This window comes from Lygodium microphyllum, chromosome 20 (genome assembly GCF_053477565.2).
Source record: "Lygodium microphyllum isolate KBCC chromosome 20, Lygodium_microphyllum_v1.1.10, whole genome shotgun sequence".
Lineage (NCBI taxonomy): Eukaryota > Viridiplantae > Streptophyta > Polypodiopsida > Schizaeales > Lygodiaceae > Lygodium > Lygodium microphyllum.
In genome coordinates, this window is record NC_141154.1 from 105,883,970 (window position 1) to 105,956,058 (window position 72,089).

A 72,089-nucleotide genomic window follows, 5' to 3' on the forward strand; every position below is an offset into this window, starting at 1 on the left:
AGTGCATGAGTTCCTAGCATGGATTGCATTTCTAGAGTTCCTTGACTAGATAAAAGGAGAGATGGCCACATTTGGTTGAGTCATTGAGTAAGGTCTTTACATTATTGCTGCTATTAATGGCATACTTAGGTCAAAGAAGAAGTCTTATATTCTATGGGATTAGTGTTTGGATGCTCTAGAGTTTCTTGAAGTGTTTGATTGGCATGGGCTAGAAGCCACTATTGAAATGTGTTTCTTTTTTGTCCCCCCTTGATTCTTGTTATCACTACCGTGAGACATGACATTTTGCAAAGGATGTCCCTAAACAAGGGGATAAGGGGAATGCATATAGCCAACCAAATTAAGCAAATGTTAAAAAGAAGGAAGTGGTGAAAGAGACAATATTGGGCAAGTATGTATAGAACAATGCAGCATTTAAGGAGTAGAAAAAAGACGAAAAGGACAAGTAAAAGCAGATCAATAAGGGAGCCTAGGATGGGTGGAAAGGGAAGGAGAATATCCCCTTATTTGGCAAAAAGCATATAACGATTACAAGAAACAATCCTCCCTTCAAAAGCAAGCTTGACCTTCCGCTCGTTGATAGAAAGCTATATGCTATATTGGATGGGGATGATGTTATGAATGGGGACCATAGCATATACTATGAGCTGTAGTAACAAGATATCTATAATCATATGGAATGTGAGAGGGTTGTGCACTGAAGGAAGAAGGGTAGTTTGCAAAAGAATATTATGAACTCAAAAACTAGATGTGATGGCCTTACAAGAAATAAAAATTTGAGAGTATGGTTGGAAAGCCAAAGATGCATGGGATATGTATGCATGATGTCCACTGATCAAAGGGGAAAAGGTGGCCCTATCATCCTAGCTAAAGATATACTCAAACTTGAGATGAGATGCAATGACAAAGAGCGTGTTGTGGTCATTGGGTCCCTACAAATGTGCTCGAGAAGGTTTAAATCATATTAGTTTATACCCTAAACACAACTCTAGGATGACCTAGAAAATGGAAGGAAATCGCACAATGTTGCACAAAAGACACCGCATTGATGATTGGGGACTTCAACATGACCCTTGATGGAAAGGATTCCTTGCATGCAACATGTACAGTGTTGTGGGATGAAAGATTGGCTTGGGATGCCCTCACTATGAGCAATCACTAAACCAGTCTAAGAGTCAAGGATCTCGATTGTGGTTGCTGTAATGAAAATTACTTGTTTTTTCAGCAATACACTAGAAATTCAATGCTGCAATTTATGACAACAAAAATGAGTTGAATATTCAGCCAATTTCAACCCAATTTTTTGGCAAATAATAGCAAGATTTAGTCCAAGTACATGTTGTTAGATATGCTCAATGCCCCACCCTCATAAGGTTCCACCAATGATCCATGGTGCTCAAAGTTGTAAGGCCCCCATTATGAGGAGAAGCCAAAAGTGAGCCCGGACATTGGTTGAGTCTTGACTTGTATATTAGATGAGGTCTATGTGACCAGATGGCAAAAAGGTGACCATTGTGGGTCTAATCTTTGGGTTGGATTGAGTAGTTAAGTTGGTAGCAACTCGAGGCAGATTGCATCGAGTTGCGGGGTAAGGGAGTTAAAAGGGGCCCCTATTTTGGGGTCTAGGGGCAGCGGAAGCAGCCCCTGGCACTGGCCCCCCTGGCAAGGGTCCGGGGGTAGTGCCCTCGGCCCGACGATAAAGGAATATTCAGGTAAAGGGAATATTCCCTGACCAACTAGTGGAGGCTCATATGGTAGATTGGTCATGCTGACCTAACCGCCTTCACAGGCTATAAAATCTAAACCCCTTCATAGCCATCGATCATCTATCTTTCACCCAGTCAGAGTTGTTCTAGCTAGCCTTAAGCTCTTCACCTATCTTCTGTCTAGATCACCATCTAAGCTTCACTGTGAAAGTGCACGAGTGGACAAAGCCATCTCTGTATTAGTTGTTTGGAGCTAAAGAAATTTTCTAATTCTCCTCTTATCTGTTGTGTACTCTCTATCTCTATCTCTTTCTCAGATTCTGTTCGTTGCGCCATGTACTTTTTACACATGTACAGTAGTAGAATGAATGACTTTCAACAGTATGACTGCAATTTTTGCATATAATAAATGCATACATCACTGCCAGATAACTCCCACTTCAGCAATATCACCAAAAATACATCTGCACCAATCCCAAATCTGCAAATGATTACTAAAACTGCTACAACATGAATATTCAGCAATACATCAACTCAATGGGAGCTGCCCAACATGTGTACTACATACATATGTGCTCGTATCAACTTGTGATACCCCAAAACACCAAGAATTCTCTACAATTTCTCCAAAATTGCACAAGTGGGAGATAAAAATGCTCAAATCACTCTGCTTATGGCAACAAGATTGCTTCAGAAATATTCCTAAAGTGCATTTCACGCATTAACTTTGCCAAAATCCATAGATTTCAATAAAAACCCCAAAATTTTACTGATGACCAATCTGCCTCGATTGCATTAATATATATTCCTGAAAGCATAAATGATGCCAGGAGGCATATTTCACGGTGGATTCCGTGCCACGATGGATTCCGTGAGGTTTTACGGTGGATTCCGTAAACTTTGATGACCGGGGCTCATACACAAAGTGGATTCTTTGTGCGAGAAGTTGATGGGGACGCCTGTCCTTTTCGGGCGTTTCATTAATTTAGTGTGTACATGGGTGATTCCATAGCGGGTGATTCCGCAAAATGCATATTAAATTAATAAACGTTTATGAGTTTAGAGTGCGCACTCGTAATAAATTAAGGTTAGGATTTATTTCTAACCAGTTGATTTATTTATGTAGCTGAAGACTGCTAGGTATTCACTTTTGTCGGTTTAATTGTATTATTTTACTAACGATTGTGAATGCTTCAGTTGATGTGTAGAGATAGCAGCAGTGGCAGAGGAAAGCATTGGAGGATAGCGAGTATTCGATTTATGGATTATATTTTGATAGGCGCCACGCCTATATTTTGTCATGCCTATTTATTGAGGCATCGATTATTTATTATTATTTTGTATGCACATGGACGCACGATTATGTTATTTCTACTTGGACATTGTATTGGGCATGCCAGACTCTTTGGGCACTACCTACTAGCTTTATTCCTATTTTGTGTTAAAGCAAACTCAAAAGCTAAAAGCTTGCTATTTTGTAATTTGGGCTATTATTTTGAGCTTGAAGATGAATAATACATAAAATACATGCTTTGTGGAGCGCTCACACAAGGCATGGGGGGAGATTGTACCCAATTGGTCTCTTGCTCTTGTCGTTCATGCTTTTTACCTTGTAATTTGTGCAAAAAGTAGAGTTCTATTGTTCTTGGGGACCTTCCGGCATTCACTACGCGAGCGTACAACATCCGATCTGCGCACCAGTGGTATCAAAGTGAAGCTGAGATCAAGAGCTTCCAATCGCTACCCATCTCGTGCGAAGGCGGAGCTCCTGGAACGATCGGGCTCTACGGTCAATCTCGTCGCGAACCATCGATACAAGCAGACTTCTAGCGATCAAGAACCCCTGTTTCCATCATTGGATCGCGAAGGATCGGTCTGCAGAGGCGAAGGACCACTCCTACATCCTCACATACAAGTCGTCAAAAACCAGTGAGATAAAACTCCATAGCTCATAAGCTTAAAAGCTTTGTCTTTTAATAAGCCTAGTATTAAAGCTTATAAGCTTTAAGAAGCTTAAAAGCTTCAAATTCGTCACGTCAGGACAAGAGGAGATCTCCGAATTTTCTGTCGGCAGCAAAAACACCCCCCCCCCCCCCCATGAATTGCGTCATTTGCTGATTCTTAAGCCCCCCAAGCTTAATTACTTAAGCTCCTTAATCAATCAAGTCATTCCAAACTCTAGGTCACACCCAACCAGTCAAGTTCACCAAGTTTCTCAAGTCTAAATCCTGCAAGTTCCATAAATCGACTAAGTTCTGCAACTTTGCAACTCTGCAAGTCACATAAGTCTGCAAGTCAGACAAGTCAACTGGAGTCAGAACTGACTTGTGCTCAAAACTCCTAGAAGGGCTGTTCCTGCGCAGAAACTCCGAACTGCAAAGTTGTTCATTGGAAGGTACTCTACCCATACGCAGGTTTGCTGAAGCATTTTCAGCATACGAAGAAGGATAAAACGCATATTTTTCGAAGATTGTGAAAGCTATACCCAAAAACACATAAGCCTTGTATTCCCGAACTTGAGCTACGCTCATCCCGCTAACTTGATTTTGAGTGAGAAAGGTCTTTTGAGTTTTGCAGGATGACGGAACCACATATGGATGATCTTATGGCTGAAGGCGACCTACCTGAACCTACGATGGAGCAAAAGTTGGATCTAATTATGATGCAATTGGATGAAGAACGAAGGGCTAGGCAAGCATTGCAAGTTCAACTGGAAAATTTACAAAGAGCGTCTACTGACAAAGAAGAACCTCAAGCTGAAGATCTTATCCAACGTACCATCGACGCAACTCTCGAAGCTCAAACCATCTGCAAGGAATCAAAGATAAGTAAAAGAAGTTTCAAATTCCGTACTTTCAATGGCATACGAGAGGGAAAAACTGTTCTAGCATTCATTAGCCAGTTTGATGACTATTTCCATGAGGAAACCTATGCAAAAAAAGATAAAATCGTGTGTCACTAATCATTTAGTGGACAGAGCATCTCTTTGGTGGACTGTTGTACGCAAGCGTATAGATTGTCCCGCTACCTGGGAGAATTTCAAGAAGAAGTTCATGCAGAATTTCCTTCCTCCACAATTTCATGAGAAAGCTATTAAGCAATGGGATCTTCTTCAGCAACGGGATCGTGAACCTATTCCTCAGTATACAGAGCGTTTGTGGAATGCACTACTCCAGTTACGCATGCTTGAAGACGTACCTGAAGCGACACATAAGCGCAAGTATATGTCTGGACTCCTTGGGCATTACTATGCTGAAGTTAACATGTTCAAGCCTGCTACTCTTGAAGACGCCATTTCACTAGCTCACGACACTGAAGACAAGCTACGAGGTAGAGACAGACGTCCACAGCAATTCCAAGCCAATGGTAACTATGGATCTAAGCAATTTAATTCCAACTTTAGAAGATTTAATCCAGGTCATTTCACTTCATCATCTTTTCGTAAAAATTGGGCAAAACCACCTGCATTACCATCTAATGTTAATCAAAATCCTAAGCCTATTCCACAGCCAAACCCTAATGTCCCTAGACTTCCCGCCATTGCAAACAATGTAACCAAAGCCAAGCCAATAGTATGCTATAAATGCCACCAGCCTGGACATCTAGCAGCAAATTGTCATTCGAAGAAGCCACCTGCCCATATCAACTACCTTGAAGCAATGGATGAAGACGAACATGAAGATATGCCTGATTTCACAGAAGATGAGGACGACACTACTACTCCTTCGGATACTTTACCAGGTATGCCAACTCCACATTCTTTATTGACTATGAAATGTTTGGTGCATGGAAAGGAAAAGATTATTTTGCATGATGACAGTAGCACTCATGATTTTATTTCAGCAAAATTAGTAAAGGAATTGAAGTTACAAACTGTACCTACGCATTATCGCATCAAAGCAGCATTCTTTGGCACTAGGTATAATGGTACACAGAAAGTGCATGACTTAGAGATTCAAATTGGTCAATACACTGAAAGAAGAAATTTCCTAGTTGTTCCATTACAGTCGAGTGACATTATTTTAGGTATGCCTTAGCATCATCAGCATAACCCAGATATAGATTATTCCACACATTCAATGAATATTAATTTTCAAGGAAAATCTATTACATTATATGGTATGCATGCATCTAATGTTTTTCCACTGCTTTCGCATACTCAAGCTAAACGTGCATTACACAAGAGTAGTAAATCCTATCTCATTTGGGTGAATGAACTGCAAGTAAAAGATAATCATATGCACCCTAGGCATAAAGAATTTCTTGCACATTTTAAAGACTGTTTTGCCGAAGACCTACCACCTAGTTTACCTCCTTCACGACCAGAAGACCATAAGATAGATTTGATTCCTGGCACACAACCACCTTGCAAAGCACCATATAGGCATAACCAGATAGAGCAAAAATAAATTCAAAGTCAAGTTGAGGAATTACTAAATAGAGGATTGATTAGACCTAGTAGTTCTCCATTTGATGCACCTGTTCTGTTAGTCAAGAAAAAGAATAATACCTATCGTATGTGCATTGACTATCGAGCTTTAAATAAGATCACTGTAAAGAATAGGTATCCCATTCCTAGAGTTGATGACCTTATGGACAAACTGCAAGGATCTGCTATATTTAGTAAAATAGACCTTAAGTCTGGTTATCATCAGGTGAGACTAGATAAGTCAGACATATTCAAGACTGCATTTAGGACACAGTTTGGTCATTACGAATTTTTAGTCATGCCATTTGGATTGACTAATGCACCTGCTACGTTTAGTAGAATGATGAACCGTATATTTTTTAAATATCGGTATTGTGTAATTGTCTTCTTTGATGATATTTTGGTGTTTAGTCAAAATGAGAAAGAACATTATGAGCATTTGTCATTGGTTTTCCAGTTATTAAAAGATAATCAATTGTATGCAAATCCTGAAAAGAGTGAATTCTTTAAAACAGAAATTGAGTATTTAGGTCATATTGTATCATCTGATGGAATTAAAGTTGACCCTAAGAAAATAGATGCAATATTGAATTGGCATGTACCTAAAAACGTGCATGAGTTACGCTCATTCCTTGGTCTTGCTAGTTTCTATAGGAAGTTTGTACGTAATTTTTCATTACTTGCTTTACCATTAACCAAACTTCTGAAGAAAGGAATTGTCTATCATTGGTCCGAAAATCAACAGAAATCCTTTGACTTATTGAAACATGCATTAACCCATGCCCCTCTCCTACAGTTGCTTGATTTTAATAGACCATTCTTTCTAGTAGTGATCGATGCTAGTGGATCAGGAATAGAAGCTGTACTTATGCAGGATAACCATCCCATAGCCTATTCTAGTTGTAAGCTGAAACCCTCTGAACTAAAATATTCCACATATGACAAAGAACTATTAGCAGTTGTACAAGCATTAAGACAGTGGAAACACTACTTAATGGGTTCAGAATTTATGATTAAGACCGATCAGCAAAGTATTAGACATGTACTTAGCCAACCCCAAATCTCTGACCGACATATCAAATGGGCATCCTTTATTCAAAGTTTTCATCATATCATTCAATACCAACCCGGCAAAGAAAAAATAATGGCTGATGCATTAAGTAGAAGACCTGCCATTCATAATATTTCTGTTATATCTTTTGATTCTTTAATTGCTATGAAAGATACTTATCATCAGGATATTACTTTTCATGCTGATTGGAATAAATTAGTTCAAAATAATTTGATTCCTATTGATTCATTGTCATATAATGATGGATTTATGCTTTATGAAAAGAGATTGTGTGTTACAATTCCATTCAGATCTTTTGTTTTGAATGAAATTCATTGTCCCCCATATCAAGGTCATAGAGGTATCATATCTACGTACATTAACTGAAGATTTTTATTGGCCGCATATGGACACTAATGTATCTAACTTTGTTTCTGAATGTTTGATTTGTCAAAGAGTTAAGAGACATCATGGTAAACAGTATGGATTACTTATGCCTTTGTCTATTCCATCTAAACCTTGGGAACAAAATTCTATGGATTTTATTACTGGCTTACCTGATACTAAATCTAACCATAATATGATTTGGACAGTAGTAGATAGATTTAGTAAACAAGCATATTTCATTCCATGTAAGAAAACTTTAATAGCATCACAAGCAGCACAACTGTTTTTGAAAATTGTTTTCACTGACCATGGATTGCCAAAAGTTATTATTTCAGATCGTGATTCTAGATTTTTAACAACTTTTGGATTACTTTGTTTGCTAACCTAGGCACAAAGATTGATTTCTCATCTGCATTTCATCCTGAAACTAATGGACAAACAGAAGCCACTAACAGCACAATTCTAGATCTTTTACGTGCATATACTATCTCTAAACCTCAGACATGGGACACACATTTGCATTTATTACAGTTTGCATATAACAATACACCACACACATCTACAAAGAAAGCACCGTTTGAAGTGATTTATGGATATAGATTATCTACACCTGTTGCATCTTTGTCAAATAGAATTCAGAGTGCTGATGATATTGCTAGTATGCATAATACTATTTTTGATGAGGTTAAAGACATGATTGCTAAAGCCAAGTAATCATATACCAAACAAGCCAACAAGAAAAGACAAGCAATGAATTTTAAAGTTGATGACTATGTTTGGTTCAATTGTGAAATTATCCCCTAGATTCTATGGACCATTTAGGATCATTCATAAAATTAACGACAATGCATTCAAGTTAGAATTACCACCTCACTGGAAAATTCACAACACATTTCACATTAGTTTACTAAGACCATTTAGAGGCCAATTACCTGTACACCCTGTTTATGAAAACCCACCTTTGTTAGAGGAAGAGACTGAAATACTTGAACCAGAAGCTATCATAGATACTGACTTTATGACCACTAGAACTGGTCGAAGATATTCCAGATATCTAGTTAAATTTAAGAACCATCCTGTAGAAGAAGCACAATGGATGCACTCTAGAGACTTAAATGCTTTCCCCACTCTGTTAGCTCCACATTGAGCTAATAGCGATTGAGATCAATTGCTATCCCACCCCGGGGGTATGATGCCAGGAGGCATATTTCACGGTGGATTCTATGCCACGGTGGATTCCGTGAGGTTTTACGGTGGATTCCGTAAACTTTGATGACCGGGGCTCATACACAAAGTGGATTCTTTGTGCGAGAAGTTGATGGGAACACCTGTCCTTTTCGGGCATTTCATTAATTTAGTGTGTACATGGGTGATTCCATAGCGGGTGATTCTGCAAAATGCATATTAAATTAATAAATGTTTATGAGTTTAGAGTGCGCACTCGTAATAAATTAAGGTTAGGATTTATTTCTAACCAGTTGATTTATTTATATAGCTAAAGACTGCTAGGTATTCACTTTTGTCGGTTTAATTGTATTATTTTACTAACGATTGTGAATGCTTCAGTTGATGTGTAGAGATAGCAGCAGTGGCGGAGGAAAGCATTGGTGGATAGCGAGTATTCGATTTATGGATTATATTTTGATAGGCGCCACGCCTATATTTTGTCATGCCTATTTATTGAGGCATCGATTATTTATTATTATTTTGTATGCACATGGACGCACGATTATGTTATTTCTACTTGAACATTGTATTGGGCATGCCAAACTCTTTGGGCACTGCCTACTAGCTTTATTTCTATTTTGTGTTAAAGCAAACTCAAAAGCTAAAAGCTTGCTATTTTGTAATTTGGGCTATTATTTTGAGCTTGAAGATGAATAATACATAAAATACATGCTTTGTGGAGCGCTCACACAAGGCATGGGGGGAGATTGCACCCAATTGGTCTCTTGCTCTTGTCGTTCATGCTTTTTACCTTGTAATTTGTGCAAAAAGTAGAGTTCTATTGTTCTTGGGGACCTTCCAGCATTCACTATGCGAGCGTACAACATCCGATCTGCGCACCAATAAAATGGGCAAATTTAGCAAAATTTCACAAAATTTTGCAAAAGCCCCAAATTTCTCAGGTCCAATTGTGCAACAATGTCAGCCAATCTAACTCAGCTGACCAAAATTTTACCAATACAACAAAAGTCCCAGATTTTATGGGTCCAACGTTGAGAAATTTCACTCGGATGAGTAAAATTTCAGTAAATTTGGTGAAATCCCCAATTCAAATGCACACAATGTCTGCAATTTCTTACACAGATGCCTCGATCTTGCATGAGCAGCACTCAATCTGGAAAAGCTCATCCCAAAGTCAACTAATAAGCTCCTAATCATAATGGACGCCCCTTACAATGTTGAATGTTTATTACAAGAACATAACTTACTCCTTTTGTGCCCAAATGTTTGCATATTACAATTTCAATGCATTGGAAGCTTCTATATCAAATATTGGCACATTGCTAAAGTTTTATGAATTGGTTTGCTTTGTTTTAGGCTTAAGGATTAGCAAACTAGAAGAAGTGTAGAAGGTTGTGTAAGAAGGTGATGAAGAGATGGATTGATGTGTGGGACGATAGAATGGGTGATCTTGCTAAACCTATAGAGATTCAACAAAAGTTTGGATTATTTGAGGAGGAGGCAAAGTGGCTTGGAATGTTTCTCCTCAAAAAAGGAGATTTGGCCTATTGCTAAGGTTCATAGTAGGAGGAACCCTTGCAAGATTTTTAGGACAAACAAGGGAATTTTGCACTACAAGCCAAGTGGAGGAGGGATTTTGAAATAAGCAAAGATGTCAATTTCATCAAAGTTTAAGAAGCTTGGAAAATTCACTTTCCCCATGAACACTAGAAGGCATGGCAGGTTAGAATGTGTAGGGCAAACAAATTGAATACCTTCCTATGGAAAATATTCTGCAAAGAAATTGAGCACCAAAGATAGATTGATGAAATGTAGAACCACATAACTATGGTACAAAAATGTGCTTTAAGGTAAGGGAGTCGATCCCACATGTGCTACAACATTGTATTACTACACAAGTAATCTAGAAGAAGATTGTCTTGGGTTGGAGGGGTAGGACTAAAAAAAAGTGTTAGGATGAAGACCTTCCTTGTTGGAGACGAAAGGAAAGTTGGATGAAGAATCATTGAGACTGTGGAATATCATTAGGGCAATGGTTCTTAAAGCTATTTGGATCAACTGCAATCAAGACACAATAGGCAAAGGTATCAAGATCAAGGTTGAGATTATTTGTAGTGGCAAAATTAGTAGAGAGATAATGGCTCTGCTGAGAAGGTTCAAATAGAAATGTTAAGTTTTAAACATTGGTTTTAAGCTTTTAAGGAAAGCTCTAATCTAATATATGATGTATACAATTTGATTGTTTAGAAAATGTATAAAACTCACTTGGGAAAGAAAGATATAAAAAGGGAGAGTTAGATGACACTTTGTTGGCCCCTTTAGTGCCAAATATGGATAGATACTTGAGCTCATTATACACAAAGCAACGAATGCCCATTTTGTATATTGTCAACTAATCAAAGTATTCATTAAAGGGCTAGATGTCTGTCTCCTTTATGCATTGAAAAGTAAGCAATGTGTTGTATGTCTACTAAATTGGCAAACTTCTCGCTCAAGTCTCCCCTACCCACTTATAAAATATTGAAGAGTAGGCAATGTGTTGTGTATATACTAAATTGGAAAACTCTCCGCTTGAGTCTCCCCTCTCCACTTTATAAAATGATAGACAAGAGTGCAAATTTTACATGTGGAGCCAATTAAAACAAGTCCATTGTATAATGAATATGGTCTTGCCTTTATATAAATCAAATATTATATGTGTTATCTCAAATTTGCATTTAATTGCACATTAAGACCTGAAGTTTAAAAATAAATAAACTTCATGCTACATATATTTTTAACAACTCAAACCAAACAATAGGCAAGTGATTTTCCATATAGACATTGTAGATATTTCAAGAGGGCTTTTAATAGCTTGATCCAAGTAATATGTTTTTTGTCCTTTTTATAATTTTAGTATATAGGTATGACAATTTTCACTTATTGTGTTCATTAGAAACTAGCAATTATGCATAGACTCCAACTCTCATTGTTTCTTTCATTCCCTAGCTCTATATGTAGAACTTCATTAGGATTGCAAGTTTATCTTTTCATACACCAAGAAGAAAGGTCTAGAGCTAAATTCAGTTTGATTGTGAAAACTCCTATGTTGATTGGTAAGAGAATAGTTGAATATATCAATAGAGTGAACTATAATAAAGACCATGTTTTGAAAAACCATTGGGCTAATCAACAAATGAGTGTAAACTAACTAATTTAGTAATATCGTGTTTCATGCTAAAACAAAACATTCACATTATAGTATGTTTCATATTTATAAATTACACTTTTTATTTTTGATATTATGTTATTATCATATTAAAAATATAAAACATTGATAATTGTATTACAAATAACTTAAGTTACTATTGATCAATACTATAAATATTATAATAGTATTTATAATTCTTATTATAGCATTTATAATCTATATATTTGATTATCAAATACTATAAACTCATTAAGGTTATGAAATTAATAAATACTAATATTTTAATACGAAAACATGAATGCTTTGTGTAATTTCAATAATGTGATAATATATAAACACAAAAAGTTCTATATTATTATATTTATAAAAAATATATGTAATTTTATATAAATGTCTTGTATTATAAAATGTTACACATGAATAATATACCCTATCTATATGTAAAGCTTTATATAAAACACAATACATTAAAGAGCATTAGACATTAAGAATACTCAGTGTTTATAATGTCTATTTAAAATGTTAAAGATTATATAAAGCATTTATATCTATACCATAATAGAATAAATGTTGTTATCAACAATGTTATTAAAAATATTTACTAAAAATTCTACAACAACCTTGTTAAAAACACTAACTCAAAAAATAAAACTTCTTAATTATACAATAAACACATTGTACAATGACATTTAATTGAGACTTAAATAAAATTTACAATTAAAAAAAAGAAATCATACAAATTAATCTAACACTCAATACAAATTAAACATCTTATCAAACATTCTACAATAGCTTTATTAAAAATATTAAATACAAACTTCAACATTTTTATGATATAAAAATATAGTATATTAAATGTTGAATTAACACATATACATATATAATTAGTGTTTAGCTAAAAAGTAAACGTCTTATTCAACATTCTATAATAATGTTATTATAACATCAAATAAAATCTAAATTTTTAAATATCCAATAAAAACACTATATAATGATGTTTAATAAATTCTTAGATATTTTATATTTCACACACACACACAAAATAAAACCTTAACTCAATAGAATTTATAAATAATCATATAGAGTAATGTTAAAAAATGATAAAACTTGTAATTATCTACTACAACATAAATCTCTCTCTCTCTCCATGGATCCATCTTTGTCGATTCGTGTGGTAATTGTTTTAATATTAATTAAGTTAAAGTTCTTTGAGAGAGAGAGAGAAACATGTTTGTTTAGATTTATCTATCTCCTAAACAAAGGAAAATGAGGAGTATCAACATGTAGTGGGAACACTGCAGGCGTTTGATAAAACTCTGTGTGTGTGTGTGTGTTCTTTTCAATTTTGTGAATAGGCAAACAACAAAAAGAAAAAGTTCGAATTTTTTAGAATTAAGAGTCTCCAAAATAAAAATCTTATCGTATCAAAATTTAAGCCAATCTTCTAGAAATTCAACCTGATTTGACTTTTCTTTATTAACTTCGAAAAAGCAAAATAAATAATATTATTATTAAAAGTGCATGTGGTGTTTTGTAATTATTATTATTTGTTAATTTTCTGAGTAAAAAAATAAGCATACACCCAAAATTGAAAAAATACTTTTCAAGAAAAGCTTAAATGTTTGAAAGCTTTTAGACTTTTCAAGTTTGTAAATTACAAAAGCTTTAAAAAGCTTAAAGAAAAGCTTTGAAATTGGAAAGCTTTGAGCCTATATAAAAGGGGGAGAGTTAAGTAATATGGGTCATCCTCTTCATTACGAAATTCGTCTCTTATTTGAGGAGAGAGGAAGGTCATACAAGAGTGTGTGGAGACGCATACATTCAAGACAAAATGTTAGATTCAAATCTTCGTTATTTGTTCTTTTTAGGATTAGTTTAAATAATTTTGTCTTTCGTTTTTTTAGTTTATTATAATTAGTCAAGATCATTTCGTCCATCCTTAGAATAGTTAGTTTGTCAAGATTAGTTTACTATAATTAGTCAACATGATTATTTATTTATTTTTTGTTAGTAATTTTAATAGTTCTAGTGTAATTATTAAATTAGATACACTTTTGTCATATCAATAGTATTTGTAATAGTTAGTATGCAATTAATAGTTGTAGTATTAGTAGATAGACTTATGTTAATAGTTAAATAGTAGTGAAATGAAAATGAATGAAAACAATCTTTTGAATGTATGGCCAAAACGAAAGTGTAACAAACTTTCCAACGTACTGAAAAAAATAAAAATATAAAACTTCAACAAATTGGATATTTTGAATGGAGGGGGGAATGGCACCTTCTCCCATAATTATTTAATTGTGAAGAGATTTGTGCCAACTCTTCGACATGCTATATATCATGTTTTCTCATTTCATTTAGTTTTTTAAAAGTTTTTGAAGTACTGTTATTCTTTATTGATTTCATTTATTTATCTTATTATTAGAATTATTATTAAGAAGAAAAAAATCATCATCCTTGCACGTAGGCAAATCCATTTATTCAAGACCTTCAATCAAAGCCTATAAACGACAAATTTTGGAGACACAGTTCTCCAAACAAAGATTCGTGTGGTTTCTTCATCAAAAGAGCCCAAAGCTAATACCAAACTAACCAAAGAAAGAATGCTGAGAAACATGTAATCAAAATTTTATGCAAATAGATGGCAAAAACTGCATATAGAACTTTATCTATACTATTAGTTAAGGAGAGGTGGGGGACGGGTGCCACGTGGTAGCCCCCCACCTCCCCCACAAAAAGAAAAGGAGAACATGAGGGCGGGTGCTGGACGTGGTGCCACACGTCCAGCACCCTCCCTCCTCCCCCCCCCCCCCCCCCCTCCTGCAAAAATCGCGCCCGGCGAGTCTAGGCGTGGAGCGCCTAGTATTCCTTTATTGAGTTACATGTGTCAACCTAGTTATTTATAAAATGTGCCCTTTTGGTGTGTCAATATATTACGTGGGCTTGGCCATAGCACACTCTCGCCAGTAAGTGGACGCCCACGCTCTGGTGAGAACTTGGGCGTCTGACACTGAGTGTGTAGTCTCGACGACTCTACCAATTGCCTTACACTCTGGCTTCCGGATAGATAGGCTAGCCATGCTGGTGGTTTTGGGTGCGCCTTCTTATTTTTCTGTTGGAGGGCGTTGCCGCTCAACACGACAGCATGTTTCGTCTTTTCGATGCTGCTCTTCACCACCTCTCGGTTTCTCCAAGGAGGTCTTTGAGCAGTTTCTTCTTACAACACAAGACTCTATATGTGAACAGGTAGGCACTGGCATAACCCTCGATATCGCAGTACTTGTGCCGCATTTCGTTAATTTCAAACGGGTTTCTTTGTAGTTGTCCGCAGTTGATGGAAGTGGGAAGGAGTTTTGCAAGGATACATGGCAAAGGAGTAGTGATCCTTCTAGTGGGTAAGCTCTCTCAAAAAACTACTACCTTGAATTAAATGACTAAGTAAGTTTGCATTTTTCTCAAAATAAGTGACGGCTTGAGCTTGCTTATACTGTATTACCATGAACTTTTGGCTTCCGCAACACGGGTGGTACTCTCGAGATGGTTAGTATGCCAAATATTGTATTGTAGAATGAGAAAAGGAAACGGAGAGTCAGGTTAGCATCTACTAGAGGCCAAAGTGACCAATGAGACCAAAAATGGCGAGTACAACTGATCCATGAAATGCCTCATCATGGATTAAAAAAGAAAAGACAATTCCATCTATGTATATCAGACCTCTGAGCTCTTCGGTTTCCTATCATCCTATAATTTACATCAAAGGGTGATATGCTGGACGAATATCTACTTCTCTACGACAGAGTTTGATAAAGTGAATCTCATCAAGGAATGTTTGATGGTGGTGAGAGACGATAGCATGTCCTTAGATAGTCTCATGGATGTTGCTTGGTATAGGGACAGGGGCTCCTAGCTTTGCATAACTTTGTTACTCTATCCATGGTGGCCCTAGTACTCTAGATTGGGTGGGGCAGATATTGGGGTTTAACCCTCTGTTGTTGGTGTTCTTGCTATGCATTAACCATGGTCCATAATGTCAATGTGCTGTGATGTGGAAGCCTATGATTGGACCGACAAAAAACAGTGAACACGGAGAGAGGAGAGTTAGAGAAAGAGACAATAGAATGCTGAAGACTGCAGAAATCTGAATGTTGAATACACAAGGCACTATGTACAATGGGCTGTGAGAGTATGTACAGCCAAAGATCTCTCTATCTACACAAAAAACAAGTCATTGGAGATTGGGGGCAGCTTGCTATTAATAGAAGAAAAGAAAAGCACAAAAATATGCAGTTAGCCTGCATTAATTGTAGTTGATCGCTGCCGAAATTTGGCCAACTTGTTATGTGGCAGGTCCAACTGCCTGTACGGCCCTGCTGGTGCCTATGCTGCCTAGGTGACTGCCCATGCTGCCTTGGTGGCTGCACAAACTATAAGTGGATATTATCAGTTCATGTGTGAGTTTGTGCATGTCCCAGTGGGTTGGGCACATTTCTTTTTCTTCGTGATGCATTTGCGGTGTGAGTTTATGGCTGCTCGGTCATCATTTTACTAGCTGACCTGATGTATTTATGGCCCCAGATGCTGGCTGACCAGTTCATGTTCTTGTTCTATATATAGGATTGATGGCTTCCTCCTCCAATCCCTTCATTTTGCAGACTCCTACAATAGGTTTTGTTGGAGAGAGGGAGCCGATGCCAATGCCCACACAGCTGGTGACTCACAGTTATTTCTGGATTCTCTTGTCTTCGTATGTGGATTCCATTTCTAGAGCATCTCTTTTCTTTTGAGTTCTCTTTGCAGTGTTCTTCTTTATTCAAAGTGTTCCTCTTTTCTCCTCTTGTGTTGTGTAATCTACTATGACAGATTCTCATGCTGCCATTGCTGCACCCACTTTTGACATGTTATCAAATGTCCATGTTAGGTCCTGTGGTGCTGATTTTTGCTATTTACACTATCTGCTGCTAATCTCTTCTATTCTCATTTGCTGTGACTAACCTATAGCCTAGGTGACATCCAGGCTCGCTCCTATGCAAGTTGTAATATATTATGAGATTAGATTAGAAGACCTGCAAAAAAAATGAGGATTTCGAGCATGAAACTTCTATTCAATTTGGATTAAACTTGGTCCAACCAACAATGCACCCTATTTTGGATACAAGGGAACAACCTATGCAACATTTGGATTCCCCTAACCAGGATTGGGTTGATGTCCATGCCAAAAGAGTGAAAAATTATGATGTGTGCTTTGCAACAGCTATGCCGAGCACTTCACAAGACCCCTTACGTACTTATGTGTGTCACAAAGATAAATACATAATCGGTATCTATTGCTAATGCCGCAATCTCGATGAACCCTTGAAAATCCTTTGCTCCGAAGCCCTTTGCTAACCATTCGCAGGACCCTCTAGCGCGGCTTGCTTTTGATCCCCATGGTAAAGTGATCACCCCTTGGGATCGTCGATATCCAAGGACCAATCCAAAACAAGGATATGTTAGAGATTTATTCATCCCTTGGATAGGCATTGGCAGTTTGCTGTTGTATGTTTAGTACTCTTGCGCATAGTTACACATTTCCTTATTTTTTGGTCAGACAGATCTATGCAGTTTATAAGTCATTTCCAGCATTACCGGGCAGTTGGGTATGCGAAATAGCCTGTGCAAGTTGCCATCTGGTAGTTGCTTTTACCGAACAACATTTTAGGCATTATTGTATTCAGCAATTGCTATTTGGGTAGCAGTTGGCCAATTTTTACTGGCCGACCTGATTATTTTAATGCTATTTTTCATGCCTATTTATAGGCAACCTGCCCGGTCATCATTCAGTTGTCATTTCAGGTGTAGAGGGAGATCGGCTTGCTGAGATACATTCGACAGCCCATGTAAACATCTGCCTTTTTTATTTCAGCATTCATCTACTGTAGATTTTTGTGTTCTAGTGTCTTTTTTCTCTCTCCCTCTTCTCTCATGTTCATTTTCTTGCAGTCCGGTCATACACTTCCGCATTCGTTGCACTCTTAACACCACAGTGTAGCTACATTTGTAACACATGTTGGGGATGAGCAGTGTGCCAACTTCTTATCATACAGTTGAGTTTCCCATTGTCTTCACTCTTTGCCTTCATTGTTCTCTTTATGCTTGTGTTCATCCTCTTCTATTGCACCCCTAACATGGTGTCATTTCCATATCTCTTCATCAAACAATAGCACCAGCCCTCTTTCAGCCTTCCTCCTCTCTTGCCAGCAGCGTGTTTGCTGCAGCAGATATATCTCCTTCCCCATCTTGCTATCATACTACTGTGCTAGACATGACTGCCTGTGTTTTACATTGTCATATTTTTGTCATCAGTTGGCAACAAGCCCCCCAACCTTGTGACTAGACCTTGGTGCTATTCATGACCTGAGCAGTGTGAAATGAGCAATGGAAGAAAAAGAATCACAAATTTTCACAATTGTTGAATACTAAGAAAAATGAAGAGAGAAAGAGAGGGTACAAGAAATCAAACAGCGAATGAATGGGCAATGGATTCCATAATACAACATAAGAGATGTACCATACAAATGGTAGAGAAATACTTGAACAAAGAAGATAAACTCAGAGTGTACAACAATAAGAGAATGAAAAATAGTAGAACTCAAGGGTGAAGAGTAACTTAGAGAGAATGTAAATGAATGATCTAACACGCCATGCTATTGTGAGTACAATGACCTTGAACCTCAATGTCTTGGTTGGATCAGGGCAGAGATAAAGAACTAAAGAGTGTGTTGTCCTGTGAATGGATCCCAAAATGTAGCAAGCAGGTTCAGGAAGTGATGAGCTGTTGTAAATGCAGACAATGAAGTCTGAACAGGCTGAATTTGGCAGTAGGTAGCAGGGTGGTATGCGTGGGGGTGAAAATGCAAAGTGTGACAGCTCCAGTCGACTGCAGCATTCAAACCACAGCACCTCCAGTTAGAAGAGTAGCACTAAGGTGTGAAGAGTGTGTTGTACTCTGAATGGATCTCAAAATGTAGCAAGCAGGTTCAAGAAGTGATAGTTGTTGTAAATACATATAGTGAAGTCCGGACTGGCTGAATTTGGCAGTAGGTAACAAGGTGGTCTGCATAGGGATGAAAATGCAAAGTGTGACAGCTCCAATTGATTGCAACATTGAAAACACAACACCTCCAGTTAGAAGAGTAGCACTCAGGTGATGGTAAAACCAGCTCAACTGTCGTATGATGAAAATGCAGCTGTTTGCTGCCCCAAAAAGGCTGGGCGACAGTGGGGGAGCTGACATTAGCTGATGGCAGACCCAAACTAGTGAAAATGCAGCCCTTGAGTGTAGGTGGCAGGTGCTGGATGCTTGGGATGCGCAAAGAGTGGCTGTGATCAGCAAAGGCAGGCTGAAGCAGGGTTGATCAGGTTGTCAACATTTGGAGGTAGGCTGGCAGCATCACATATTGAGATATCCATCGACAAAGAGGTGTGAATAGTAGTGGAATCATGCGCAAGCAATAGGAGAGTCTGATTTGCAAAACAAAGGATAGCTGAATGGCTATGTAGCCCTTCTATTTATAGATGAGGAACCAACCAAAGTTTGGGGGGTTGCTTATGGGACATGAAAATTTTGTAGCATTTTGAGTTTGGGGCTGTTTAAAATGAGCTAAGGTTAAATTGAAATGCACATTTTTTAGCTTAATGCATCCTCTCAAGCCCAATTCATTTTAGTATAGATTGCAAGCATTGCTTACCCAGATTACCCTGAGAGGTCCCACCCCAAAGCAGCCAAGGCATTGGTCTAGGGGTGCATGATGGCTGCCCAAGAACCTACAAGACTATAGAGGCTATGGTTATTTTCTTGGGGGAGTCCAAAGGGCCACCCTAGAGAGGCAAGGCATCGGACAAAGGTGCTTGTTGGCTGCCCAATGGCCTTCCACAATGGACAAAGGTAATGAAAAAGCATAGTGAACTATCTTTTCTTCTCTCTCTTTTGTTTGGGTGGTTTTTTCATATAAATTTGTGCCCATGGAGGGAAAAGGGATGGTTGGCTTCAACATGGCAAAATAGATGGGCTTACACAACCATTTGCTAGGGTGTCGATGATGAAGGAATATAGAAGCATGTGCCATATGTTGCCATATTGCTAAAGAGACTACCATATGATGTGCCATGAATATGGTGGATTGGAAGTTGACCACTTTGTGATGAAGAAAAAGGGATAGTATGTATAAATGCAAGTTGTTTTTCATCCTTGAATGGGCATCTACAAATATAGGTTTTTCCTTATCCAATGCGCTCCGTTCACAAAAATACAACATCAATGCAAGATTGATGCAAGAAGTAATGCAACATGTCATGCTTAAATAAAATGCTTATGCAATGATACCCCTTGGACAGTGCTTTGAAAGGGGAATTGTTCACTTGTGCAAGCGCCTTGTTACAATCATGATCATAACGATATAAACAAATGATAGTTGAATGAATAGTGATCAAAACCATGTAAACACCAAGAGAAAAAGCTGTTCCCTCTCACCATTGGATGGTGGAAGGAAAAGCTATGGAGACCCCCTCTCGTCATCATGTCAATGTCGAAGGGGAGGGAGCACCCACTCCAATTTGTGGAAGTAGACATGAAGGACGCAATGATTGACTAGTTTGGTCAAGATATTTGCAAAATTATTTGGTGATGGTATGAACTTTAGGCGAATGTTACCAAGCTCCACTTGCGCTTGATAAAATGATAGTGCACCTTGACATGCTTCATCTTCGCACTAATGATAGGGTTGCCAACAAGTGCTATTGACTCTGGCTTTGGCAATAGATCACAATTGGGATGGTGCATGGGAATTGAACCTTTGCTAGCAAGCTCCTTAGATAGATGGCCTTGGTGGTGCCATCATAAAGCTCGATACTTAGCTTCAATAGATGAGGGAACAATTGTCTCTTGTTTACGGCTTGACCAAACAATGCTCGGAGAGAATACATAGCCACCATGAGTATACGGAGTGTCAGAGTCTCCTACCCAATCAAAATCAGTGTAATTCTACAAAATCAAACCGTTACCAAATTGTGAGCCCCAAACATAGGTAACATTGACATGTCTATCTCGTGTTTTGACGGAGGATGTAGCTCATTCTAGAGTAGCCATTTCATTGCCTTTCTCTACATTTTCTCCTCCAATTAGGTCTTTTGTGTGCATTTCTTGGGTAGTTTCTACATTTATTAGTTTGTCATTACTTGCCGGATTTTGTCCATCGCTGTTGGGATTTTTTTTGCCACATCAGCATTTGCGACTACATTTTATATAGTTGAACCAACATTAAACGTTGGTCGACACATTTTTAGGGCCTAGGGTGCAAGGCGACCAGATTTAGGGGCAGTTAGCTGTATATAGTCTCTCCTATTGACTTGGTATATCATTCTTCCATTGCAGTTTGCAGGTGCACACTTTGACTTTGGGTCTTTTCCTCCGTCTCTAGTGCTACCGTTATCATCAGCTTGATTTGGTGCCCTCATTGACACTATGAGATGCATGTAGGGACTGATCAGTCCTCTTCTTGTATTCGGCATTATTTCCTTGTTTAGTGCAGATTTCTTTTCTTCTTTCCTTGTAGAGTTGCTTTGTGTGTGTGTGTGTGTGTTCGTGTTCCTTCTTCCATTGCACACTCTCACATGGTATCATTGTTAAACGAGAGGACATCGTGGAGATTGTTGTAGATGTGACCACCCCAAGTAGAAAACATAAACATCAGCATTTGCGTTTGCGGCAAATGCAGCCTACTCTGCATTAGGCAGCCCCTTTTGGCTGGTGGCAACAACCCTTCTTCCCTAGGCAATCAGGTTTTTGGGCAGGTGACTGACTATCTTGGCCAGGTGGGGCATCTACAGAGTGCTTGTAGCTGATTTTTCCTGACTATTGCAGATTTCGGACCTTGTGGGTGTCTTGTAGGATATCAAAGATGTCTTGTAATGAGTTTTGAGGCTTTGATCATACAGATGAGAAGCATTCTCCCCACTCCTCCAAACCACGGTGAGATTATTACGAAGGGCATATGGAGGTAGCATGCAACAATGATCGTGGAAGACGGAAGTCACCTAGCCCGTGTGTATGGCATCCCTCTCCTCCCCGTTCTCTCCATGTTTCACGAAAAGGCCCATTGTGGACAAAGCTAGCTTCTTTGTACCATTAGAAGACATTTCCCCATCGGATGCTCTCGAGAAGAAATTGTAGATGCTCAGTGTTGATGACTCTCCTTCCTTGAAGGATCATAGGTTGGATAATATGAGGGATGAGCTTGCATCCCTTGGCAAGATGATATCCTCAAAGGATATGGCCATGATTCTTTTGGCTCAGTTGCCATCTTCCCAGTTTGATGTCGTTTACACCTGCCTTCTTACATCAAGGACCCATGAAAAGCTTCTATGGGAGGAGCTTGCCCCCACTTGTTTTGGAGCATGACGAGTGAGCCACAGAGGTCACCAATGGATCCACCTCCACCAAAGCTTTTGTTGTATGTTTGGGAGTGGGGAAGAAGAAGAAAGGGAAGTCAAAGGCTAAACAACGGGAGAGTTTTTTCAGGCTTTGATCCAACTCGGAGAAGCCTAAATGCTTGTACTGTGGGAAGGGGAAGAAGTACCCTCACCTTCATCTGGGAGCAAAGGATGGAGCCAAAACATCTAAGCCTTCTATCTCCACTTCAGCGGTTACCCATGAGTCCACGTTCCTTCATATTATTGAGTTGGAGGAGCCTTCTTCAATTGGTTGCCTCATCTTTTGAGAGGCCTTTGTTGGTTGATAGTGGAACTTCTAGTCATATGACTCCCCAAGGTAATTTGTTGTAGGATCTACGCCCTTTTGAAGGTTTTGTCATTGTTGGTGTATCGGTGCCTATTAGTTTTGGCACTTTGCTGTTGTTTCCCGACCGTGCATTGTGCTGCCTTTCATAGGCCTTTTATGTTTCAGACTCAGGCTTTCCATTCCTCTTAGTTCATGGCCTTACTAGGCTTGGTACTTGGGGTTTGGGTTGTCGTTACCAAGTAGGCAGTTTGTATTGAGGATCCTTTTATAGAAGCTATTATCGTGACAGGTTGGCAGGAGAGTGGGCTTTACAGGTTCCAATCACCTCCTCTTATGCAAGGTCCTCCAAAGCAGTTGTCTATTGTTGCACTTGTTCCCGCTTGTGCACCGTTTCTTCCATAGGTTCCTTCTCATCCCCCGTCCTTTCCTCTGGTGGTTCCCTTGTACCCCCCCATCCCTTTTAGAGGGGGGACACTCTCGGTGATGTGGCTGTGGATTCCTTGGCTCCTAGTGTTTCAAAGGGGGTTTCCTAGGATTGTGAGGAGCTTTTTCATTGGCAGTCTACATTGACAAAATTCATCAACATTGGGATTCCTCTTGCCACCCTTGGATTTGTTTCTTCTTTGGCCTTCTGCCACATCCAAGATTTGAGGGAGGGTGTTAGTAGTCATGATTGTCATGCCTTGTCATCTCCTAGCAGTGAGCCTTAGTCTATGTTAGATGAGGACTTTAGGAGCTCTGACATGTTTGTCACTTGTTTTGACGGAGGATGTAGCTCATTCTTCGAGCAGCCATTTCATTGCCTTTCTATACATTTTCTCCTCCAGTCAGGTTTTTTGTGTGCATTTCTTGGTTAGTTTCTGCATTTACTAGTTTGCCATCACTTGCCCTGAGATTTTTTTTTGCCACATCAATATTTACAATTGCATTTACTGGAGTCAGACTAGCATTAAATGCTGGTGGGCCCATTTTCTGGGCTCAAGGTGCAGGTTGACCATATTTAGGGGCAGTTGGCTATATATAGCCTCCCCCACTCACTTGGCAGATCATTCTTCCATTGTCGGGTTGCAGGTGCGAACTCCGACTTTGGTCTTCTCCTCTGTCTCCAATGCTACGGTCATCATCAGCCTAATATGGTGCCCTCATTGATGATGTGGGCTTTGTGTAGGGGCTAATCAGTCCTCTTCTTGTAGTTAGCATTCTTTCCTTGTTCATTGTATATTTCTTCTCTTCTTTCCTTGTAGAGTTGCCTCCCCTCTCTCTATGTTCTTGTTCCTTCTTCCGTTGTGCACTCACATGATGTGCAGTCAAAAGTCTTGGTGAAATGGATATCACGAAAATTGGAAGCCAAGTGTGTCTATTGGAAATCTCAAGCTTGTTGCAGCTTGGCGTTAGCATTCTTGCCCTTGGTGATAGTCTACTACACATGGTGTTAGTGTCATTTGCGTTTGTAGCTCATCTCCAATATACATTTGTGTTTGCAGCCTTGTGGCTTTTGGGATTTGCGTCTGCCTAAGGATTGCGCGTCGCTCCCTCAATAGTCGTCCTTCACCTTTTAGTGATTACTTTGATAGCCCACTGCTCGAAGGATTGTGTTTCTCTCCCTTCATTGTGCAGGTTCCCTGTAGGTGCTGCCACTTGATTTAGACAAGACAGGGCAGTCATCTTTAGAGCTTCGACTCCGCGGTATCAACTTTTCTTCACATAGCATGATTTGGTGCTTCATCATCTTGTTCTCCTGTGTTTTTGAGTTTCTCTTATCTCTCAGTGTTTGCTGTATACATTTTGTGTTTCTCCTTGCAAACCCTATTATCTCTCTGCATCGTCTCATATTCTAACATGGTATTGTAGCATACTTATTCTGACATGTATTAGAGCACAGAAGGTTAGAGAGCTATAGACCTTGTTCATCAGGGAAGGCAAAGATAGGTTGCGGCTTCGGCATCATCTATTGATTTCCTCCTTCATTTTCGTTGCATCACCGGAGACAGAGATTCCCTTCTCTTCCTCTCCCTCCTACCCTCTCTTTTACAAGTTGACACTCTAATGCTATGACTTCTCCATAGGCAGATGGACAGACCACTGGGCGCTCCTCTTCTGACATTTTTGGGAGTTCTTTGACATCTTCAACACCGTAGATATCTTCTTTGGCACGACTGGCGGTACTCCCTTCATCATTAGATGATTTAGAGTCAGTGATTCATGAGTTTTTATATTCCCTATCCCTCATTGAGGGGGATTCAATGCCTTCGGAGGGGGCTTCTACTTCTTGTATGGCTTCAGAGGTGGCCCTTGTATCTCTGCCCTCAAAGGGGGTATCTTCTTATCATGAAGTTCTTCACCCACCATTTACTCTTTGGGAATGGTTCTTGGAGTAGTCATTTCTTCTCTTGATACCTAGGATCTTCAGGTACCACTTAGATCGGGGCCTTGAATGTTCAACTGCGACTTGGTGACGAGGCCTTCGGATTCCTTACGGCATGGAGTTACGGAGCTAGCGGCTTCTCTCTCAAGGTGAAGTTAGGTTCTATAGTTCATTTTGTCTACTATTCCTTACTATGGTGTACCTTTCAGGTGGAAATCTTGGATCTTCGGGATCCTCTACATCTTCTCCTTACCTCTCTTGACTCCTCTTTCTTCATTTCTTTTTGGGCCTGAGAGGGGGTGTTGAGAAACCACTTCTTCCATGTATCCACCTTGGTTAGGGTTTCACACTAATAGCCCCCAAAAAGGGTTGGTGCCCTCATTCTGGGCACTTTATCAGTGGGTGCCCACTTAGTGGTGCACCACCCTAGATAGCTGAGGCCCAGAAATAGGCTGCCTCTCCATGCATTCTACACACCTCTTCAGTCATTCGCCACCACCCACGCTCTTCGCAACCCTTCTTGTGTCATTAGACACCCTTTCCTTCTCTCTCCAACCTCACCGGTTGCTCACACCCCTTTTGGAGGACATTGCAATTCGAGGTTCGTGTTTGGCTCACACCATCTTTACCTTTTTCTTTAGGTGCTTTGTTTCTCATAATCAGGTTTTGTGTTTGGAGTTTCTCATCATACTGGGCACTTTATCATCGGGCGCCTCCTTAGTGGTGCCCCACGGTAGACAACTGAGGCCTATAGATAGGCTGCCTCTCCATTCATTCTACACACCTGTTCAGTCATTCACCACCACTCATACTTTTTGCGACTCTTCTTTCGTCATTGGACACCCTTCCCTTCTCTCTCCAGCCTCACCTTGCTACTCACACCCCTTCTTGAGGACATTGCAGTTTGAGATTCGTGGGGGTTTACATCATCTTTATCTTCTTCTTTAGGTGCCCTTTTTCTCATCATCAGGTCTTGTGTTGGGAGCTTTCCTAGCTTGGTGTCAACATCTGCAACATTGGTGTCAACTTCTTCCTCATTAGGCATCACTTTGAATTTGCGTTTGGCTATTTGGAGGTTTTCTCCTGCCTGGCAAGCATCACCTCTTGCAGCTTGATGCCAGCATTCTTGCCCTTGGCGATAGTCCACTATACCTAGCATGAGTGATCCCATTTGTGTTTGCAGCTCATTTCCGTTAGACATTTGTGTTTACAGCCTTATCACTTTTGGGATCTGTGTTTGCAGCCCAAGCCTCATCTCCTGGCGTTCGAGGACTGCGCTTCGCTCCCTCAATAGCTGGTGATCATCTTTTTCCTCTTTGACGGCATTAGAGGACTGTGCTTCGCTCCCTCGACAGCTATCCTTCACCTTCTAGTGATTACTTTGATAGCCCACTGGTTGGAGGACTGTGTTTCGCTCCCTTCGTTGTGTAGATTCCCTATAGGTGCTGCTAGCTAATTTAGACAGGTTAGTGCATTCATCTTCAAAGCTTTGGATCTACTATATTAGCCTTTCTTCACATTGCATGATTCAGTGCTTCATCATTTTGTTCTCTTGTGTTTTTGAGTTTCTCTTCTCTCTCATGTTTGCCATATACACTGTGTGTTTCTCCCTGCAAACCCTATTGTCTCTCTGCATCGTTGCATATTCTGACATGGTATCACAACATACCTGTTATTGTGACAACAGGGCCCTATTGAATAGGTGGGCTAGAAGGGGTGCTAGGATATCTCTGGCATGTGATAGGTGCTCTGCTACTAGTCCATCATGGTTCCAGGCCCGACTTTTTTGGAATTTGTCAATGGTGTCAGGAACCCTTATTGTGTTGAAGAAGGTAGATGATGTGGGTCTTACCTCTAGTGGTTGGGGCAATGGGGGCTGCCCATGTACATGTTTGGGGAAGTGATGGGTGTATGGGCTCGAGGCTCTTGGAATGCTTTCCACACCTCCTTGCTGTCCTGTCCCAAGAATAGTTGGTAAAAACTGTGCTCCGATCTGGATAGAAATGCCCTCTTCTTCCGCTGCACTAAGTGGTGAAAGATCGAGCGTGTTTGGTTGTGTGCATAGATACCTCGTGCTTCGCCTTGCTAGAGACGAAGATGGGTTTCCTTGCACTCCTTGTTGTACGTCTGGATGCATGCTTATGTGGAAAGCATGTAAGAGCATCCGATCCAGGCCATCTATCCAAGCTGTTGCACTCGTGATCTCAGGGCCGCAGCTGCAGAGTTTTGTTTGCTGGTTGCAGACATGATTTCAGGGTGAGCAGGCATGCTCTCCAGGCAGTATTTGTCACCTCAGTGCAGACAGGTGATTTTAGGGCAGATGCGCATCAGATCTGCAGCATGAGGTGACTGTGCAGAGCCTGTTCGGTCTGCACAGCATGTCAGGAAATTGCAAGGGAGACTTGCAGACCTGCAAATGGGACCTGCAGGCAGTCCTGACACTGCAGGTTTAATACAGAGCATGAGCCAACAAACCCAGTCCATCACACAGCCATTAAAGGTTTGAAACAGAGCAAAACAGACCTCACTGCAGTCCAGTACTGACCCTTCAGCATTGTATAGGCAGACAGTGAGAGGATTGCAGAGGTAACAGGAGGTTTTATCAGAGTGGATGGGCATGTTAGGTGTCTGTGTGAAGCTCTTATCAGGGAGACAGCAGGTGGTTGCCTGCTGCAGACAGTATCTACCCTGCAGTACCAACAGAGTGACATAGAGAGGGCCTGAACTAAGACTATGTTGTGTTTTTTTTGGCCTTTTATGAAAGAGGTGTCATCCTCTTCTTCACTGGTAGGATTCTGGTGCTTTCGTGGATCTGTCAATGATTGCACTCCCATCTTGTAGGAGGATTGTGTGGACGAAATCTTTGTTGGCATGTGAGGATTTTACGAGGTAATGCTTAAATCAATGAAGTATTGGGATGATCTGCTGGCCAAAGTTCCTTTGTTTTTTGATAGATGCTAGGTTCATATTGTGACCTAAGGACCGTTGGCGGATTTCCAACGTTTGCTTCAGCAGCAATGCGCAATGAGTTGCCCTAGGCCCCTATGTGGATCAATGTAGACTAAGGGAAACAACTTGTGTAGATATCGGACTGATTTGATCGAGATTGGATTGATGTTTGTTCTAGAAGAAGTAAGAAGTCTGATGTGGGCATGGCAACTGCTATGCCTAGCACATTGCAAGACCCCTTGCCCACCTATGTGCGGTGCAAAGATAAGTCGTCTTCAGTACATATTGCTAACGATAGGGTTTCGTTGCCTCCTCTCTTTTGCAGTGAAGGATTTTGTTGACCATTTGAGGGACCTTCTTACTTGACTTGATTTTGATCCTCGTGGCAAAGTGATCACCCCTTGGGATTGTCGTTATCTAGGGGCCACCTCAAAGTGGGGGAATGATCCCTCCAACTCCAAACCGGAGCGTAGGGATTTAAATTCGTTTGCAACATTCGCAGATTTTCTTGATGAGGGCAGTCTTGATGTTTTGGCGAAAAAAGTGCGATTGAGGCAAAATCTAGCCTTGATATTCATCTCTTTTGTCATGACAAATGAGGCCTACCACTTCGAATGTGTGTGGCATTTGCTCGCGTAGTAAGAACCATGGCATGTGGCGTATTTTGCATGATAATCAATGGGATATATTGTGTGCTGTTGAGCATAAAAGTCATGGTGACAGATAAAATTGTGGATTTCCATGGGTTATGTTTGTTCTAGGCAGGGGATTCAATATGACACTATTTCAGCATGCTCATGGTTGTGCACGTGAAATTTCAGCCAGTTCTTGTAAAGAATAATGTGCATGTCTGCTTTTTGTTTGTTGAAATTTCGTTTGAAGGGGAGGTACTATGGCTGGTTGGACGCTATGCACCGAATGATCCATTGTCTAGATATGATTTGTGGGATTGCCTAAAAGCTTGTCTATCACTTGGCAAAGTGGGACTGCTGATGGGAGATTTTAATGTGTGTTTATCATTCGCGGTCTACCTCTGAGTAGTCAATGATGGATGCACTTGAGAGTCGTTCATGGCATGATTTTGAATTGGCTTTTTTAAAGCAGGACCTGGGGTCTTGGCTTCGCCATCGGACTTGAGCTTTACTTTTCAATCATCACAGGATACCGCCACATGGTCTAGATTGGATCGTATGTATGCTATGCAAGATGATGCCTTCTTCTTATCAGAGATCTTGGACATGCGCGTTGTTTGATAATTTTCCTTTGCAATTTAACATGCTTGCAAATCCTATTGCTCCTTTTGTACAATTTCTAGGGTGACTCTTTGTATTTCAATTCATCTTACGTGTACCATTGAGTTTCTAATGATTATTTGACACAACTAGTTGATAGATTTTTCTTTACTTGATTTCCTTGTGGGGGTAGTGACTCTTTTGAGCAACTGATCTATAATGTGCAAAGGGTTTCCCGGCATTATGGCATTTATCATACCTCTATTTGCAAGCAATGTCAGCAGGCTGTTGAAGAAATGTTGGCTTTGGTTCACTCTTTGCTACTCGATTCCCCACATGATTTGTTTTTTCTTGCGTTGGTTGCAAGGTTGGCCAATCTTATTCGACAATTCTAGTTGAGATCATATCAGCAAGGAAAATTGAAAACTTTGATAGAGAATTTGTAGGATGCTTCATGTCAGTCTCATAAATTCTTTGGAGGATAGCTAGATTTGCAGTCCATTGTGCGTATGTGCATAGATTACTTTCTAGAAGTTCTTGGCTCTTTGTCTCCTTCTATTGATAAGATCATCCATGCCCATTTGGGTTTCTATGCCTTGGTCAAGGACTAGGTGTCGCGAGACATTCATGATGCTTTGGACAATGATATTCATGAAGAAGAGATTATGGATGTTTTGTTGCATTTGCCCAATGATAAAACTCCGGGATGTGATGGTTTGACTAATGAATTCTTTGAAGCTTATGTTTCTACTCTAGCAAAACCCTTGATAGCCATGTGCCAACAGGGTTGGGAGCTTGGAATCATGCGTGCATCATGGACGGTAGGAGCTATTTAGCTGATTTTGAAAGTGCCCTTGCCCTTAATGTTGAAACATTGGCGATCAATTTCTTTGGTGGGGTCTATGTACAAAATTTGTGATGGCTAATCACCTCCATAAGCATCTCCTTGGCATTGTGCACCTTAATCAATATGGATTTATCAAGGGTAGAAATATCCTACATAATGTGTTGAATGTTTAGATGGGCATTGATTATGCTATGCACTCTAAGGAGGAATTGTACTCTGATTGCTTAGATTGGTCTTTTGTGGTAGAACTTATGCATGTTATGGGTTTTGGTCTGTGGCGTCTTGCTTGATATACATTGTCAATACCAATGCTGCTTCATGGGACATGTTGAATGGTGGGTCATTGAGCCATTCACTCTTGCACACTCAGTTAGACGGGGTTGCCATTTGAGCCCCTTCTTCTTTGCCTTAGAGGCCCATCCAGTACTCTCCATAGTCTTAAAGTGGAGCAGTCCATCTTGGTTACCCACACTCACTTATTTCTTACCGCTTTTGCCTTGGATAGCTTCCACCTTGAAGGATCTTACTAGATACATTTGTTCTTTGCTATGGAAAAAAGACTCCTTGCATGTAGGTATCTCTTGGATCTCTCGGAGCCATGTCTGCACTCCTAAATCCATGGGTGGTGGAGCTATTCTTAATATGCAAACTCACATGGTTGCCATTTGTTGGTCTCTCTTTCGTGCTATGTCTATTGATTGGCACCCCAAGGTCTTTATTGCTTATTTCTTTTAGGAAGATTGGGATGTGGTGCATGGTATGAGTATTCAGGGCTCTTGGTCACATGTTCTTAACGCTAATGCCCCTTTTTCATTAGATTCCTCTTTCATGGTCACTCGATTGGTATGCCTATGAAAGTTGGTCCTTTAAAAGGTGTAGTGGCATCTTGCAGAGGATCATCTGGCCACTAATTCTTTTCAGATGGAATTGTTGGTTGTCTCAGATCTACTCTTGTGGGATGCGAAACAAGAGGACTGTCCTAAATTTATTCGTATAGCACGATTAGGTTGATCTTCTATTCTTGATGCCACTCTAGTAAGTTGAAGTGGATTGATGTCTTTCTATACTAATAGGCGGCTTTTTCAGATATCTCAATGATATTTGGATTTGTGGAATCAGATTTTGATGACATTGCAGTCGAGGGAGCCTTTCCTTGCCCTTGATTTTGATCATGCATAGCAGGATTGGGACCTTGCAGGACAACTCCATCTTGAAAAGGCTTCAGCAAACCAAGTGTATCACCTTATGATTAAGGACCACCATTGGCTGACTACTTGTTAGAATTTGCCAATTCTATGGGCAGTGCCTAATGTTTTAGTCCTTAGTTCTTTTTTAGTTCTTAGTGTGAACACAACTAAAGTTATAAGTTGTGTGACCACTCTTATAGAGTTAGAGTTAGAGTCCATTAACTCTAGTTGAGTTAGAGCTAGGTCTATCTTAGACCTATCTTGTACTTTTCATTCTCATTCTTTCAGTTTAGCAAGTACACTCTACTCTTTTGCTTCAGCACACTCTCATTGTCTCTCTTTTCCCTCCTTTATAGCTAGCTGTTATTTTCCAACATTTGGTATCAGAGCAAGTTCTATGCGCGGATTTAGTTCAACCGTTGTTAGCTGGTGCCGCCTTGCCTAAGGTCCTATTGCTGTCAGACAGCTCTCCGCCCGAGGAAGAGAAGGTCGAGCTGCTGCTGTTTTCAGCATGTGTACAACCCTACATGCAGTCCTATGCGCAGTTCTGTATGTAGCCCGAGGAGCTGCTGCTATTTTCAGCTCTGCCCCTTATTTTTTTCACCTATGCCTGCCATATTCTGAGCCCTATCTGCGATTTTTTTCAAACCCTAAAAAGTGCAAAATCCCTAGTTTTCAGATTTGGGGTCTTTTCGAAAGTCTGCAATTTCCCATCCATTTTGGCCATCTCTTTCCAAATCTCAGCTCGTGCTGACCAAAATTTGGGGCTTTTGTCAAATTTTGCTCCTTGAGTTCAAATTGATTACCAATTCGAAGAAATTTCACAATTTCTTTGACATTTCTGCAAAAGCTTTTGGGGCTTTTGCCTGATTCGCAGTCCCACATGTGAATCTTCATTGGAAACGTTGACATTGCACAATTTCATCGACATTTGTGCAAGAAATTTGGAGCTTTTTGTCCTAGAGGCTTCGACATGCATCAGAGGTAGATTCTAGCTGCTGTTCACTATTGGCATGCACCCCAAGGTGACATTATTACAGAAATTCAAGCTGTAAGGTACAAATTTCTTCAATATCTTTGAAATTTTGAGAAGAAATTTGGGGCTTTTGCTTGACACGCATTCCAAGGCAGCAAACAAGTGATACAACAGAATTTAATTGCTATTTTAGTCAGATTGAGCTAAAATTTTTGATAAGAATCGGCATTAAGTTGCTGTAATTTGTACGTTTGAGGGCTCGCATTACGAGATAGGTGTGATACAACAGTGCATTGCTGTTATTTCTTGGCTGAGTGTTGATTTGGGTCAAATTGGGCATCTAACGAGGCCAGAATATTTGATCTCTGTAGAGAGTTGGCTAATGTGAACATGGATGAAGGTGATAGCATGACAGATCACCTTACTCACATACAAGATTTGTGCGATTAGTTGCTTAATGTGGATGAAATCATTCAAGATGCGAAATTGGTAAAACATCATACTGAACTCTCTTCTAGAGTTGTATCTTGGTTTCCACACCTCTTTGATGTTGTCTTTGAGGGGGGGGGGGGGGAGGCAGCAGCCCCTTACATTTGTGGAGTTGGAAGGCCTCTTGTTGCAAGAGGAATAGACTCAAAAGAATGTTGCATTGCGTTCAGGAGATGTGGCTATGCATTCCAAGTTCAAAGGCAAAGTAAAAGACAAGAAAAATGCAAAAAATTAGCAAAAGGGTGATGTTGGACAACCATCAAATAAGGTTGTTCAAGACATAGAAAAGTCTGAGAAGAAGGGGAAATATCATTGTAAGAAGCACAACAAACATGGTATTTTGACAGTGGAGCTTCAAAGCACATTACTTCTAGGAAGTGTTTGTTTTCCTCCTTGCGTTCAGCCCCTGTTGGGAAGTGTGTTACATGTGCAAACAACAGCGGGTATAATGTTTGTGGCACTGGGATAGTCACTATTATTGTTGCAGATGGTTTTGACTTCTTGCTTCTAGATGTCTTGTTTGTGCCTAGCATTACAAAGAACTTGTTGTATATCTTTGCTTTTAACAAGCATGGCTTTCAAGGCATCGTTCAAGATGACAAATGTATTGTCAGAGAGAGGGAGACGGATTATGCACTTAGGTTGTCTGGGACCTTGTATAAGGGTTTATTTTTGTTGGATACCTATGGTGCATAGTCTCGTGATGCTATGGCAATCACTACTCTATCGCCCGCTATGTAGAATGTGGAGCTATGGCATGCTCGCGATGGATATATGAGTTTTGGGAGTTTGGTGACCCTTTAGAGGTGTCATATGGTAGATGCATTGCTTGCAGTGGAGACTTCACCTTGTCATGCATGCGATGGATGTATTTTGGGCAAGATGCACAGATTTTCTTTCAAAAAGGATGGTGCAGTGCATACTATTTGGAAATTGCAGCTTATTCACTCTGATGTCTTTGGTCCCATGAGAACATATGCACGTGGAGGATATTTTTACTTTGTTACATTTATTGATGACTACTCTTGGTATACATGGGTGTATGGGCTGAAAGCAAAATCTGATGTGTTTATGCATTCAAACATCTTGTTGTAAAGCTTGAGGTTGAAACTGGCTTGAAAGTGCAGACACTTTGTACGGATTGAGGGGGGGAGTACATGTCTCGTGCTTTTGAGACATATTTGCTTGATCATGGTATTACGCATCAAGTGATTGTTAAAATGACTCCTCAGTAGATTGGTGTTACTGAATGGAAGAATCACACTCTTATGGAGATGACTTGTTGTGTACTCAAAAGCAAGGGGCTGCCTCATAAATTTTGGTCAGAAGGCCTTCAATGTGCAAATTATGTGTTAAATCGTGCACCCACTAAGACACTAAAGACATCACTCCGTTTAAAGGTTGGCATGGCAAGAAACCCAAGGTTAACTACTTTCGGGTGTTCGGTTGCGTAGCCTATGTACATGTTCCGAAAGAGCTTCGTGGGAAGCTTGATGACAAGGCTATAAAATGCATATTTACTGGCTACAGATTGGAAAGCAAGGGCTATTGCTTGTATGACCCACGCACAAAGAAAGTTTTTGTTAGTAGGAATGTCATATGTTGCTGAAAATGCTCCTTTAGCTCAACGTACTAGAAGGGCTGCTAGACATGCAACACATGATGTAGGGGGAACCCATTCGGTTGATTTTATGAAAGTAGATGATTGTGATGAGTATGTATTTATGAGCTATCTGTTGTATGATGATGAGTCTACTTCCTTGGATGAAGCTCAACAAGGTGTATATTGGATGTATGCCATGCAGAATGAGTTAGACTCTATTGCCACTAACTCTATATGGGATCTTGTGGATTTACCACTTGGCAAGAAGGCCATTGGCACAAAATGGGCTTTTTAACTCAAAAGCAAGGTTGATAGTACCATTGATAGGTACAAAGCATGGTTGGTAGCAAAAGACTATGCACAAAAAAAGGGCATAGATTATGAAGAGACTTTTGCTCCTATATCTCATATGAGTATGATGAGATGTGTAATTGCTATGGCTGCAAATTATGGTTGGAAGGTACATCAGTTGGACATTAAGACAACATTCTTGAATGGGGATTTGCATGAGGATGTTTATGCGTCACAACCTCCAGGGTTTGTGGTTAAGGGAAAAGAGCACATGGTATGGAAGCTAACCAAAGCTCTTTATGGTCTCAAATAGGCTCCTCATGCATGGTACTCTAAAATTGATGCATATCTGGCTAGCAAATGTTCAAAATCAGTTCAACTGCTCCCACTCAATACATTAAGAATGAAGGGGGAGACTTGCTGATTATCATTCTTTATGTAGATGACATGCTGCTCACTAGATATTGTGAAGCAAAAATTGTAGATTTCAAGGCTAAATTAAAACATGCATTTGCTATGTCAGATATGGGCTGTCTATACTAATATTTGGGGATTCAGTTCATCCAAAATCAGCATGGTATCATCATGTCACAGTCCTAGTATGTGGATAAGCTGTTACATATGTTTAACATACACTATTGCAAACCTATGTGCACTCCTATGGAGCGAGGCTTAAAGTCTATGCATGATGGAGAAGAGATGTCTGATGTTGCAATTTACAGCCATGCCTTATTTATCTTTGCAACATACGTATGCAGTATCTCACGTGAGCAGGTTTATGCATAGCCCACAGACTATACATTGGCAAGATGTTAAGGGGATCTTTAGATACTTGCAAGGTACTTAGTCACATGCATTATTACTTCCCAAGGGGAGAGACTTGCAAGTATAGGCTTATAGTGATCCAGATTGGGCTGGTGATGCAGACACTAGGCTGTCTACTAGTGGACATTGTTTCTTTCTGAGCCGTTCATACATTTCATGGCTAAGCAAGTAGTCTACAGTGGCTACCTCGTCCTATGAGTATAGGGAAGCCTTCACAACAACAGTGGGATATGTATGGTTGCATAGATTGTTGGCTGATCTATATTTACCATTGGAGGGTCCTACACCCATTCTTTTTGACAGTTAGAGTGCTATTGCAGTGGCATGAAATCCTTTGTTTCATGCTCGCACGAAACATATTGAGGTGCATTACCATTATGTCAGAGAGAGATGCTATGCAAGAGAGATCAGCTTGATATATGTTCCTACGTAGGAAAATGTTGCAGACATTTTTACCAAGGCAGTGCCTCGTGAGAAGTTTTAGGCTTTTCGCTAGTCCTTAAACTTGCTACCCTTTGGTGATTGATCATTCTTGTACTTACCACATTGGCATTGCAAGGGGGTGTTAGAATTTGCCAATTCTATGGGTAGTACCCAATTTTTTAGTCTTTAGGTTTTTTTTTCAGTTCTTAGTATAAACACAACTAAAGTTATAAGTTGTGTCACTATTCTCGAGTCAGTTAACTCTAGTTGAGTTAGAGCTAGGTCTATCTTAGACCTATCTTGTACCTTTCATTCTCATTTTTTCAGTTCGGCAAGTACACTCTACTCTTTTGCTTTAGCACACTCTCATTGTCTCTCTTTTCTCTCCTCCATAGCTGGTTATCATTTTCCAACACTACTAAGGCTAATATTGTTTGGGGCTCACATAAATCTCAGGATTGGTGGAAAATGATTGCCATGGAATGCTGGTTCAATAAGACTCCTTATAAATATAGAGCTTGTGAAGATATGTTGAGGTTTGCATAGAGAAAACACAAAAGGTATGAACATGTTGAAACACAATAACTTAGATAGTAACACAATAAAGGCAAACCCTAAATGCAAAACACAAAAACACAAATATAAACAAAGAAAGAGAACTCTGAAGTGAATGAATCAATGTTGTAAATGAATGAGAGAATGTATAGAATGCTCAAGGTTAGAGTTGTTCAACAACCAGTGGCTCTCTTGGGAGTGGGCTAAGGGAGGTGTCGATGTGCATCATCCACTAGAGACGGATCCAAAGTGCAGTAACCACTAGACACAAAAGGATTGAAGCCTACAACATGATAAAAGGCTACTATGAAAGTATCACAACATATGCATATGAAATCACTAAGTGTGAACTCGCTAAGGAAAGAAAAGGTGGCACAATGAATGTGCCATAACCAAGGATGGACTATGTGGGTATAGTCCAACAATAGAATCAGTGGTGTATTCTCATGTTGCTCACCTGACACACCAATGACTAGTTGATGAAGAAAAGTGATGTACACAAAAACGGCTTGCTATAGATGCAAATGCAAATCAGGCCGATACTGGAAATGGAAGGGTAGGGCAACAAGCTGAAAACTAGAACACAACATACTTTTGGATTGGAACTGGTAAACACAACAATGCAAACTTCTTGAGGATGATGGTAGCATGGCAACAGTGGAAAGCTGGGCAATAGTTGTAGACCACGTAGTAGTAGCCGCTAGGGGTTGGACAGCTAGTGGAAGAGGGCTCATGGCTGAAACATGCAAGACAAGGATGGATTGAATGGTGAGTAGCTTGTCTATTTATAGATACAGAAGGATCCTCCCAAATTAGGGTCTTGTTATGGGACAGAGAGATTCTCCAGGACCATGCACTGTTTAATGAGACTTTAATTTACATGTTTTAGGGTTGTTTTAAAGAGTTAATCAGTTTGTAATGCATTTTTAGTTCAACAAAGTCTTCCTTTGGCATGTGATGGTGGGGTCGTTTGCCCTTGTCTCAACGCTTTCAAAACACTGAATTTCCAATGGCAATTGCTTTTTTTGTCTCACCAATACGGAATCCTCTCACCATCGATTTCTTTCATCCCCTCTAGCTTGGAAAATGTGGACCCTTTTATTTGATATTGGAGGGCTATGATTGACATGTCACTGCGTCCTTTTGAATGGGTCTTTGCCAGGCCTAAATACCCCACTCCGGCACTATTGCATTTGAAGATTCTATTTCCTTTTCTCTGATTTTGGGGCTGTTGGCACAATTGGATCACTCAGAATGCTTTTACTTTTATTCTGCTTTTGGTATTTAGAGACATCTTGCAAGATTGAAGGGTCTCCTACATTGGCAGCTGGATCTTATTCAGCACATTGGTCTTCTTTCCATAGAGGATGTGATTCCTTGGCATATGGCATATCCTGTTACTTCTTTGCCGTGACTTTTTTTCTCTTTTAGTCATGTGACTTTTGTACTCTTTTAGCCATTTGATATAATATAATTACTCATTATGACGAGAGAGAGAGAGAGAGAGAGAGAGAGAGAGGCAGCTTAGTTTAATGGTTTTTGTTGGTGTGATCCTCCTCAAAGAAGTGGTGATGCATATCATGTGAACCACCTTAGTTGTGCCTCCTTCGTGATTCCATTTTCTTGTGATTGTAGCTCTATGTTTTTGTAGCCTTTTGGCTTCCTATGTCCATCTTCTATCTTTGAGTCTGCTTGGTTGGCCAAACTTCTTCCTGAGAGAGAGAGAGAGAGAGAGAGAGAGAGAGAGAGAGAGAGGCCTCATTCTATGTATCAACGTGCGAAATGGATGTGAGGAGTGCGCCACCGTCGCCGACGTCATAGTTCGGATCGCTCCGGCGGGCGCAGCCATGCTGATGTGCGTTCTCTTCACCAATCCGGCCGGCAATATTCTACTGGAACGGATGGCGATGGCGATGGCGAACCTGTCCGCGACCTGACTGCGACAGCGGTTTCTCTGCTTCTCCGGCTCGTCCAGGGCAGCCCGTCGTTTCCTGCAGGTGCGAGAGCGAGAGAGAGAGAGAGAGAGAGTGCGAGAGCGAGCGCACGTGTGCCTGCGTCGGTCGCCCTTGGCACCGCCCTGCGCGCCGCCCTGACCTGTTGCCTGTCGCTACCCCCTGCGCGCCCTTCGTCGCCCCCTGCCCTGTCGCCCTTCCTCACCCCCTGCGTGACGTCTTTGCCCTGCCTGCGTGCTGCGCCGCCCTGCCCTGTGATTTCTTCGCCGTCCTGCCCTGCGTGGCAGCCTGGCCCCTTCCCCCAGGGCAGCGCAGGCTTGACTGGGCCCTACGTGAGGCTGGGGACCTGCAATCCGACCCTGCGCAGCTCGCCCTCTGCCAAGACGAGTGCGAAGACAGCAGTATGGCTGGCCTGGATATGGATTTTCTTGACCGGACGGTGGCAGCCCTTGGCCCTAATTCCGATGCAGAGGAGCCGGAAGATATGGTGCCATGCACGGAGGAGTTGCCGCGGAGTTCTGAACTGCCGCCTGCCGGCAAACGCTCCAAGCATACTTCTGATGAGCCAATGAGTCCTCCAGAACGCTCCTATGCGCAAGTGGCCTCTGATCCTGTGGATTCGCAGGAAATTGACTGGGAGCATTTGCTGGACTTCGCCAATACTCTGCTCGGCGATTATGTCCAGCATAATACTGAATCTTTTTCTGTTGTGGGAACGGATGATGTGCTGGAAGCCACGGTGGACCCCAAATCAGTCTTGCGATCCTTCTCGGTGTTTTATGACCGTGCAGTTATACTTTTCTTCACTGGCAGGATCCCAGTGCTTTCGCATATCCCCCAGTGGTTGCACCATCTATTGCAAGGGGAGTCTGTTGAGGAGATCTTCCTTGGATCTCGCGGCTTTTATGAGGTGCTGCTGAATCGGAAACGCATCGAGCTGAGCTCCTGTCCAAGTTGCCACTATTCTTTGATCGCCGCTTGGTCCATGTTGTGCCATGGCGCCCCATGGCCGACTTCCAGCGTCTGCTTCAACGCGAATGCCCAGTGTGGGTGGAGGTGGAAAATTGTCCGGCGGTTTATTGGCCCATGTTGAAGGATGCGATGGCGGTTGTGGGAACAGTGCTGGTTCCCCCAAGCCTCAGGGCGATGGACCGCAACCGTTTATGCATGCTATGGGACACGACCAGGAAAAGGCCCGCGTGGCTTCGCCTCAATTGTTCGGGCATGCATCCTTTGTATTTTCGCTTACAATGGGGCAACTTTGCGGGACACTGCTTTTCATGTGGTAAATTGGGGCATTTCATGGCGGAATGCCCTGAAAGGCAATCGTCTTTGGAGGATGCGCAGGTTGTGCTGCCCAAGGATGACATGGTGCTTGATGCCACGCCCCAGGAAGCCCTTCAGTCTCCTCATGTCATGGATAAAGGCAAACAACAGGTCCTGAGTGTGGATTCCCGTCGCACTGACTGGATTGAGGCACGTCCCAAAAAAGGTAAAAAGTTGGATGCAGGCCTGGCGGATCCTGGGCCTACTGCTTCCCAGGATTCCGTGTGCACGTATACGCGCCGGAAAGAAATGGCCACTTCACAGCAGGCTGCGTGTCCTACGGCCCCGTATGCCCCCCGTAATCAGTCTCCAAGGAGAGCCTATACCGACGGCCCCAAAGGCCCACCTGCCAAGCTGGCGTTTGATGCCAAAGGTAATGTTATTACACCCTGGGATCGGCGTTATCCCCGCCCCTCTCCCAAGGCAGTGGATTTCCCTTCTACCTCTAAAGCAGGTCGCCAGAATTCTTTTGCAGTATTGGCTGATTTTCTGGATGAGGGTGTCCTGGCTGCTCTCGCGGAAAAGGTGAAATCGAGGCAACAGGCGCCTCGTTCCTGACTTCCTTCTGTGAGGATACATGAAGATAGCCACGTGGAATGTGCGAGGCATTTGCTCTCGCCATAAGCAACATGCCATGTGGACCGTCTTGCATGAGAACCAGTGGGATGTATTGTGTGCAGTTGAGCACAAAAGTCACGGTGAAGCAGGAAAAGTGATGGATTGTCATGGATTCCGTCTGTTTTATGCAGGGACCCATGCTACGCACTATTCGGGCGTGCTGATGATTGTCCATGAGAACTATCAGCCTGTCCTTGTTAAAAATGATGTGCAGGGCCGCTTTCTGGTGATCGAAGTCTTATTTGAAGGAGAGATTTTATGGCTGTTAGGCCTCTATGCTCCGAATGATCCCGCATCCCGACGGGATCTTTGGTCCACTTTGCAGGGCTCCATGTCACTCGGCCGAAGGGGGTTTTTGATGGGAGATTTCAATATGTGTGTTGACTCTTCTCAGTCCACTTCAAGGCATTCGGTAATGGATACGCCGGAAAGCCGGGTGTGGAGTTCCTTTGCTTTGCACGTACTCAAGCAAGATCTTTGGTCGTGGCTTCACCCTTCTTTTTCAGGGTTTACTTTTCATTCCGCACAATATGCAACTACCTGGTCGCGACTGGACAGAATGTATATCATGCAGGGGGATGATTTTCTTCCCGAGATGCTGGAAATGAAGGTCTTGCAGCAATATGCGTTGTCGGACCATTTCCCCCTCCAACTTGAGATGCGGGCACAATCTATTGCACCTTTTGTGCAATTGTTGGATAGGCTCCCTTTACGTTTCAACTCCTCTTATTTGAAGCATTCAATTTTCCAGCGCTATATGCAGCAGTTGATTGAGAGGTTCTTATTGGACTTCGCCTCTGAGGGCTTGCCTTCATTTGCACGGCTGCTCTCTAATGTGCAGCGGGTTGCTCGACAGTATGGGATCCATCATGCCTCGCTTTGCCGCCGACGTCGACATGCAGCAGAAGACTTACTGGCTTTGGTCCGTTCCTTGCTTCGGGATTCTCCAGATGATGATTTTCTGCTGTCACTGGAGAGGCGGTTGGCCCATCTTATTCAAGTGTTTCAGTTGAAATCTTATCAACAGGCCAAGCTGCACAACTTGACTGACACATTGCAAGATAGTGCCTGCCAGTCTCATAAGTTCTTTCGCGCCTTGCATACGTCTCCGGCTCGCGAAAATATGACCAGACTCCAGGATTCGGAAGGTCGCATGGTCACTGATCCGCAGACCATTGTCACTATGTGCAGAAGCTATTTTATGGAACTTCTTGGTTCTTCTTCCTCGCCTTCTAGCCAGGTTACGCATGCCCGCTCGGTCTTCTATCATCTGGTCCGCCAGTAGGTTCCAGTTGATATGCAAGCCACTTTGGAGGCGGATATTTGCGAGGAAGAGGTTATGGATGTTTTGTTGCACCTGTCGAAGGATAAAAGTCCTGGCTGGGATGGTCTCACTAATGAATTCTTTCAGACCTCGGCCACGCAGTTGGTGCAGCCATTGGTGGTCATGTTTCAGCAGGTTTGGAAAACAGGGGTCATGCCCTCCTCATGGAAAGAAGGCCTTATCAAACTAATTCCAAAGGTCCCTTCGCCGTCCAAGCTGCAACACTGGCGACCAATCTCTTTGATGGGCTCCATGTATAAAATCTACTCCAAAGTGCTGGCGAATCGGCTTCACAAGCACCTTCCAGCTATTGTGCATCCTCTCCAATATGGTTTCATTAAGGGCCGCAACATTCTGCATAATATCTTAAATGTGCAAATGGCTATTGACTATGCGCGGCACTCCGGTCAGGAAGTGGTATTGATTCAATTGGACTTGGAAAAGGCGTTTGATTATGTGGACTGGTCTTTCATTGCAGATCTCATGTCTGCTATGGGCTTTGGTACCCGGATGTCCCGATTGATCTACACTATTAGTGCTGCGGCTTCCTCCAGAGTTATGCTTAATGGTGGGGTTACAGAGCCATTTGTCCTTGCACGCTTGGTCAGACAGGGTTGTCCTTTGAGCCCTCTCTTCTTTGCCCTGGCGACTCACCCGGTCCTTTCAATGTTATCCTCCATGGCAGCCTCTGCTCAGCTGGCCGGGCTGTCTCTTCCGTTGGGTCAGCACTTCGTTAGCCAATCTTTGGCTGATGACACCTTTATGATTTTGCAGGCGGACAGGGACAACATTCGAAGGGCATTAGATGTTTGGACACTCTTTGGTCAGGCCTCTGGGCTTCGCATCAATGCCTTTAAGTCAGCCATTCTCAGTTGTACGGAGCCTGATTTACAGTCCCTAGGCTGGCAAGGCCAGGTGGTTTCCCGTGGCTCCATTGTCAGGCATCTTGGATACCCATTGGGGGTGGATGTACGGCCAAAAGACCTGCTGGAGTGGATTTCACAAAAACTGGCGGCGAAGTTTATGTATTGGAAGTCGCAAGCGTGGCCGTTCCATGTCCGCCTCAAAGTGGCCCAGACAATCATGCTACCAATGCTAACGTATTTCCTGCCTTTGTTGCCATGGACGCCTACTACTTTGAAGGCTCTCACTCATCCCATCCGTTTCATGCTATGGAAGAAGGATTCACTGCAGGCAGGCATTTCGTGGATTTCATGGTCACATGCATGTACCCCTAAGCGCATGGGTGGTGGAGCTATTTTGGATGCACACACTCATATGTTAGCTCTCCGTTGGTCCCTTTTTCGTGCCATGTGTGTGGATCATCACCCGTGGACCATCATAGCCCGTTATTTTCTTGAGGACAGCGGGCTCCGCCATGGTAACACACGGCTTCGGGCCTCCTGGTGGCATGTCCTTAATGCTGACTCTCGTTTTTCCAGTCCCTCTTCCTCTTTGTTACTGCACTTGGTCGGCTCTTGGAAAGTGGTGCTCCAAAAGGCCTGTTGGCACCCAGTAGGGGACCGCTTGTAGACTAACTCCTTTCAGCTGGAATTGTTGGCAGTATCGAGACTCCTTTCATGGGAAGATAAACATCAGCTCAGACCAAGATTTGATCGCATGGCCCGTTTAGGTGTGACGTCGGTTGCGGATGCTACCCTTGCCACTCGCAATGTCCTCGTATCGTTTCGGACTGCTAGGCGACTCTTCAAGATCTCGCGTGGATACCGTGATTTATGGGAAAAGCTTTCGTCGGAGCTTCAGGGTAGGCAACCCTTTCCTGCCCTGGCTGTGGATCGCCCTTGGTAGGACTGGGACCTTGCAGGCCGACTGAGTCTGGAAAAGGCCTCTACTAATCAGGTGTATCATCTTCTCATTCAAGATCACCAATGGCTGGGTGAGAAAGCTAATACTGTTTGGGGACTGCGGAAATCGCTGTCATGGTGGCAGAAAACGCTGATGGAGGGCTGGCTAAATAAGACACCTTTCAAATGCAAGGTCTTTCTTTGGCGGGTGATGATTGGTGGTCTTCCTCTGGCCTCGGCCCTTGCCAAGCGTCGCATCTCGAATGGCAATTGTTTCTTCTGTACCACACCGGCGGAATCGGCCCGACATCGTTTTCTCTCTTGCCCGCTCGCCAAGAATATCTGGTCACTCTTGTCGCACATTTGGCGCGTGGTGGTGGGGTCCTCGCTAACTCCTTTCGACTGGGTTTTTGTGCGCCCGAAGCATCCCACACCGCCACAGTTGCATGTGAAGATCTTATTTCACTTTTTCAGATATTGGGGAAGCTGGCACATTTGGACCACGCGCAATGCTTTTCTCTTTGATTCGGCCTCTAATGTACCGCGACATATTGCCAGGCTTAAAGGGCTCTTGCATTGGCAGCTAGATCTCATCCGACACTCCGACTTGCTCCCTCGGGAGGATTTGCATCCGTGGCATATGGCAATTGCCTTTGGGTTGTTGCCATGATTGGTGTAACCTTTTTAGTGCATTACTACGGGGATTCCCCACACGTTGGCCTAGGGCCCTCGTGTCTCTTGTAATCAGAAAAAAGAGAGAGAGAAAGAGAGAGAGAACCTCTTCACATGATGGCTTTGTGTCATCATGTATCTTGTAATCAAGTAATCTTGTATTTTTTTCGTAATTAATACAATTACCTTTTACGAAAAAAAAAAAGAGTGTGTGTGTGCACGCGCGCGCGTGCGTGCGCGTTTCACGTAATTAATTCAAATGTCTTCACGAAAAAAGAAGAAGTATGTGCATGCACATGCTTGCATTAAAATGTCATCAGTAATATGAGTGGATGTGAAAGTATACAATCTCTAAGGTACTTAAGTACCACTTCCAAGATGGTGATGGCATGGGAAACAAAACCTCACCAACACAAATGTGCCCGTGTGTAAGAGACCCCAAAGCTCTTCTTGCTGGGAAAATCTCCAAGGGGATGAAAATCCCATAGTTGATTCCGATTTCCAAAGAGAGTAAATTAAGTTGGAGTGATAAAGGTCAGCCCAATGTATGGAAGGCCAACAAAAGATGCCCAAAACAGTCACAAGGTACACTGCTGCATATGGTAAGTGGGACACAGGATTTTGTAGAGAGAGGGACATGGTATTTATCATGGGACATATACACATTATATTACAGGAGAATTTACCAGTTAAATTCCTGGTTCTCCTTTATTCAAACAGTGTCTGGGTTGAGGCATCTTGGGGTTCCAATATGATGGCTTCGAACCTGGCAGTATTGCATCAATGTGTTTGTTACTGTTGAATGGATGGATGATTTCAATTTGTCTGTAAATTGTTAGGTATGGTATTACAAGGGTTCTTGAAGAGGGACAGTTGATTGAAAAGGGTGCAGCAAACGTATCTATCATTCATGGGAGTCTTAGTGAAGCACGAGCCAAGGCAGGTGAGGCTGTACAAACAAGGCAAAACAGGTTTAACTTAAGAATAGACCATGTGGTTTTATGGTTTATCACATGTAATGCAGGCAATAAGCTCAAGAGGACAAAATGTGGAAGTTGGTTCCGAATATTTTGCGGGTGCACTGTCTATGGTCTTACACCCTTGCAATCCACATGTGCCAACCTTTCGGTCAGACATACGATATTTTGAGGTGAGTTTCGTTGTTTCTCAACACCTGTCCTTTCTCCTGGGGGAGCAGATCGAAAGTGTGAGGCGAGTTTTCTTGTTTCTCAACACCTTTCCTTTCTACTGGCGGGAATAGATTGAATCACTGATCGGGCTGTTGAAATAATTTGCAATAGTACCTTCTGCGCTTGCAGGTGGGGCATAGGGGATGGTTTGGAGGTGGTGCTGACTTAACACCATGTTGTAAACTTCAAACAGCCTGTTCCTTTTTATGAATTGATGTTTCACTTTAGTTCCTTTTTATGCTTTGACGTACGTTAAGTTTGTTACTTTTGCAGATTTAAATGAAGAGGATGCAGAGTGTTTCCATCGGTGTCTGAAAGAGATCTGTGACCAATTCGATTCAACCTTGTACTCCCAATCAAAAGCTGCATGCGATTCCTATTTTTTCCTTCCTGCAAGGAAAGAACATCGAGGCATCGGAGGGATTTTTTTTGATGATTTGGAGTCATTCAAATCACCTACTGATTTGGAATCCACACAAGGTGAAAGGAACCTGGCTTCTTTTGGTTGCAGCAAAACTCAAGTTTTTGAGTTTGTCAGCAAGCTAGCCAAAGGTTTTCTTCCAAGTTATCTTCCCATTGCTCAAAAGAACAGGGCCATGTCCTATGGTGATAGAGAGAGGCAGTGGCAGCTGCTTCGTCGTGGACGATACCTTGAGTTCAATTTGTTGTATGATCGTGGCGTTAAGTTTGGCCTTGATGGTGGGCGAATTGAATCTATTATGGTTTCAGGTAGACTCTCACTGGGCAATCAAGTTATTTCAACTTGCTGGCGTATGCATGCTTTGCAGTGTCTGAAACTCCAAGGAAATCCATGAAAATCTCTGCCCTGTCCTGCATGTCAACATTGCAGTTGCGGACGGCCGTTCATTCCATACTGCTTGCTTTTGAGGATTGTCTACTAAAGTTTATCGTTTTAGTGAGGTCAACTGGTGCTGATGGATGAAGGCTATTATCACATTGGTTAGATGTTTAACTTCAACGGGAGATACATTCCAGACAATCTAGATTTCTTGCTTTGCAAATGTGAGCTTGTGTATAGACTAAACTAGGCAAACCCACCTCAGTTTCCCAGCACCAGTGCATACTGTTTTGTAGTCACAGTGATTAGGAACGCAACAGATACATGCTCATGAGTGTAAGTTTGTTTTGTGAACCAAGTGCGTCTGACAAACAGTACTCATCTTCCTTTTTTGGGCAGCTCCACCTTTGAATGCTTGGAGGTACAATGTGGTCCCTGAAAGTGGGTCCCCGGAGGCGAAGATGCTGGAAGTACTCCGGAGTCCTCGTCCATGGGCTTAGGCCATACGCAAATCACATTCTCTGGATAATGGGCAGAGAATTGTTTACCTTTTGGGGACCTAATTGCAGGATGAGTCTACAGTCAATCGCTAAACGGAACATGCTTTGTCTTGAATTGTTGGGAGGTCTTGTTTTATGGCCATTTGAGTGCAAATACCATGAAATGAAATCTGTGTAATGGGAGCATGACTTAAACGAGATAGGTTTATTCAAGTCCTCTTCTCTGGTCAAATTTACGAAAACACTTAATCGGAAGTTAACCTATATTTCCAAAGGCGTCACAAATGGCACCTCAATCGTTCATATGATTGGCAACCCTCAAAGGATCCTTGGGATAAGGTGGTTGTAATTTATCTCACATAAAAGTGTACTTTTCATTTTATATTTTAGTATTTGATTGTTTCACTGCACCATACCTTGATTGCAGCATTGAGGGAAAGGTCAGTGGGACTAAGATGGATATTGAAGGTAAAGGTACAGTGGAGCTTATGCCATGATTAGAATGACAATTGTGAGAACGATATTTTAATGCATCCAATACATGGAGTTTGAAACAGCCATTATGATTAGCTTTGAGGACTTTCTAGGGACTAAGACAATGTTGTTAGAGCTTTGCCAATAAACTTTTCAAAGCTTGAACACATAGTAGGATCATGTTACCTTCTTTAAACTCTTTTGAAGTAACCCAACTTGGTAAGCTTTTTGTTGTGCTCAAGTAGCTTCCATGCATTGTAGAGCCATTTGTGGAGTCTTATCCAAACATGCAAAGTGTACTAAGCAAGATTGAAGGATTTTTCATGTCCTAATTGCTCTTTTATGGCTACTATAGGAAAGGAAACTCTAATTTAATGGGAAACACAGCTTTTGTACCATAGACTAACTCAAAAGGGATATGGCTAGCAATTCCCTTGTAGGAGGTTCTATACATAGAGTGCTTCGATTTTAGTGGCAAGAATTAAATGCAGGATGCAAATGGTGACCTCAACTTGACCATTAAGTAGGGAGTAGACTTACGATGCCTAGTCTCATATACATTAATAGGTTCTTCCATGACATTACTCATGAAATGGATGTCTGTATCATTGACCAATTCAAAGGGATTGCCAAAGTATAGGGATGATGTTCTCATACAAAAAGAAGATGATACCATTTCTATTGTCCTTCAAGGCTTTGCCTCGCATAATTATTTCACGTACTTAGTACATAAAATGATACATGCCTATATTCTTGTGGTGGGAGGATCAATGGTTCCAATAGAGTCAATACGGTGTTTCTCAAATGGCTTAAGGCGAAGGAAGGGTTGTATTGGCATGTCACTAACTTTGATAGGTTGCACATCTTTTGATGTGTTGCTTTACTTGTAGTAAGCATAAGTACCCTATGAAGAGTCAATCACTCACAAGTGACATGAAGGATCTTTTGACGTGTTGGTTTGCTTATAGTAAGTATAAGTACCTTATGGTGAGTCAATCACTCATAAGTGATGTGAAGGACCTTGTTTGCTATTGCTTCTTTTGCAAAGTTTCCAACATCACGCCAAGCTTTTAGGATCACAACAATCTCATCTAGAGAGACACACTTTGAAGCATTTCATCTTTTCTTTTCTTATGTAGAGCACCACCTGTCAAGGTGTAGGGGCCTAATTTTAGCAAATGCATTTCTTGTTGAGATAGACTAAGATGATATTGTTGGCTTACACGTACATTAGCAATATCTATGTATCATGGAGTGAGAGTTTCAAAAAAAAAAGAAGCTATTTGTAAAATCATGATCATCATGCTTGTTTTCATCCACCTAAGTGATTTTGGATGGTGATCAACAAGCACATGTGAGTTCACATCAACTTTACTTAATTGGAAGTTTAGGGCTTCATGATCCATACAAAGAGGGACATAAATTTATATTCCTCTCTTGATGAATTGCCTTGTGGCTTGCATTATAAACTCTTTAATCAATTTTGAAAGGTCATTTTTTATTGTAAGACAACATCTAAACCTTCCACTAACACATTTTTGTGCATATACATTTCTTTCATCCAATCTAGAGGTTGGGGAGTTGGTGCTTTGATTAAATACTCTTTTAGGGTGTGGAATGCATCTTCACATTCATAAGTCCATGCAAAATTTGTAACTTTTCTTAAAAGATTATGCAATTGTACTTTCACAAATGGCATATGAAACCTCTTAGTTGCTTTAGGGTGCTAGGCTTGTCTGTTTAGCAATCTTATCTATCTTGGTAGAGACAATGCACAATGTAGCCAAAAAGTACAATTGATGATACTTCAAAGGCACATTTGTCAAGGTTGAGATAAAAACCATACTTTTGACACTGATGAAATTGTATAGGTGGTTTTGAAAGGTAGTCATCATTACACATTGGAAGGTAGCCAGTGCATTGAACAATCCAAATGACGTCTTGTTATGGGCATAAGGTGCCCATTCAATTGTGAAGGTTGTTTTTAGTTGATCGTCCTTAGCAATTTGTACATGGTTATAACCATTGAATCCATAAAGTAAAGAATGTGAATCATCCTTGCAACTATATTTAAAAATTGATCATGAAGATAGGGAAGTGATCTTTCTTACTCTTGGAATTCAATCACACGGATTTGGACCTTTCCATTCTTCTTTTGACATTATGACAATGGGTGGAGCCCATTTAACATTGACCATTGGCTAAATGAAATCAACATTTGAGAGTCTTAGCAACCCTATCTTTATAAGAAAAGAGTAATTTGGATTTGTCGTGCATTGGGATTGATGAACTAGCTTAGCGTCAAGCTCCAATTTCTTGTCATATTCGAGATAGTGAGATCAATCCCATTTGGATCCTTGCACTACTAGGTAAACACATCTAGATCCTCTTGCAATTCAACTTTCAGTAGGCTACAAGCCACTCTAGAAATGATGTTCAATTCCATCGGTTGTAGTAAGAGTAAATGGCTTTTCTCCTTCCACTTATTTGATGAGCATCCCAAGCTTGCTTTTTGGTACAAATCTCACTCCTTCAAGGAAGTTGTGTCCTTTTTAAATCCACAACTTGAACTAGCTTCTATAGGACTAGATTGTGATGTTTTGAAATTGCAAGGGGTTGAAAAGAAATCAATTTGATTTCTAGCTATGGCACATGAACCGTATTGAATAACTTCGACAAAAAGCCTATATTCTTTGAGAAAGTCTTCTTTTAAATTCTATTAGACTCTCTATTAAAAATTTTATTGTAAGTTTGAAGGTATTATTTGTTCTTTATAATACAATTATGCTCAAAATGGAACAAGGGGATTATCTATTGCTTTTGACCTTTGTAATAGGGGTTTGATTATTTTCTTTGTCATTGAATTTTGTTAGCATGGCTTATGAGGGCTTATCCAACAATGGAAGCCATGAGTAAGGAATACTACCAAGAGATAAACGTGATCGAAGTCTAAGGACAAGGGAAATACAATTTGGACTCTTGTATCATTAAGCAAATTATAGACTTCAAAAGAATCCTTTAGATTAGGAGTTAATGAATTTATTAATTGCAAAAATTTGAGATGGAACAACGTGGGAGGGGGTGACTTGTACATTTTATCAACTTCCTTTTGCCCTTAGACCCATTAGATGCAGGCTTGACCCCCACCTCCACTTTACTTGTTATGGAATTATGTTTATCATGGTATTTTACCAAAATTACGAATTTATGTTTATCACAGATAAAATTAGAATTATAAAATTATGAGAGTATTTTTGTTGGAATTTATTATGGATTTTGTTTATTTGCTACATGATTTGTGACTTATTGTGCGAACATGTGCGTACAACATCGGTCGCATTATGCCTAGTAGATAAATGGAAGGATACTAATTTGTGTTGTGTTGTGGTGAGTATATAATTAGATGGAGTAAGTGGAATTATTATTTTTGGAGTGCATAATTTTGTGCGTGAAATCTATGCGCTCTTCAACGTGGAAAAATATTATAAAAAATGTGAAATAAAAAAGTTTTTTAAAACTAACATAACATGTTTCAAAGCTGGGGGATGGCGATTCCTTGAGTTTTTCAATGCCCAATGGCACCATTTGACATGGGGTCCATGATACAAAGTGGTATAAGAAAGGGGATAATGTTGCTTGCCTTCACCATAGAATAGAACATAATTGAAGATAAATTCGAGCATGAGAGAAGAAAACACCATGAGCTTGCATGACATAAGATTGGGTACAATCTCCCCCCATGCATGTATTTAACATCTCTTTCACACATTCTTCCCTCTCTAGTCAACAAATCCTTCAATCAAAATCTATCCATGAAATTCAACTTCTCTTCCATAACAAGCATTGCGAGTTCAATGCTTAGCAACATGGAAGTAAGTTAAAATATACTTAATATATCAACATTTTAAACTAGTCAATATGAAAATCGCATGATAATAGTGTGATCCAACAATGATTTGTGTGAATAGTGGGAGATTATTATATGTCACACACCACAATATGAGGGATGTATCACTTGTGCTCGAATTGAAACTTTATCATATATCGGCGATTTGGGACAATCAACATTGAAGCAAGTGACTTCCATCCTCATGGGTAACTTACATGAATGATATCAACATGACATTGATATGAGACTAGCATGATGCCAATATGACTATGATATAGTACTTGTATGACATTATTAATGCTCATATGATATGATATGATCAATTTTAGGATAATATACTAGTATGATGCTTGTTACCAACTTAATATTGGTCTACTTACTGTATGATATTACTTGATACTTTCATGATACTTGTATGAAGTGTATATGATAGTATTTGATTTTGTGATTGATATGTGTGATACTTGTTTGATAACAATATGGTATATATTATAATACAACACTGGTAGGTATCTTATGATAATGTATTTGATAATGAATATGTTGTTTATGCCATAATTGTATGATATTGCTAAGGTGCACATTGACCAATTTTATACTAGTCACTTATAGGTTGATATTATATGATACTTTAATGATACCTATATGATAATTGTTTCATAACAATATAGTATATATTACAATACAATACTGGTAGGTATCTTATGATACTGTGTTTGATAACGAATATGTTTCTTATGCCATAATTGTATGGTGCTGCTAAGATGCATGTTGATTGATTTCATACTAGTCACTTATAGGTTGATACTATATGATACTTTAATGATACCTATATGATATTTGTATGATATGATATGATAGTCATATGCTCATTTGGCATATGTATGCTATCTATATGGCACTCATTTGAAACTGTTTTAAAGTATAGTCAATTAAAGCCATATATGGAATTTTGATACTATAAAAGCTAATTGGCTCCTCTTTGAAATACAATATAGAATAGTTTAATATGATATCATCATGGAATGTGGTTTCATACTAGTCACTTATAGGTTGATACTATATGATACTTTAATGATACCTATATGATATTTGTATGATACAATACGACAATCATATGCTCATTTGGCATATGTATGCTATCTATATGGCACTCGTTTGAAACTATTTTAAAGCATAGTCAATTAAAGCCATAATTGGATTTTTAATACTATAAAAGCTAATTGACTCCTCTTTGAAATACAATATCAAATAGTTTAATATGATGCCATCATGGAATGTAGTTTCATGAGTGTTGAGCCATGGCAAATTCTAAAATCAAAACAAAAAATTGTAGTGGGAAAAATTCACGATTAAGGAGACATTATGAACTACTAGTGGTTGGCCACATCATAGGCCTCTAACCACATTGGCTTTCACTTGTCATATTTTTCTTAGAGGGTATCAACTAGGTTTGACATGGAAGCATCTTCACTAACCAACTATTAGGCACAGTGGCAGGTCATAAACCCTACTCCTTGTTGCTGGATGATTTTAGTGGGTACACAATTAGGTGCAAATTGTAGAGGAAGACTAGTCCAGGACAACCTTCATAATAGAATGGGGTACCTATGCCTACAGGGTGATGCCATTTAGGCTTTGTAACACCCTTGCTACCTTTTAACGAATCATGATAGTTCCATTCCAAAATCACTTATATAATTTCATTGAGATATATCTAGATGATTTTTGTGTCTTAAGTTTGCTATGTAAGCATTGGAGACACTTGGAGCAATGCTTTGGTCAATGCTGGGAGTATGGGATCTCAACCCCGACAAATGCATCTTTGGAGTCTCTTTGGGAGTTCTGTTGGGCCACCTTTCTAGTCTTTCTCTCTCCTTGTTAATCTTTCTCTCTCCTATTTTCTCTCTTTTCTACACTCTTGTCTCTCCCTAATCTCCTTCATTATAGGTGGTATCAAAGGTGAGGCTCTTGATCCATTTAATTTTCCATGTTTCCTCTCATTTTCTCCTATTTTCATATTAGAAAACCAAATACAGTAGGTACATTGTAGGTAATTGCAATCTATTTACATGAAGCAAAGGCTAATCTTAGAGCTCTAACAAGAATCCGGAAGCCAACGCGTGGCGGCCAAAATACTATATCATGATCAAGTTACATGATCCTCCCAAGATTGAGAAGATTGCAATCCTAACCACATCAACTAACCTAAAATAGTTGAGATGATTTCTTGGCCACGTGGGCTACTATTGTAGGAGGTTCATAGCATATTTTGCACCAAAGGCAACCCTTTGCATAGCCTCCTGAGGAAAAATGTAGAGTTTATTTGGACAAATGATTGCAAATAAGCATTTAATGCCCTAAAGTAGTGTTTGATTAAAGCACCCATCCTAGATCTTCTGATTCGATGAAGGAGTTTCATGTGCACACTACTGCATCTATAGAAGGCTTAGGTGCAGTCCTTTGCCAGAAAGGATCCTCAAAGATAGACCAACCAATTTATTATGCAAGTCAAAAAGTCACTGATAGAGAGAGGAACTATATAGTGACAAAGCTTGAGTGCTTGGTGATGGTGTTCGCCTTGGAGAAGTTTCAACACTACCTCTTGTTAACGTACTTTGAGTTTTATGTGGATCATGAAGCTTTGTACTTCCTAATGAATAAGGTTGATGTTAAAGGTAGAATGATGAGATCGCTCCTTCTGTCTGGTCATTCCTATGTTTTGGCTGATCATTTGTCATCACGGATCCCTCAGATTGCAGAAGGGAAGTAAGATGATCCAAAAATTCTTGATGCAGCTTTACTTCTAGCAGAGAATGTGATTTCATGGTATGTAGACATTGCCAACCTCTTGGCCACACAACAGTATCATCCTTGCATCTCTATTAGAGAGAAGAATAAGGTTATGTTGGAATCAACCCCCTACACTAGAGTAATTAAAAGATGAAACAATCTTTATCAATGTTTATAGAGAATATGCAACATGTATAGAAATACCTATTAAAACCTTCAACTCGCTACTAATAGTTGGTCGAAAACTTTACTATTCATCTAATAGTCAAAAACCATATGCTATTGATGTTCATAGAGAAGCTACAAAATTTTGGACTTTTTAGTTCTTCTCAACAGTAAAATACATACAGTCCTCAAAGGTTGTTCTCTGTTTAGAGGGGGAGGAGGATAAAAGCATGAATCCTCTTCTTTGTTTGCTCCTTATAGGAGCATTTGAGATAAAAAGCATGATTTTTGAAGAGTAGCATAAGCTGAGCTTGGAGATCCTCAAGGTCCCACCAAAAATACTTCCTAGAATTGTGAGCAACTCAAAGGTACTAGGTACAATTGCCAAAGGTTGGCCATTTCTAGGCATACCCCTTGTGCAGGTTGTTTGGTATACCAACATGCTGCCATGCTAGGCCAAAAATGTAAGAAAGGGAAGCCCTTCAAAATAGTGGCATCTTACACCACTCATGGTAGCAGGACAATCGTATCCCTTGAACAAAGATCCTCCCTCTTCCTTAATTTGGATGGTCTAGCTCCATTGCCTTGGCCATTTGCATTGAAAGTAGATCATAGCCATGCTATTGCAGCTCATGACCTCCTTGTTCATTAAATCTTAGAATGATAGCTTACAGCTTGGGACAAAATTGCCATCCACTAGTAGCAAGAATAGATTCAAAAACAAGGGTAGAAGTTTTATGTCTTGAAAACTATGAACATATCGATATTCCAACTATGGCTATCTAGTTTTGCATGATTTGGAAAAAAGAACTTCAAGTTGTATATGTGGTCTGTTAGGTCTTGAGCTGCTGCGTTTTTGCTCCAATAGTGACCAACTCCATAGATTTGCATCAGCACACTAAACACTTCTCATGATATTCCATTATAATTTTTATTGGGTAACTACCTTAGTTAGACATGATTTGCATAGCCTACACATAATCAATGTGGTATCCTCCCCCCCCCCCCCCCCCCCCCCCAAAAAAAAAAAAAAACCACTTTGTTGTCTCCCTAATGCCATTTTGTTAGCTATTGTGGCACCAAAGATCTACCCTTTTTTCAGTCCAGTAACTTGGCTCATTGCCCATGATGAATTGGTAGCCCTTAGTACATGTTAACACTTCTACCGCTGTTAACCAATGAAGACGACACTATTTGAGCACATGGCAAAGACTTCAAGGATGAAATATAAGTAGATCTATATGAAGTTGCTCTTTCTTCCAAAACATCTCCTACCTTCTTCATAGTTACTTGGATCATAAAACTTATATTGCTCCATATAAACAAAGATGGCACTCTATTATTACCTTTCTAGGTGGATCCTTGGTTGCTTCTCCTATCCACACATCAAACTTAATTTCTTCCCCTTTGGGGCCGTGACTTTAATCACTTGTGCCTTTCTCAAATCACTTAAGCAATATCAAAGGAGAAAGTTACAACATTATTCAAACCCAAAAACTTAGGTATTTCATGGAAAGAAATACTTTGATCTCTCACACAAAGCCATCAATGGATAGTCTTGTAGCATTGTTTAAGTAAGCTTCCAATCTTCATTTCAACTTGCCCTTTTTCTTAAAATCCTCAAGCTCTCAACACATATACCATCATATGATTTTAATGACTTTAATTTGTAAAATGAGATAAAAAATCACCATAGAGACAATAAAAAATATTTAGACCCCTAAGGCATTATCATGGCCAAGAGTAGAATGTATACTATTGTGTGATATTAAAGATGTCAACTATAAAGAATATAGAAAGGATTGTCATAGAGAAAGTCAAAGACATCTAGGCCCCTAAGGCCATAACCAACAAAAAATAAATCATGTGTAGTCGCAAGCTACCTAGGGTTGTTGAAATGATATGACATGGGTGGTACTATGTAAAATACAAGCCCTAGTGATATCTCTTATGAAGGTGGTCAGGTTGGCCTTTTTAACTTACTATATTACGAACCTTTGCTAGTTGGCCAGGGGATATTCTAGGAAATATACCCTTTACTATCTAGCTAGGGGTACTACCTAGGGACCCCCATTAGAGGGACCATTAACCCCCTTGAGATCCTCTAAACATGGGCCCCTAGCTCCCAAACTATTGATATGTTGAGCTCTATATGAGCTAGCATTCACTACATGCCTTGGTGATATGACATGATATTATTCATTGGTGTGTCATGTGACCAACATGAGGATATATTAGTGATTCTATGGTTGGACTACACCCACGTAGTCCATCCTTGGTTATGGCACATTCATTGTGCCACTTCTTCTTTCCTAATGGGTTCACACTTAGTGACTGCATGTACATACATTGTGGTACTTTCATATTAGTCTTTTATCATGTTGTAGACTTAGTTCCTTTTGTATGAAATAAGAAGAAGAAGAAGATTTCAACTCTATCTCTCTGTGTGTGCTCAAGTCTCCATTACTTTTGTGTGTGCGCTCTTGGTCTCTTTACCACTCTTCCTCTTGTCTATTTTCATGGTATTAGAGCCATCCCACGATTGCACACGGAGCTCTATTAAAGGCTGAGATATGTTGAGAAATATGTAATCACGCTCCTATGATAGCCTCTTTGTATGGAGTATTAAGGCAAGGAATATGCAACAACCTAGAAGAATTGTCTTGTATCCCATAGGCATAGTATAGAGAAACGTGGAACTATCTTGCAACTATAAAGCAATGTACTTGATAATAATCATTTGATGCAAATGCTATTGTACTTTGCACTTTCAATCACATTCATGTCTACTCAAGATTTTGTTTATAAGACCGAGCTAATCCAAGAATCTAATTCACTTGAACAATACTCTAAGTTATCATGCTTCTTGTCCATGAGTTCCAACCACCATAGCTAAACCTTGCATAAGGATCCGTGTTTCTCAACATGGTATCAGAGCCATGGTGAGCTTGGTTTAGCTTTGCACACTACAACTCTCCACGACCTTTGACTAGCTCATCTAAACAAGATGACTTCATCTCTCACTCCATTTTCACTCTATCTCTCTTGACTACCATAGCTAGTAGCACCTTGCTATATTGGAGCTCTTGGACCTCTTCAATCAAGCCATATCTCAACAAGATTTCTTCTGGGGATTTGTTCCTTGATTCATGGCACTTTAGACTAGTACCTCAATCCCTGACATTGTGGTGACCTCCCACTCCTCAGCATTGTAGAAGTTGTCAGTCTTTGCTGCCCGATTTGCGCTTGCATCCAATCATACTCCTGCTACCATCAATATAGTCTATGATCTATCCTATGGCCATAGGGCATTTAAAGCTTGGTATCTAAGCTCTCTACTCACCAAAAATCAGGCCCAATGGTGCACTCCTCAAGCTGCTAGAAGGAAAAAAACTAGGCCTTGTCAAAATCCTAACCATGGTAGCCATAGCCACTTTTCTTCAAGCTTATAAATCCCTTCATTTTCTTACTTTCCCTAGCTCAACCAAGTCATTGCCACTTTGATTCATTGTACCACTCAGTCTCCAGCAAGATTTACACTTCAAATTAGCAAGGAGGGGATAAATCAAGCAACAAAAATATTAAGCTTCAAGCATAATATATTTTTGATACTCATTAAGTATTATTTAATGTTAATAACTATTGTGACATTTGAGACAATCCCTGTCAACTTATTTGTTGGTTTGATCTGATAAATTTGGTGTTGATTTTCTACTGCTTGTGCCATTCATTATAGGTAAAGATTCATACTCATCCCACTTCAAAGGAATGTGCTTCCACAATGGCAAACAAGGATAAAGCTAATCCTCATGAAGAAAGGTTTATAGTCAATAAACAGTTGGATAGGAGAAGAAACTCAAAGGTAAAGAAGAAGCAAGCACTTTTCAAAGGAAGATCAACTACTCTATATCAACAACAAGTACAAAGGGAAGAAAGATATTGTTTGTGTCTTTTGCAAAAGAACTGGGCACATTGAAAAATTTTGTCATGCCAGGAAAAGATCACAGAAGGCTTACCTTGCAGCTGTCAAAGATGAACAAGACCATGAAGAAGAAGACAATCAACAGCAAAAGGACAAGCCTCATCAGTCCTTCTATTCCCACTATTCAAATCGACTTTTTAAAGCATTGTATGTACTTGCATTAATGCTTCAATTATAAGACTTGTAATCCTCATGTAACCTATGCACTACAGCCTTTGCACACTTAATGAGGCCTTGTGATAGCCTCTACTAGATTTATATGCTTGGTTTTCCATGTCTACACTTAGCAATGTTCAACTCATGATAGCCTCTGTATACTCAGTGTTTTTATGGTTGTGATTGTTGAGGAGGCATGTTGAGAAATATGCAATCACACTCCTATGATAGCCTCTTTTTATGGAGTAGTAAGGCAAGAAACATGCAACAGCCTAGAAGAACTATCATACATCCCATAGGCATAGTAGAGAAAAGTAAAACCATCTTGCAACTATAAAGCAATGTACTTGATAATCATTTGATGTGAACGCTATTGTACTTTGCACTTTCAGTCATGTCCCTATCTACTCAAGATAAGGTTATAATGGACAATAAAATAGAGGAGGACAATCCAGAGGAAAGGGGAGTCAAAGAGGCCAAGTTGCAAGGTCACGTTTTCAAAAGGCTAAACTTAGAAATGAGAAAAAGCAGCAAGGTAATTATGAATCCAGTGGTAGAAACAATGATGATAGAAGTGAACAATTATTTGTTATGTAGCACTTTATGAATACTATGACCACTAATGATTCATCAAAGAATAATGCATAGTATGTAGATTCAGGTGCCTCTAACCACATGACTTCTCATGGAAATTGGTTTTGAGAGATGCATAGTCCAGAGTCTCTAGGCTATATCAAGATAGGGGATGATATAGCTCACCCCATTACTCATGTTAGAAATGTCCCTTTCAGTATGTAGGATGGCAAAATGAAGTACTTGGTTGATGTGCTATATGTACCAGATATTACAAAAAACTTGATTTCAGTTGGTCAAATGGTAGATCAGGGATTGTAGGTTCTATTCACATCTGATGGTTGTTATGTAGGAGATCTAAAAAATGATTGCAAGTTGATTGTAAAAGGGCAATGTGCTAGCAGATTGTTTACTCTTGATGTAAGTTTGCCTAAAATGGATACTGAGGTCCATGTTTGTACAAGGTTTAGGTGTTATAGCTAATATTGAAATTTGCCATAAGAGAATTGATCATATGGATGTGCATGCGGCTAAAAGACGTACATTCAAAATAGATTATGGACGGCTTGCCCATGTTTAGGGTTGATGGAATGTATAAAGTATGTGAAGCATATCAATTTGGAAAGTAAGCAAGGCATGCATTTTCATATGAAAAGCATGTATGTAAGAAGCCACTTGAATTGATACATTTTGATGTGTGGTCCTACAAAGAATGTAACTTTGAGTGGTTATAGGTATTATATTTCCTTTGTTGATGATCATACTTGCAAAGTATGGGTTTACTTTATTTATGAGAAAAGTAAGGTGTTCACTCACTTGAAAGGTTTAAGGCTTTGGTTGAGAAGGAGACAGGGTTGCACATTAAATGCCTAAGCCAGATGGAGGGGGAAAATGTCTCTCCAATGAGTTTTTTTATTTTTTTGTAGAAAAATGATATATGGAGATAGTATACACGTAGATATACTATGTAGAAAAATGGAGTTGCTAAGCAAAAAATAGGCATATTGTAAAGGTGGCTTGTGCATTGAAGTTAGAAAGAAACTTGCCCCATTACCATTGGACTAAAGTAGTTGCTATTATTGTATACAGTATGAACAGGGTACCCACTATTGCTATATATGATATAATGCATGAAGGGAAGTTTACATGTAGAAGGAAAAATCTATCCCATCTGAAAGTATTTGGATGTACTGCTTATGTGCATGTTCCTAATGAGTTGTGTAATAAATTGGATCCCAAAGTAGAAAAATGTGTATTTGTTGGATATTCTCTTGAGTTGAAGGGATATAGATATTATAACCTTGTTATACATGAGCTGAGAATTAGTGGGGATGTCGTTTTTGAGAAAATGAGTAGTTGGTATAGTAATATCCATAATACAATTGGGGCTTAGTTGGGATTGATGAACAAGAGAGTGTGGTTGTGTAGAAAATAGGTTCTCACAGAGTCTCTTAGTCATGGTTTTGTCGATAAACCTTAGAGTGGTAGATTGAGGTCATAAGTTACTCCACCAAGTACATCACAAATGTTAAGAAAAGATAAAGAGAAAGTTGGGGACTCACCTATTATGATAGATGTATCATTAGGTTTATCTCATGTTGATGTTGATTTAGATGGCTTTGAGTAGAGCTTGGATGAGGACTTTGGGATTCCATCAATTAAAATACCTAGTGTGCAGAAGGCATAAGAGGACACTAAGCATTTGGTAGTGATCTAGGTCCATGCAAGTCAAGTATAGTGAGAAAGCCAACACAATGATTAATATATGATAGCTATATAGCTCATCACTATGCATATATAGCTAAGGTTGTGTACGATGTGGAACCCATTTTTTTTGAGGATGCAGTGGGTAATGAGTATTGGGATCATGCTATGGATGAAGAAATGGTTGCACTTATGGATAATGATACATGGGAGTTGGTGCCCTTATTTGAAGGCAAGAAAGCTATTGGTTGCAAATGAATGTACAAGGTTATAGATAGATTTATTGAGTGCTATAAGGCACAACTAGTTGGCAAAGGATATGCACAAACTCATTGTATTGATTATAAGGAGACTTTTGCTTTAATGGGGCTAAAGTGGCCACTGTAAGGGTCATCATAGTAGCGGTTGCATCAAAGGGTTGGATCATGCATCAAATGAATGTAAAATATATCTTATTGCATCAGGAGTTGCAAGATAAAGTTTATATGGAGGAGTCACCTAGTTATGTAGATGAGAGTCATCCAGATTATGTATGTAGGCTTCGTAAGGCCTTGTATGGGTTGAAGTAAGCACCTAGGGCATGGCATGATAGGATTGCAAAATACCTTGTTAGCATTAGATTTTGCAAAGCACATGCTAATCACTCACTCTATGTATATGTGAGTGATGAAAGTATTGTGGTCATTACTATATATGTGGATGATTTGATTATTGTGGATGATAGTGAGATAGAGATTAAGAATGTGAAGGGTTTTCTCAAGATTGAATTTGGGATGAAGGATTCGAGAGAGTTGCACTATTTTCTTAGCATTGAGATAATTAGGACTCCAGAGGATATATGATTGTTACAAAGATAGTATGCATTGAATATATTAAGGAAGTATTGTATGGCTGTTTGCAAGCCTATTTCTATATCTTTGGATGTTAATGCTAAGCTTAGTGCACATGAGGGTGACTTGGTTGAGGATATCATTATGTATCGAAAGAATGTGTCGAAAGATTGTGGGAAGCCTTATTTATTTGACAATCATTAGGCCAAACCTAAATTACATAGTTGGTTTGGAGAGTCAGTTTATGCATCTTTCATAGAAGCCACATTTAGATGTAGTACGGTACATATTGCACCATGTCAAGTCCACATTGGACTATGCCTTATTTAATGGTACAGGTGTGTCATTGGACTTGCATGGTTAAACATATGCTGATTAGGCTAGTAGTATTTCAAAACAGGAGATCTACCAATGGTTTTATGTTTTCCTTTGGTAGTGGTGTTGTTACTTGGAGTAGCGAGAAATAACTGATAGTTGCCTTGTTCAATATACTATAAAGACAGAGTATAGTGTATCATGTGTGGACCAAACACATGGAGGTCCATTACCATTTCATTCAAGAGTAGGTTCTAGCAAGTAATATTGACTTGATTTATGTCAGCATAGAGGATCAGGTTGCTAACATTTTTACTAAGGCCTTGGGAAGCTGAGAAGCTTCAATGCTTAAGGACTATGCTTGGAGTTCATGAGCTTATGCTAAGCTTGAGGAGGAGTGTTAAGATGTCAAGCTCTACATGACTTGGCATCCACTACATGCCTTGGTGATGTGGCATGATATTATTCACTAGTGCATTAGGTGACTAACATGAGGATATACTAGTGATTCTATAGTTGGACTACACCCATGTAGTCCATCCTTGGTTATGTGTAGAGGGAACTCACACTCAACTGCCAAGACCCATGGACCGCTTATTGTTTAAGAGTTTCAAGTGAGCACCTATTGCTATCTCTCACCTAGGAAACACGCCTTTGATCTTACCGGGATGCAGTGAGATTACCTCGATGCCCAAATGAGTTGCCTCATCCCTCAAGCACACCGGTAGCTCCATGATTGGTGATGCAAGCTCAAGTATCCTCAAGCCTCCACCTCCAAGCTCCATCCTCCATAGCCATGCATGAGACAAGACAAGAGAAGAGAAGAAGAGAGGAGATGATGGAGGGCTCCACCTCCAAGATCCATCACCCTCACACGCTCACTCCCTCTCTTAAGCACACACAAGCAAGCAAAGAGAAGAGAAGAAGAGTCCACTTTTGCCACACACCAAAGAATGAACTTCTCTATTCACTTTTTGATTCTTATACATAACCCTCAACTCCCTCACACTCCCTCTCTCAAGCACACATAAGCAAACAAAGAGAAGAGAAAAAGAAGAGTCTACTTTTGCCACATACCAAAGAATGAGCTTCTCTATTCACTTTTTGGTTTTTATACATAACCCTAAATCCCTTTCGGGCGGTCATCCCTTTTTTACATGACTAGCCATTGTGGCAAGGTCCTCTTTTTCCATTTCCTTCTATTCACCTGATCTCTTTACCTATGTACCCCTGCCTACCTTTTACAATTTGCACAGGAGGGAGCCAGTCGCTCTTTTACAATAGTTTTAGGGATGGCTTCTAGCATTAAAAAATGCGATTTCTCCTTTGGCTTGATTTTTGAAGCCGCCCTTGCACTTTCGATTGTTTTCCTTCTTGCTTCTTCTATTTCATACACATTCTTGACTTCTTTTTCTTTCATCTTAAATTGGGGTTAACATTATCCCCCTCCTAGACGAGTGCTAGTCCCGTGGCACTTACAGGGATTTGTTGATGAGGGCTTGGTGCTTGGGTGGTCGATGGGCCTTGTGTGGGTGGGGACTAGGTGAGAAGCTTGGCAAATGATTTTGTGTTGTTGGGGGCCGAGAATATGTTGCATGGATGGTGAGGTCTCTGATGTTGGTGGTTTGCAACATTTGTCATTTCTTGGAAGAGAAGAAGTGCGCTACCTAGGGGATGTGTCTATCTTACCGTGCGGTGCATTGTCCTTGTGCAGCAAGTGGAACTGGGAGCTGGATCTCATTGCAAGCAAAGCCAGGGTGGTGTCCCACACTTGAGGATCCAATTCATGCATAAGGGAGGTGTGGTGGGTGCGGCTTACGGAGATAGGTCTAATCGTAGCGAGTGTGACCTCCCTAGGTATGTCCTACCATTGATGTGCCCTAAGCATGTGTAGTGGGGAATCAAAAGGGTTAGGGGATTAGGAATGGAGCCGACCGTTGAATAAAACCACCTGGATGCTCCTAACTTGAGAACCCCTACATGTAGCGCTTGTGGCCTATATATGTGAAGTGAGGTGATCTAATTGCTTTGCTCGTGAGGTGCTTCTCTTTCCTCTTTATTTTCTTATTTTTTATTTTTTTCTCTTTTTTTTTAAATTTCCTTTGAGGGGTAGTACAAAATAGAGGATCTATTCCTCGAGCTCTTGGGTATTGGAAGAGAGAGGGAGAGAGACAATGCAATGGAGCAACAACCTGACCTTCAGGTCGTTCATCATCTTCCATTATTTCATAGACTACTAACATAACATAAGTGTATACAATAGTAGTAAGGTCCGTAGGACCATTCACACTGGGTCTAAGACCACCGACTTATTTAATGTCCCACACTTTGCTGATAGAGCTGGACACAGCTAATGCTGGCCATACATACTGACAGAAGAGTAATGGGAGCTTGATATTCTAACACTCCCCCTCAAGCTCAAATCATCTGATGAACTCCAAGTAGCTGTCTGAAACTACTAAACTTATCTTTACCCAAAGACTTGGCAAAGATATCAGCAACCTGTTCATCAGTCTTCACATGCATAAGATCTACTCTCCCTGCAAGAACCATCTCTCTGATAAAATGGTAGTGTACCTCTATGTGCTTTGTCCTGGCATGGTAAACTGGATTCGTTGCCAGGAGTACACTACTGAGATTGTCACATAATAAGGTCACTGGAGCATCCACCTGAATATCCAAATCAGCCATAAGCTTGAGCAGCCTTGAAATCTCACATGCTACCAATGCAGCACCCCTGTACTCTGCCTCAGTGCTAGACAATGCAACAGTTGGTTGCTTCTTGCTGCTCTAGCTGATCATGCCACTTCCAAGGCCAAAAGCATAACCACTCGTAGATTTGCAATCATATGAGCATCCTGCCCAATCCGCATCTGTGTATCCAACTAGTTTCAAGGGCTTATCTCTCATATAGAACAACCCATAATCTACAGTAGACTTAACATATCTCATAATCCGCCTAACAACATCCAAATGTGGCTTCCTGGGCTTCTGCATAAATTGACTTATGAGCCCAACTGCATAACTCAAATCCGGCCTAGTGATGGTCAACTAGATCAGACTTCCAACCATCTGCCTGTACATAGTCACATCCCGAATTTCAGCTCTAGTGATAATGTCCAGCTTGACATTTTGATCAAGGGATGTATCCAATGGTTTGCATTTAGCCATGCCATAATTCTTTAGCATTTCCATGGCATAATGTTTCTGCATTAGCCATAAACCATTTTCAGCCTTGATTACCTCAATACCCAAAAAGTATTTCAATTCACCTAGATCTTTCATGTCAAATTCAGATTTCAGCATCTTCATTACATGCTGTATGCCCAAGTCATCATCACCAGTGATTATCAAATCATCAACATATATGACCAGCACTACCAAGCCACTATCGGTCTTCTTTGTAAATAGGATGTGATCAGCCCTAAAACCCAACCTCTACAAGTAGTTTTACTGATCCTAGCATACCAAGCTCTCGGAGCCTGCTTTAGCCCATATAGTGCCTTTTTCAGCTTGCATACATAATGCTGAAAATCAGGGTGAAAATACCCTTCTGGCTGAACCATATAGACATCCTCTGCTAAGTCACCGTTAAGAAATGCATTCTTAACATCCATTTGCTGTAATTTCCATCCTCTAGCAGTAACCAAAGCAATCACAGTGCGTATGGTTGCCATTTTGGCAATAGGGCTGAATGTTTCCTCATAATCGAGTCCATACTATTGGGCATACCCCTTAGCAACCAACCTGGTTTTGTACCTTTTCACACTGCCATTCGACTTGCATCTAATTTTGTAGACCCATTTGCAGCCAATGGTATTTTTTCCTTCAGGTAGTGGCACAAGATCCCATGTCTTATTTTCAGCCAAGGCATTCATTTATTCATCCATAGCTGCACACTAGTTCTCATTTTCCATTGCTTCAGCATATGTACCTGGTTCTTTGACCTCCATCACTTTTGTCATGTAAGCATAATGCTTTGCAGTATAACCACTATATGTCAACCTGTCAACAGGGTATCTAACCCTCTATGAGCATCTAAGCTGTGGTGCACTACTGGATTCCCCTCTCTCATGAGGCGGAATGTACCTGCTCTACCTTGTGCCAGGCGTATAGATAGTCGGAATACCAAGTTCACTGTCGAAAGTGTCAGTAGACTCATATCCAGAAGTCATCCTACCAGGTGTCATCATACCAGATGCATCCTCAGTAACTTTCTCTTTTCCTTTGCTTTCCAAGACATCATATCTCCCCCTCACTGACATACTGGTGTCAGTGGATGGTGAGCTCCTCAATCTCCCTGTCCATGGGGATACTGTCTGACTACTAGGTCCTGTCATAGCAGTGCTCTGCTGCATATCAACTGTAGATACATAAGTGGAAGGCATATCTGATGGCATTGTTTCCGGTGATACATACCAAGAACCCATCTCATAAAAAATAACATCCTTGCTCACCAAGGTCTCCCTGGTAGAGGGATCATAGCATTTGTATGCCTTCTTTTCTTGTGAATATCCAATGAAGACACACTTATGCACTTTTGGATCCAGCTTCTTCCTTTTTTCATCTGGAATATGCACATAAGCAAGACAGCCAAAAACTTTCATGTGACTTACATCTGGCTTATAGCCATACAACTTCTCAAACGGTGTCATCTCATGAATACCTGCAGTGGGAGTCCGATTCAAGATATACATGGCTGTCATAATAGCCTCAGCCTAATAATTGAGTAGCATCTTCTTCTCATTCATCATGGCATGAGCAACTTCCATCAAGACCCTGTTCTTCCTTTCAGCTACCCCATTTTGCCGAGGAGTGTAGCTGCAGGTAAGCTGCCTACGTACGCCATTTTTAACCAAAAAGTTGTTAAACTCATTTGACACATATTCCCCACCGCTATCTGATCTCAAGCAAGAGATATAACAGTAAAATTTCTTTTCAACCTACTTTTTAAATTGCTGAAAAACAGCAAACACCTCATCCTTTGTCTTAAGAATGTAAACCCAAGTATAGCGAGACTGTAATCATCAATGAATGTAACATAATACTTCGAGCCTCCCATGGATGCATTATGGGCTAGCCCCCAAACATCAGAGTGCACTAACTGCAATGGACGTGTACTCTGCCTTACATGCCTAACAAATGGCAACCTTGACTGCTTACCAAACTAGCAAGCATCACATACATGACCAATATTTGAATATTGGAACTTGGGTAAACCTTAAACAAGCTATTTTTTCTGCATAATTTGCAGCCTTTGCAAATTTACAAGCCCCACTCTCTTGTGCCAAATTTCTAAGTCTCTGATAGTTCCAGAACCATGGGCAAACATAGCTGAATTCAGCTCTAGCAAGGTAGCATTAAGAGTAAACATTCTGCCATTCCTGTGACCACGAGCTATTAACTTGCATCCATTACCAAACTCTTCAATAAAGCAACCATGCTTGTTGAATCTAACCTGCAAGTTCTGCTCCCCAACAGACAGTAGGTTCTTCGTAATCGAAGGAACATGCAATACATCATGCAAATTTTTCTTTTTGCCATCATGAACCACAAGAGGCACTTTGCCTTTATGCTCAATGCTATGCTGCGTGTCATCACCTGTATAGACATAGCCATTTTTTTCATCCACCATATCAGTGAACCAATCACCATGAGGAGTCATATGGTTTGATGCCCCTGAATCAATATACCAAACTGCATCATCAGTGGATTTTTCAGCAACTCTGTCTTTTACATACTGCATGGCAAACAATCTATCTCCTGAAGTATCATCTGCGTGACTAGATGTAGCAAAATGCCCATGTTGTTTGCCTTTCTGATTGCCCTGCTTCTTCCAATAGTCCTTGGCAATATGCCCATACTTTTCGCAGTAATGAAAATCCTTATCCTTGTTTGGATTGTCAGATGGACGCTGCTATTGCCAGGAGCCTCTATCTCTAGGGCTAGATCTCCCCCTACCTCTAAAGTTTCCACCACCTCTTGCATTCGATATCTGTTGGTTGTTATTGCCATAGGATGCATTTTGCTGGCCTCCTCTGCCAAATCCATAGCCTCTACCATGGTTTCCACAGCCACGTTGATTGGAATAGAAAATTGCATCCTTGTTTTTAGAACTGCTAGATCCTATAGCCAAACCAAGCTTAACCTCTTCATGGATAAGCAATGCAACCAGCTCATTGAAATCATACATTTCAGCCCGCATAGACACAGAAGTGTCAAAAGACTTATATTCAGGCCCCAAGCCATTCAAAGTCACAGCAACCATGTCTTCATCTTCAACCTGTGAACCAACAGATGCCAACTGATCCGCAATGGTCTTAACTTCTGTGACATAATCCTGTATAGATCTGCTCTTCCTCTCCATGTTGTTGAACTTCTGCTTCAACTATATCTTCCTGGCACTTGTGGTTGTGCCATAATACTTGACCAAAATGTCCCACGCATCCTTAGGAGAGCTGCAGTTCATTATCTGCATTACCATGGCATCTGAGATACATAAAGAGAGCCAGTGCAAGACTCTACGATCTCTTTCTGTCCAAGCTCTGTGTAATCATCTCTGATCAGCCGTAGGTCGATCTGGGAGCTCAGGTTTAGCTTCCGCTCCAGTCACCAACTCCCAATAGCCTTTCCCTATTAAGAAGTTCTCTATGCGGAACTTCCATATGGCATAATTGTTACTGTCAAGCTTTTCCCCCACTATCTGGGTTATGTTGTCAGTCCTTTCTGCATTTGCCATGTTGTACTAGACACTATTTAGTCACTGCCTGACTTCCTGCAAGCCAACAAGTCACTTTGACCAACCTCAGTCCTTGACTGTTTATGACAGTTTTTTGCAACTATTCTCTGCAAAAAACCAGGGTATTTCAGCCCTTTACAACCTCAAAAACATCCACAAACATGTGGTATAACCCGTAGGTACATTAGTCAGTACATAGACTTTGCAGATATTGTAACTCTGTGTCATGCAAGCTTATTATAGTAAAGAGAATACGGAGTCTGAAACCTGTAATTTTTTAGTAACCAGCAGTGAATTTACTGTCAAAAACCACTTTAAAACATGTCATACATGCTCCAAAATTTCCCAGACATTTGCTAGTATATGTAGGCAACTAGACATAGTCATACAGGCACAAAACAGTGCATATCCAGCAAGTACAAGTGACATAAATCTGCTCACAGATTGTACACAGCCAATAAACTGTCAAACCAAGATGTATTTCAGCCCAAGAGATCCTCAAGCCACTTCATACATATGCCACTATGTGTACAGGTCAATACATGACCAAACAAGCATCCGCAGACACTCTATCTGTAAGAGGCAATGTCATATAATGCATTCATTGTTTATGACCAGCCAATACATTGTCAAAACATTTGTTTCCAGATTCATATTTCAGTTTTCAACATCCTTCAATGCTCATCTCAATGCTCATAGCATTCAACAATCATATCCCGTACCATACAACTCCCTGCAGGTAACAAAAGGCATGTACTTCTTCAAGGCAATGAGTATATGATGATGATAGTTTTATGACAGTTTTCAGCTTGTCATAAAATTTCAGATTTGAGTATTTTATCAGTAAAATGCAACCCAAATGCATCAAACTCAGTACATATGCTTCCTGAAGGGCAGGAAGAGAAATCCATTAAGAAGTGGGCCATGGAGTTCCATAGATCTTGTTCTAAGAAAGTGAGTGCTTGTTCGGGCTATGTGGTGTTGATGTTGTAGATCTTAGCGAACTAGTATTGGCCATGGATGTTAGGATCAAAATCTACTCCTACCCTCGGAGGATACAGTAGTAGGTTGGATCATTTTTCTCGAAGGGTAGGGAGCCACAAAATGACATCCAAGCATCTACATTATCATTCAAAACTCTTCTTCTCCATTTAGGTTGGGATTCATAGCCTTTCACCGTGTGGGGTACCTCCTCAACCTTATTTTCCTAGTAGTCTAGAGATTCTGTTCCCCATGCGGTTGGATTCTTTTCTCTTTCGACTAGCCATCGATCACCAAGCCTTCTTCCCATGGCAATCACTTCCTTTACCGCTTTGGTGGATAGTACTGCTCAGGGCCGGTTGGGTATCGAAAAGTGAAATCAAAGGGCTGGCGCCGATTTTCCCATTGCTCCCACACTGACAGCTTCATGTTCTAGTTCATGGGTGAGCAGTCTTTCTTTGGTGGGATAGGAGGCTCTGGGATTGTAGGTGGCTATGCCTTTGCTCTTTTGCATCCTTCTTCAAGCATTCTATCTCTTTTCTTTTTAGCCTATGCTTTCCTTTTCACTGTGGTATCTTGCTCTTTAGGGGAGTTCTAGCTGCGGCGAGGGAGGTGGTGGAATCCACTTCTCATGTTGTTGCACCTGATCCTGCTTCTGCTTCATGTGGTTGTTTCTCTTGGAGTCCTAATGCATTAACCTCCTGCGGTATCAAGCTCGCTCTCAGCAGATTTTCTCGTTGAACTTGCCAAGTCAAATTGAGTCTTGTGTCCTAGATTTGGGAGCACATCCCTTGTTTTATTGCAAGAGCTATTTTCAACTTCCTTTTAAGTGCATCAACTGCCTCCTCCTCTTTAGAGAGTGTGATGTCCAAGATTGTGTTGAGGAAGGCATGTTTGCTGGGTCTCTAGACTTGCCTCAGTGGTGTTCTGAGTGGTGTCTGCCCTGCTTTCTGGCAATATTTTGATTCCTTCTGTGAGGGCCAAATGGCTTGCTAGGTCTTTCACTTTCTTCTCACTCTTGGCCTCCCATTCATTTGCCTTATTTTTCATTTCTTCCAAGCCTTCATTTTGCCTTTGTGATAGGGCCACTATCGTTAGCTCTTGCCCCTTCCATTTCTGTGCCATTTCTTCCTTCTCCTTTGTTAGGCTCTCGATCTCTCTTTCCAATCTCCTTTGTTCTTCTATCTCTCTTTGACATTCCTCTTGTTCTTGTGCTCTCTCTGCCTCTAGTGTGGCGAGCTCTTCCATGTCTTCTTGGAGTCTTCTCATGTGCGTTTCGAGCTTTGCCTACTATAGGACCAAGAGCTTGTACTCCCTTTTCATTCCAACTAGCTCTTGGTTCTCTTCTTCTAGTCTTTTTGGCCAATGTTCCTCCTCATCTTCATTGGCCTTGAGCTCTGCTTTTAGCTCCTTGATTTCTTTTTGTTTCATGGCCACCTGGTGTGTCTTTTCTAGTTGGAAGGTAGCCAACATTTCTTTTCCAGGTTCTAGCTTTGCCACTGCGGCTCTCTTCTCCTCCTTTGCTCTTTCCAATTGAGCGTAAAGCTCCTTTGACATGCTCGTCCTGATTAGTGGGCCCCTGTTAGGATTCGACATTTGTAGTTGCCTGTCGGTCTTTTCATTTGTGTCATTAGGAATCTTACACTAGAGTTGGGTGTTAGGGTTTGGGCTTTGTCAACTAAGAATTGCACCCACACCATGAGGTTGATGGCAGCTTGGCATTGCTGCAATGGTTGGGGTGGTTGGCAAGATGGTGGGCGGGATGGGTCGGAGTGCAGACTTACCTTTTCCCTCTGGAACAGGCCAGGGCAATTATTTCGGTACTTGGCTATTGTCTCTGACCTGTCTTGCCTTGGTGGGCTCATCACTGCCAACTCCTTGTGTTTGCATTGCTACTCAATGGACATGTGCACAGCTTGTGCCAAGTCCTCTTCTTCCTTCCTTCTCAACTCTTCATCTTCTTCTTCCACCTTCCTTCTCCTTTCCTCCTTTGACCCTTTTTGATTCTTCTTTTATTCTCAGTAATTCAGCCTTCTCCTTGTTTCTTCTCTCTTCTTTAGCTTTCTTGGACTTTCTTTGCGCTTTTATTAGCTCTTCCTTATGCTCTTTTGTCATTCTCTTTTCCTGCTTCTCCTGTGTCATCTTGTTCTTGGGCTTTTTTGGTTTTCTTTTGCTGGACTGGGCTTCTATTGCTCCCTCCTTGTCACTAATTGTTCTTTCACTTGACTATTCTCATTCTTGACGGGGAGGTGACCTTCTAGGTGTTTCATTAGCTCCTTCCTCTCCATCCTACACCTCCTTCATAGCTTCCTGGATGAGAGTAGTCAAGATTCCCCCATAGCTGATGAATGAGGCTTTGGATGATAGTTTCTTTCTCTCAACTCCCTTTGAAGCCATGGATTCTCCACCAACTGGCTTGCTTCCCAGGGCTAGTGCCTTAGCAGATTGATTGATGGTTTTTTGCACGTAGCCATTCCAATCTATCTCATCCAACGAGTGAGCTTCCAAGCTCTTCAGCTTGGGTACATTGATTCTATGCATGAGGGAGTTGTATCTTTGGCAGGAGAAGAGAGAATGGACAACTTTTGCATACATTCTGATTTATGGGTCGGGGATGTCTTGAATGCTTATGCCATCATTTGTTAAGACTTGTTCTTTTTATGCCATCATTTGTTAAGACTTGTTCTTTTTTCACGTTTAGCATGGCATAAACATCCTACTTCTATCTCCTTTCCATCTTGGATTCTAGACCCAATGGCTTCTCCACAAAGGCCTTACTGAGCTAAATCTGTACTTGCCAGCTCCTCCCCTCCCCACAGTTACCATCCCACA

The 72,089-nt window shown here is 40.8% G+C and overlaps 1 protein-coding gene across 5 annotated transcripts; it reads left to right on the forward strand.

Annotated features, from left to right (window-relative positions):
* Positions 1–14,930: 14,930 nt before the first annotated feature.
* On the forward strand, positions 14,931–47,186 carry LOC148019218 (uncharacterized). 5 transcript variants are annotated; one of them, XM_087660773.1, is made up of 7 exons: positions 14,931–15,200; positions 15,276–15,349; positions 45,007–45,106; positions 45,192–45,317; positions 45,469–45,532; positions 45,631–46,086; positions 46,556–47,182. In XM_087660773.1, the coding sequence occupies exons 1-7, from the start codon at positions 15,033–15,035 to the stop codon at positions 46,654–46,656; spliced, it is 1,089 nt and encodes a 362-aa protein (XP_087516899.1). In that variant the 5' UTR covers positions 14,931–15,032; the 3' UTR covers positions 46,657–47,182. The 5 variants fall into 5 exon arrangements, with proteins under 5 accessions (XP_087516899.1, XP_087516898.1, XP_087516902.1 ...); XM_087660772.1 differs by having other exon boundaries at positions 45,469–45,535; positions 46,556–47,181; XM_087660776.1 differs by having other exon boundaries at positions 14,932–15,200; positions 45,487–45,532; positions 46,556–47,181.
* The last annotated feature ends 24,903 nt before the right edge of the window (positions 47,187–72,089 follow it).

Bases quoted from the DNA above. Each gene is read 5' to 3' on its own strand.
- LOC148019218 (XM_087660772.1), top strand. From the start codon at position 15,033: ATGCTGGTGGTTTTGGGTGCGCCTTCTTATTTTTCTGTTGGAGGGCGT. The intron at 15,201-15,275 runs GTAGGCACTGGC...GTTTCTTTGTAG, and splicing joins AAGACTCTATATGTGAACAG to TTGTCCGCAGTTGATGGAAG. The intron at 45,536-45,630 runs GTAAACTTCAAA...TTACTTTTGCAG, and splicing joins TGCTGACTTAACACCATGTT to ATTTAAATGAAGAGGATGCA.